Source organism: Periplaneta americana, chromosome 5 (assembly GCF_040183065.1).
Source record: "Periplaneta americana isolate PAMFEO1 chromosome 5, P.americana_PAMFEO1_priV1, whole genome shotgun sequence".
Taxonomy (NCBI): domain Eukaryota; kingdom Metazoa; phylum Arthropoda; class Insecta; order Blattodea; family Blattidae; genus Periplaneta; species Periplaneta americana.
Window position 1 is genome coordinate 35,298,111 of NC_091121.1, and position 72,089 is coordinate 35,370,199.

Consider the following 72,089-nt stretch of genomic DNA (forward strand, 5'->3'; position numbering starts at 1 on the left):
CTGTCGAAAAATAACAGACATTTCCCATATTTATTCTGCGTTTAATTTCTCTCGAATGTAATTTATATTTTTTTAATTTTGCTCCAAAATATTTGAAATAAATTTCCAATTCTTATATTTCCATTTCGTACATACTATATTCTTCTCGTTGCCAAACATTCAGAACAGCCCCGACGTTCACTCAGCCTCCTATAAAATTGAGTACCGGGGGTAAAAGGCGGTCAGAGCGTGGTGCCGACCACACCACCTCATTCCAGTGCCGAGGTCATGGAAAGCATGGGGCTCTACCTCCATGCCCCCCAAATGCCTTCATGGCATGTTACGGGGATACCTTTACCTTTACCTTTTACCTTTTTTACATACTATATTCTGATCACGAGACATAATAATATAATTTGTCTTTTAGGGATTTGCTTCGAAACCTATCTCATTAAGCCTACTTGCTTCAAGTAAAATTCCCGTGTTTTCGCTAATAGTTTGTGGATTTTCTCCTAACATATTCACGTCAATCGCATAGACAACCCGTTCAATTGCAAACTGCTGCTATTATTATTGCTTACTTACTTACTGGCTTTTAAGGAACCCGTAGGTTCATTGCCGCCCTCACATAAGCCCGCCATTGGTCCCTATCCTGAGCAAGATTAATCCAGTCTCTACCAACATATCCTATCTCCTTCAAATCCATTTTAATATCATCTCCCCATCTACGTCTCGGCCTCCCCAAAGGTCTGTTTCCCTCCGGCCTCCCAACTAACACTCTATATGCATTTCTGGATTCGCCCATACGTGCTACATGTCCTGCCCATCTCAAACGTCTGGATTTTATGTTCCTAATTATGTGAGGTGAAGTATACAATGCGTGCAGCTCTGCGTTGTGTAACTTTCTCCATTCTCCTGTAACTTCATCCCTCTTAGCCCCAAATATTTTCCTAAGAACCTTATTCTCAGACACCCTTAATCTCTGTTCCTCTCTCAAAGTGAGAGTCCAAGTTTCACAACCATACAGAACAACCGGTAATATAACTGTTTTATAAATTCCAACTTCCAGACTTTTTGACAGAAGACTAGATGACAAAAGCTTCTCAACCGAATAATAACAGGCATTTCCCATATTTATTTTCCGTTTAATTTCCTCCCGAGTGTCATTTAGATTTGTTACTGTTGCTTCAAGATATTTGAATTATTATTATTACTATTCTTACTATGCTATTATTATTATTATTATTATTATTATTATTATTATTATTATTGTTGTTGTTGTTGTTGTTGTTTGGGTGCTGTATTTCGCGCAAAATTTGCTCCACGAGTCTCTTGTTCAATTATGCCAGAGCTGCAACTCCCAACACAAGATCATCCAGTAAATGGCCTTGTAATTCGTTCATTTATTTATTTTCTTCTTCTTCTTCTTCTTTCCCTTAGTTTAGCCTCTCCCTTTTAGGATCTTATTACACGACCCACGCCACCCGGGTCTTACAGGACCGCGACCTGTCGGGAGAGGTATTAATCTATGGATCACATACTTACTTTTTTGACCACACAAGGACATGGAGGGCCTCCCCGGATGAGGGATGAGCTCTATGCCAGGGCCACCTCCGATACAACATAAACATTTAAGACATTACACATCATTCACTCACACATATGTAAGGATTAAGGGAAGGATCGCCGTCCATGGCCGGACTTTCAAGGGCTACAATCCTGGCATTTGCCTGGAAATAACTGAGGAAACCATGAAAAACCTCAATTAGCATTGCCGGCCCCCTGAGATCGAACCCCGGACCTCCCGAATACAAGGCCAGCCCTCTACCACGCCGCTATCCCGCTAGGTCATTCTTTTGTGCGAGATCGTGCGTATTTGCTTGGTTTCCGCACAAAACCAACCCGCGGTAAGTCTAAAATTCCACATTCAGTATTCCCAACCTAACACACATAACAATTTCCCTCTTCTTACCGCTTACGTGACATATTGATTTTACTTCTTTAGGCTTTTAACATATTATTTTTAGAGACGTTCAATATAGTAATATTTATAAATTGGAAACTTACCACTGCAATTTCACCTAAATTGCACTGTTAATTATTGTTTTTAAATATTTGCAAAAATTAAGTAAACTCTACAACTCCACTAAAGTTACTGCATTTCGTGATGCATGTAACATTAAGGAAGCCGTTTGTTTTAAGTTCGCATTTATAGACTGGGGGAAAAAAAGACAGACTGTATATCACGGCCTGCTGGAATATAGTAAACACAGAAAACATTTTAAAGCAACAATGTTGAAGATAAATATTTTTTTTTTTTCCAAATTTGCTGTCATTGAACAGAAACCAAGATGGAGATTTCATTACAAGTGGTTAGAAATTCCTCTTTCAGGTATGTAATAAACGATCTTCGCACAAAATGATGTACGATACACGAGCGGTATGTTTTCTTTCAATTGTCGGAAATTAAGAAAGCTCAACTACGTTTCGCTTTTTCAAACTTTTCCTCGAACATGAAAACTTCAACATACCGCTCTTGTAACGCATATTACTATTATCTATTTAGTAATATGTCAAGGCAGCACGCTAGGAAGAAAGAAAAAATGCAAACGACACAAAACTTCAATATCAATGAAACGAGAGATGTACAATGTCGATATCTGACGCCTACTTCGAGTACGAAACAGCTGACCAGAATAAACCAAGGAGGAAAACAAACCGTGAAGCGGATTCAAAATACTGCGGACGAAGGATTAGGGAAACAGCTGGAAGTGTCTGAGGTCAGGAGCACAGACAAGACTAATGGAGGAAATGCAAGAGAAGACATGAGAAGAACGAGTGAAGGAATGAAGCGACTACAAGATATTAGTGATTGTGAGGACAGAATAGATAGGGCTTTGGAGAGGTTATTAGCGAAGAAGAAGAGTGCTAAAAAGTGAGTGCAGGAAAGTTAGGGGTGGCAAAAGTGTAAGAAAAGGAACAGAGAAGAAAGTGTTAAGTGTAAGAAGATAGGGTAAGAGTGTAATAAGATAGACTATCAAACAATGAATACAAGAGAATTAAAGTGAAGAAAAAAAAAACATCTGAACAAATGTGAAGTGGAATGAGAGAGAAATTGCAATTGTAATTAAGTGAATTAGATATGTCAAGGTTTTTCAATGTTAAGGGTTGGGAGTAGTGTCAGGGGTACTACCTATAACTGTTGGAGTATTCGAGATATAAATATATGGAAAGAGATAATAAAATAGGAAATTTAGGAGCGAAGCGAAAAGAAAGAAAGAAATATGTAAATAAACAGAGGATAGAAAAAAATAAGTGATGTAAGTGTTGTAAAATAGAGTAAACGGAAAAGTCAGTAAGTAATGTAGAAGAAAATAGCGGGATAACAATGATTAAGAGTAGGTAGGATTTGAGGGTAGAGAAGAAAATAAATAAATAACGCAAATTATTAAGGAATATGCAATATTTAATAGGTGAGCGAGAAATGGAAGGGAGACAGTCTAGGTAGGAGGGAGAGAATAGAAGAGGATAGAGGGGGAAGGACATATAGCAATTCAGTCATAACAGAACATTAGAAAGTAGCGGAGAGTGGGTACGTTTGGGACACAGGAGGAATGGGACACAAGTTTCATTTTGAATTTGGTGCACAGTTAGAAATTCTTGTATCCACCCATATATGTCTCTTGAAGCAACTTCCTCTGTTATGTTGTATGCCAGCACATGGCTTGCTAATATTTATGCTGTCCATATTTTTTGTTTTTGTGTGTAAAAAGTAATATTTTAGTAGTTCTTACAAACTCTTCTAGTCATCTCATTGTTGAAGGTAATACATGTTATGCTTATTATATACAAAGCCACAAGGATGGGCTATATATTTATGGATAAGTTTAGGTTAACCTTACAACTAGATTTAACATGTGGCACCTTCACCAATTTTTTGTGTATGTAGGAGGAATGGGATAGCAAGTTGCAGGAGCTATGGGACATGTCCCATACCTCCTGGCATGTTCTGTTACATAATGTATACTATATATTATGTAATTTTTAATATCATGAATATAAATAATTGATTTCAGAGTAAATATTTTTATTTTATTAGGTGCAGAAAATGCCGAGAGTTTGGGAAAAGAACACAGAGAGAGTTAGAAACGAAGAAAGTAAAATAAGACTTGCTCTCCAACAGTCATAGATGAAGGTAGATCAATTAGAGCTGTAGCGAAAGAAATGAGTATTTCAAAATCTGCTCTTGCTAGGCATGTTAGTGTCTTGAAATCCTTAACTAACGCCTCAAGATGTTCGTCCTTATCCTAAGGTAGGAGTCAGAAAAGAAAACTCGGCTCGTGCAAGAAAAAGAGCAAGAACGAGAATTATAACTGACACTCCTGAGAAGAAATGCATTGAAAAAGGGCAGGCCGAAAGAAGAGTAAGAGTGCACCTAAATCAACAAATACCAGTTCCGTAAAGTCTGTGAATTTTGACACTGATTCGAGCAGCTCTGAACAAATAGAATATAGACGATGACTTGTGTGAAGTCGAGAATGAAGAAGATTTTGACTTCAATAGTAAAGATTTTGAAAAGAACGATTTTGTTCTCGTTAAATTTGAGGGAAAAAGTCAGTTGTTCATTATGTAGGTATAGTTGAAGAAGTAGAAAGAGATGGAGATTTGATAGTGAATTTTATGAAGAGGAAACGCGACTCTAAAGATTTTATATTCCCAGACAAGGAGGATATCAGCTGTGTTCAATTAATATCTGATGTAGTTATAAAGTTGCCACATCCTTCAAAGTGTGGTGGGACACAGAGAACTAGGTGCCTTTACTCATTTGGAGTTAGTTTTCAGATGTTTGCTAATGTCCATTAAGTGGTGTCCCTAAGCTCCTCCTACTCTGTGGGAGGAATGGGACAATATGCAATACAAAGTATAACAATGATTTTCATAAATATTTTTTAAAGTTGGGTGGAGCTCATTAGGTTCCAAGTATGTTCAACAAATAAAGATTGTACCGAGATTTAACAACATCAAATAAGTAATTAAATTTTTGTTGAAATTCAAATATTCTGAAAAATGTCCCATTCCTACCCACTCTCCCCTAATCAAGAAATTCTCGACAAAGAATACATTAATAGAAAAGAGTTATATGTATTAAAGGGATGGTGGATCGAAAAACAGAAATGTGAAGGTCCACCATAACAGTGAATTGTAACGTTGAATGACAAATATCATATCATATTTAGTAATATTAAAACATATAGAACTCCGCTTTTGTGCCGTATGCAGGACTATGGCGTGATACCCAGTCACAAAGAAGAAAACTGACGTCTTAATAACACCAGCATTATAACAACGTGAAACGCGATCCGAGCTATTTCTGTGATTCTCTATTGAAATATCAGCCGTTAGGAATAATATTTGTAGCTCTATATGAGCACAGTATATTTATTCATATTTCGTGACGTTAGTAGTTGTGGAAGACAAAATAAGCAGCAAAAAAGCAGAGATACACGCTGCGGCGAGTTGGTCAATTCCGTGACGAGACATTAATTACAGAGATATGTAATGAAAGCTCTGATTATCATCGCGGGTACATACGCAGTGCAATCCTCTGGCCGTGCGCATACGTGCTGACACAGAGCGCGACTTATTACATAAAAACCAAGCCTGGTTCCATGCGTCTGGCGTATCTATCGAATCATTACACAAAAAGCGCCGCGGGGTGGCTTAACGGTTTCGTGCTCCAGGGTTCAATTCTCTAGACGGTTATCGTGACAGATTTCCTGTGGACTCCTAACAATCTCTACAAATTATGTGCCGATAATTCTACATCTGTACAACCCACGAGTTTGCGTTCCAAACACCCGTCAAACCGGATTGACTCCTCTTTCTCTTTTCCTTTCTTTCTTTCATTCTCGATTTCTTCCTACCGGTATGGCATAGTTGCGCCCCGCGGTCAATTGGGAGGTCTAGGCATGGCATAATTGCGCCCCGAAGAAATCAGGTAGCAGATGGGACATGGCATAGTTGCACCCAGATGAGCATAGTACACACGAAAGTGATTGTCATAAAATAAATAAATTACTTAAAAATATTACAGTGATAACTGCATTGAAATCAGGTAGGCCTAGCGTATGATCAATTTTGCCATTTAAAATAACACTTTTTTATTGATCACACACAATAAATTAACTGCATTTTTTGTTTCTACATCGATATCTTAACCCTACGGTACAGGATTTCGAAAATTGAAACTTGGAACCATTATCAATTATTAACTCTTCACCCTTTTCACTAAACTTAACATTCATTTTCAATTAACCTCACTATACGCCACAGACGGTGTGAAAATCACTAATAAAATGTCAAGACTGCTAAGGCCCCATATTCCAACGGCTCACTCATTTGAATATGTCAGTTAATAAAGCACTGCCAACTTCATGGTGTTCATTTTAACGGTAGGCTATTGATAATCACTGCATAAACAGTAGAAAAACAGTTAATATAGTACTGCCAACTTCATGGTGTTCATTTTAACGGTAGGCTATCGATAATTAATCACTGCATAAACAGTAGAAAAACAGTTAATAAAAATACTGCCAACTTCATGGTGTTCATTTTAACGGTATCGATAATGAATATAAATCGAATAAGAAATCAATAAGGTCGGTTGATTACGAGGCTCGAGTTTCCGTAGTGTCTTTTTCTCTACCTATTTCATCGGGGCGCAACTATGCTATGACCTTTTCTCTACCTGAAGGGAACGGGGCGCAACTATGCCATGCCTTTTTCTCTACCTGATGGGAACGGGGCGCAACTATGCCCTGCCCCTTCCTACCTCTACAGTTATTTCTCTGTTATTTTTACTTCGTATTCCTTCTTGTTTGATTAGTCAGCAGTCCGAAGACATGTTTGAACCTCATAAGTGACACCAACAAGGCATCACGCATGAGGCAACTGAGCCAGGATATGACAATGACACTGCCCCTTCTTTCAAAACGTTTTTTCATCAAGCTGACCGAAACTCCCGTAGCTTCCTTGTTGATGTGACATATTTCTACTTAAATTCTTTTCTTTTTCTCTTGTAAGGGGTTAGGTACATCTTACAGAGGTAAAATTTTTGAAATATTCAACATTTTTTTCCTCCATTACTGTACCTTATATAATAACGAAAATTGGTATGTGTAAAACAATGTCCTTCTGTTATATGAATTCTTCTGTTACAATTTAAAAAGAAAATTATTAACTTTTTTTTTTTCAAAATTAATTTCACTGAAGCATTTTCCATATAACTCAAAAACTATCCAACATTCTGTGATGAAAATTTTTTGTGTGTATTTATGCATGTTATGTCTACAATATGACACAAGATCAGTTCTCTACCTTTGATAGATTGCGTTTTTATTTTATTGGGTTATTTTACGACGCTTTATCAACATCTAGGTTATTTAGCGTCTGAATGAAATGAAGGTGATAATGCCGGTGAAATGAGTCCGGGGTCCAGCACCGAAAGTTACCCAGCATTTTCTCGTATTGGGTTGAGGGAAAACCCCTGAAAAACTTCAACCAGGTAACTTGCCCCGACCGGGATTCGAACCCGGGCCACCTGGTTTCGCGGCCAGACGCGCTGACCGTTACTCCACAGATGTGAACTTGATAGATTGTCTGATAAAAAATAAATTCAATTAAAAGAATGGTTAAGTATCAATACTTTCTTCTAGAACAAAATTAAAATATATTAAAAAAAAATATATATATATATATATTATTTATTAAGGAATATAGTTGAAAGAGCATGATATTGTAAACATGAATTTCAGTAATAAAATAAAAGAGAGAGAACATGAAAAAGTTAACAAGTGCATGAATTATGAGGGAAACGCTTCATCACTGCACAGTGAACTGCCATCATTTTGAATTTGTAAAAAAAAATATAAATAATATCTTTAAATCGTAAAAATATTTTTTTTTAATATAGCAGAAGGACAGTGTTTTACACGCACCAATTTTCATTACTGTAAAAGATACAGTAATGGAGGAAAAAAAATGTTGAATATTTCCAAAAATTTTACTGCTGTAAGCTATACTTAAACCCATAAATAATTCGCAACGTTATAAATAATTTTACGCGCGTCACTTTTCAAAAGTTCGCCGCGCACATTTGGTTTCCCTTCCATTATTATAAATTACAATCTGTTTTAACTACACACAATACGTCGAAATGAAATATTAATAATTTATTGAAAAGTGAAAGATTGGACGCGGACACAAGTGTTGTTTCGAATAGTTTAGAACGTACTCGCTGCGAGACGTCTATCAGGGAGCACTACAGATCCCCCACTATGACAACCTGCGCACGAACGAACACTGGTTAGTGGCGCAGGTTTTAATGTCAGTGGTCGGGCTATAGGCACCGTGCATGGGTCTCAAAATCGTTCTGATGGCGCCGCGCAGTGTCTCAATTCCTAATTAACTACAGGCTCGCAGTCATTCACTAGTCATGTGTGATAAAGAAATTACATGCGGCTTTCTGCCGATAAAAAGTTGTAATATTAGTAAGAATGGGTTTATTGATTCATAGTGTTCTGCCCAATGGCAGGTCTTTCACTGCAAACCCAGCAATCTCCAATCTTTAATTATTTTATAGACTCAGTGGAAAGTTCAGTACTGCTAGAGGAGTGTAAAAATGTAACTACAAAGTTCCTGAAATATCAGTGAAGTTGTTTGGCATTTAAATCAGATTTCAGATCATTGAATGAGGGCGAACAGTCATATTACGAAAACATTGATCTTATATTATTATTTATTGTTGCTAATAATATACATAATATATATGTAAAGAACTCAGTAATTATGTACTTTTTGAAATTTAAATAATAAATTCCTGTCGTTAACTTAATGGTTATTTATAAACATAATACTATATATATTCTATTTTTTATATCAGGCCTAGTATGTAATAATAAGGGAACTGTGCCTAATATCGCACCCATTTTGAAAAAGTAGTATTTCAAGTATTAATATATTAAATAAATTTGAAATAAATACGGATTCTTAATACGGGTTTATTATACTTATATCAGTGAGGTCAAATTTAAAAATTACTTTTATTTTACATCTGTTTTTCAAGTACAAAAGAAAAATTGCAAAAACGGTATAAGGAGAAATAGTGCTCCTAATATCGCACCCCTCATTTTGTGAAAAATGCATAGGACAAATGTTAAGTGTATTGTATAGAAACAAATTTTATTACATATTTATTATATATCTGTTGTATTTAAGCACAAAACATGTTTTTTTAATAACATACGAATACAACACGGAAATTATAAGATTTTCCGATACAATGTGTTTGACAGTAAATAACTACATATTCAGCTATCAAGGTATAGAATGAATAATTTCGAGGGAAAAATTGTTCCGGGGCCGGGTATCGAACCCGGGACCTTTGGTTTAACGTACCAAAGGTCCCGGGTTCGATACCCGGCCCCGAAACAATTTTTCCCTCGAAATTATTCAAATAACTTTACAGGGAGTTATATCTGAAAGCTTGATTTGCAAGCTATAGAATGTTTGTTAATTAAACATAATCCAGATATTTAGAGAACTAAATCTAACTTTCCAAACAATAACACACTGAAACTTTTGTAGTCATCATCCCCAGAACACTCTTCATGGCACCAAATTCCACATTTAGTGCATAAGATCCATTTTTCTCCCCTCTTGTCAAAAGAAAATTTCCCGTTGCAATATGGACATTCTGCATCATTTTCGCTATCTCCATTATCAATGGAGATGTATACTGGCTCATCCAACTCTTCGTCTTCTGAATCTGAAGATACCTGACTTTGTTTTTTCTGTCTCTTCCTCTGAGTAGGTACTTTATCAGTCTGCTTCTTTTGAACGCCTTTTCGTTCATATGTCTCCTTATTTGAGCGTAATTTCCTCTTAAAATCATCAGCCAATTCGTTTTTATATTGTGAACTTTTTAGTAGAGCAGCAGAACCACTTTTACGTCCTCTATCAGTTGGACTTTTTTGTTGTAAGTTATTTTAGGAATTGGTGAAATGTCAGCAGGTGTAACAAAAGATAGAGTTTGCCTCTCGACTAATATTGTGGAGTTTTTGGCTCGTTGATATTGCTAGAGCCTGGCCGAGGTTGGGAAGTGTTGGCATCATCTAATCTATTTGGTAAAGCTTCAGATGAATGATCACTTGCTTCATGGGTATTAGGAGAAACTTCTTGAAATTCAAAGTCGCTGAAGATATGGCGGTTGCAAGGATACAGACCGCTTTTTCTGAAGCGATTTGTAGCTACAGCAACAGTTTCTCCTTTATTGAAAGCTTCTCCCAATAGCATACCAACCTGGCAGTGAGTCACTACTCTGCCTGCATTTTGTTTGAGCCACTGTTCAGTTGCTTGAGCATAAATTTTGAAAGGTAGCATGAATGCCACACCCAAGAGTTGCATATTATGCGTGCAATGTGGAGGTAAGCACACAATATGAGCACCATTAACACGTGCTAGTTCAAGGAGTTCAACATTTCTAGTGTGGGAATAATGCCCATCTAACACTAGAATTACTGGGTCATCTTTCATAGGCTTCACATTGCTGAGAATGTGATGACACCATTGAACAAAACTTTCATTCAGAATCCAGCCAGATTTGTGACAGACCGCTAAGCTACCATTTGGTGCTGCATCCAGAAGTTCGGCTTTCATGTTGAGCCTAGGAAAAACCAAAAAACGGGGGCAGGAAATGGCCAGCTGCACTCATTTATGTCACTCCAGTCACTAAAGACCCCCTCTCTGCTGAAGATACAGATCCAACCTGCCTCTTACCTTTCAGACTAACTAGTTTGTTGCCTTTGTGTTGAATCACTGTCAAGTCTGTCTCGTCACAGTTGTACAGTCTTTTTGGTGAATGGTTGACAATGTTCATCAATGGTTCATAAATGTAAAAAAAAACGTAATTACGTTCTCCTGATTGAAACCTCTGATCCTTGCCATAGGCGTGCTTTGTGGTTTCCGGAGACTCAATTCCTGGTGTCTTTTCAAGAAACTGTGCTTCATCGTTCTTCGAAAATGGGTGGTGCAGACCTTTCATAATTGCTAACTGAAAAGCCATAGTTTTTAAGTCCTTTGCAGATAAACCATAAAATCGCTACTCCATTTCTAAGCAATATGAAACCAAAGAATCTTCCAGTTCAAATGGAAGTACATGTTTTATACCAAGTTTCGTGCTTACTAGTTTATCTACATCCTCCTCTTTGTTACTGACTTTATCTTTTAAAGTATACTTGGGAACATTGAAAGTATTGGAAGCACGTTACAATCCCATGACTTTTTTCCTAACTGATATGATTGCAGCCTTCATAACCTCCTCTTTCCACAGCTTACGACATTTTGCACTCATCTACAATGACAATTTTTTAAGAATTTTCGAATTACCAGATTAATTGTACGATTATATTGGTTTGCAGTAACATCGTCCTAATATCGCACTGTGCGATAATAGGAAAACAATAAGTGTGCGATATTGGGCAAATAACATACACGAAACAAAATAGTTTGTTTCAGTAAAAATAAAATGTTTACAATATTTCTTTAACTGAATAAAAATATTACACGACTAACCAAATCAAACTAACAGTGTATAAAAGTTTTGCTCCTTACCGTTGGTGATATAAATCATCCTTAACATCACACACTACAAATACTTTCCCATTGCCTATTCCTGACTCAATGCGTGTAGTATGTATTGAAGCTCGCAGCAATCCATCTGCGGGCGCTAACACTCCTTTTAATTGAATTGATTAAATTGCTATTCCATTCAGGGTCTTATACCTGTTCTGAGCTCATAAACCATGGGGTGCGATATTAGGCGCATGTGCGATAATAGGCACAGTTCCCTTACTATGATTACAAGCAGTGCAGCCTTATTTACTTTCGTCTGCGTACTGCATGGATCCACAATTAGCGTCGTTGCGCCTGAGTTTTCTGTTTTGGGAATGAATAAAAACAATATCGATTGGTGTGTTCCTATGAGCATTACTACACTCAAGAACACAGCAATTTGCATTACCTTTCCGCTTTTTAGGATCATCCATATTTCTAATCATTTAACCTGAAATGTTAAGTATATTCATACGCTTCAAGCACAACTCTATTGCTGCTGTCCCGCAGTTAGTAACAACAATCGCCACCAGAGGAGCTTGCACGGTGCCTATAGTTGACCAGTTCCTTTTTCTCTCCACTGCACACATAGCTGATTGGCTTTTTTATTATTACAGTAGGTTATTTTACGACGCTTTATCAAAATCGTAGGATATCATAGTTTCGACATATAAATGGAGTCCTACAATTGTAAACTGATTTTCTAACAGAAAGTACCAAACGAGTCGATTTTGCTCTCTGGCTCTGCTTCTTTATCTGCAAACCACAATGTAACCACAGTCTAGTATATACAGTCACGAAGCTAAATACGTAATAAATATGCATCCATGGATAGTTGCTAACCACTAGGATCGCTACTATCGCCTCATTACAGACAATGAGAAATAGTACCGGCACAGTCTGTTGTTCCTAGTAGCCTCAACAACTCAAGCTTCGTGACTGTATATACTTAACTAGACTTGATGTAATTGCGTTTTACTCTTCTTCTTCTTCTTCTTCATCGTGTTTTAGGATAAATCCTTTATTTTCCAACTTTGCTGTCTTAATCCGATGTTGGTGTCCAACTTTCCTTCCACCGTTTAGGGGGTCGGTCGTACCAAAGGTCTTGGGGTGTCCAACTTTCCTTTCATTGCGATTTTCGGGAGTCGGTCCTCCGTCATCCTTAATACATGGTCCCGCCATCCTTTTCTTCTGGTCTTGATCCATTTTGTCACATCCTTCACACCACATTTTTCCCTAATCTCATCGTTCGTTAGTCTGTCATATAACATAACGCCAGCAATAGTTCGTAATGTCCTCATTTCTGTTGTTGTCATAATTTTTGCAGTTTCTTTTTCTACTCGAGTTTCCGTTGCATATGTTAATACTGGCCTTATACACGTTTTATATATTCTGATCTTGCTTTCTATGTTCATGCATTTATTTTTCCAAATTACATCTCTTAAATATCCTGATATTACGTTTGCTTTAGTATTCTGTTCTTTTACTTCTTCCTCCAAATTTTTATTACTTGTTATTTTTGTTCCTAAGTAACTGAAACTCATTATTTGTTCTATGGGTTTATCATACACCGCTAGTTTATATGTGCGTTTTACGTTCTTCTATAAATGCACACTTCTTGATCAAATCAACTATCTCTTTATACTTGGAACGCAAAAGTCACAAATATAGGTTCAGACTTTGTGACGACTTCATTGTTTTGTTTTAGGACAAAATCCATTTGTTTACACTATAGTCACAAAAAACCTCCTGCTCCAATAATATCGACAACTCGAAATAAACCAAAATAATGGTGAATGCAATAGCGCGATACGAGTTTATGATGCATTAACACTGAGATTGTCTGCACTAAAGCGGTACAAATTGAATAACTAGTACACTTAAAGATTCATATCTGCAGCACTAATATTTCTCTATGTTCGGTATATTCCATGTTACGACTCTAATTTATGAACATGTCACACTAACGATCAACTCTCATAATGATTTTTGCGGCAAAGAATATAATAGTAATCAGATATCTTAGAAATTAATAGATGTCAAATAAAATAGTTTATGCTCGACCATGCCGAAATGTAGTAATTATACACCTGGTAGCAGCCCTTTAATGGACCTCATTGAAGTACACCTATTCATTAAAGTTCAGGTGTTCCGCCAATCAGAAAATACCATTGTAGCAATATTAAAGGGCAAGTATCGATTATTCTCGGATATGCAATCGAAAGACAACAATAAATCAATAAATCACCTATATTTGAAATAAAGTCAGTTCTGTTACTATAATAATTAGCGTTAATTGTAAATAATATTCAAATAAATTCAATTTGTCATCTCGTTTTTCAATGTCTAATTCAATTTCAAGATTATATCAAGATTAATGTTTATTTTACTCTAGATTATATCAAGGTCAATGTCGACATTTTTTCTCGGAAAAAATCAATACTTTCGCGTCTGCGCACATCTCACAATTTACGAGGTATTGCACAAGGTCAGTTCCGCTCCTCAGTCAGATAAGAATAACATGAATACTTACGAATAATTTCAAGTTAGTAATATGATCGAGCATAAAATGTCTTATGAAACTTGCCTATAATGGTAATTAAGACGCTCGTATGAAAATTATGAATTGATTGATTAAAGTTCACGTTAACACTTTGTTAAAAACATAAAATTTATTCTATCACACGTTAAAAGTGTTAAAATTGTTTAAAAAGGTATTTACCTTCGACAGACGGCCCGTTTCGACGCTATTTGTCGTCGTCTTCAGTGTCTCTTGAACCACTGCTGATTTTGGCTCTGCGATGTGCAGTTGTCGATGGTAGGAGTGGGGGTGTGTTGTTCCTATGGTGGGGGTTGGCTGTCTGTATGTTATGACGTCTTATGATGTCAAACAATGTGTGCGTATTGAACTGTAGTTGCGTATTAAGTATGTAATGTGGGTGTGCTATTGTGTTCTTATATATTTCGTATTGTTCTAGGATATTTAACTGTAAACTTTTTGGTGTGATGTGTAAAATTTCCATATCTGTTTCTATATTATTGTAGTCATGATTATTGTCGATAATGTGATCTGCATAATTTGATGTAATGTAAGGTTTGGTTATAGCTTTAATATGTTCGTTGTATCTTGTATGAAAGGATCTTCCTGTCTGTCCTATGTAAAAATGTGGGCAACTATTGCATTTTAATTTATAAACTCCAGTTGAATTATATATATTTGAATGTTTAGTGTGGTTATTTAAGTATTTCTGTGTTGTATTATTTGTTTTGTATGCAATTTTGTACTTTAGTTTTCTGAATGAAGTTGCGATTTTGTGGGTATTCGTATTGTGATATGTTAATGTTATGTATTTATTCTCGCGTGCTGTTTGTGTTGGTTTGGTCTGTTTTTGTTTTGCCTTTTTTATTAGTGTATCTATTACGTTAGGGTTGTATCCATTGTCTTGTGCTATATATTTTATTGTGTTTAATTCTTCAGTGTAGTTGTCATTGTTCATTGGTATATTAATTAATCTGTGTGTCATTGTACGGAAAGCTGCATGTTTATGTTATATGGGATGATTTGATGAATTGTGTATATGTGTTGTGGTTGTAGTGGGTTTCCTATATATTTTGAATTCGTGTCTGTTATTTGTTGTGCTCGTTTCATAACTTACTCGCGTCTTCATTACTACCATTACAGGCTCGTTGCATAATGTACTATAATTCACAAAGCAATTTGAAGGATTATGTTGTAGCTATTCTTGCACTTTTGTTTCAATCATTTCACCATTGTAACTGATTATTCCCAACGCATCATTTATGGATATAACATAGTCTGTGTTTCAAGATCCGCATTAAAAGAAACTTTGACAGGATCTTACAATATGGATATCCATGCATTCAACGACGGTAGGAGATAGCCTGAAGTAACTTCGAAGAAGAAGAAGAAGAAGAAGAATAAGAAAAAGAACTCCTTTTTCTCCACATCGAAGACAGGTGCTCAAAGTCTTCATCTGAACATTATTATGGTAAAAACACAAAATAATATACAATTAATTTCGCACATAAAAGATACTCCAAACAAAGAGAGTAAAATGTTTCAATCAATATGTCGTGTTAATAATAACAATAATAATAATAATAATAAATATTATTATGATATTATTATTGTTATCATTATAATGTCCAAAAAACCGTCCTTTTTTCCTCTTTGGATTAAGCAACGTAGCTTAGAAATTTTTTCAAGGGGTGGATTGCATAGGAGTTGCCGAATCTCTAGATTACATAGGGTTCTAAATGAAACAATACGGAATGTAATGGAACAAGAGGAAACACTAGTGGAACGATTAGAAAATAGAACGTTGCAATGGTACTGCCTAGTATATAGCCTACAGTCACGAAGCTCAATACGTAGTAAATATGCATCCATAGATAGTTGCTAACCACTTGGATCGCTACTATCGCCTCATTGCAGACAATGCGAAATAGTAGCTGCACAGTCTATTTTCCTAGCACCCTCACAATTCAAGCTTCGTGACTGTATATACTAGACTGTGGTACTAAGAACAAAAGACTGTGCCGGTACTATTTCGCATTGTCTGTAATGAGGCAATATAATGAGTATTAACGAAATCCAAAAAATAATTTGTGATAAATCGGTTTTACGTAGGCATGGATACATACATACATACATACATACATACATACATACATACATACATACATACATACATACATACATACATACATACATACATACATACATACATACATACATAAAAACCACTATCCATATCAGAAATGCTAGTATCGGTTATTTCCGCAAAATATTGAAATCGATTTTCAATATTTAAACAATATTTTCCCTTTTGTACTTAGTGTAAGAAAAACCGGTAAGGCAAATGTTAGGTAATCCATAACAGTCCTTGGTCTCTTGTCTTCAAATAACATCCAGATATCACCAGTTCTACAAACGCTAAGTAACCTGGTTTCTTCCGAGGTTTACCCCAGCCGTGGGACTGAAGCCGGATGGTCTATGGCGAGTCCTCTGCATCACTTCATTTCATCCCTTTCATCTGATTACCTGGTTGGCTTTTTTCCGAGGTTTTCCCCAACCAAAAGGCAAATGTCGGGTAATCTTTTGGCGAATCCTCGGACCTCACCTCATCTCACTAGCCTACATCTCGCCAAAATATTGTAAAAATTGCAGAAAATTGTAAAAAAAAAGTTGTAGAAAATTGCTAAATTGTAATACTGTAAAAATTGTAAAATATTGTAAAAATTTGTAAAAATTGTACTTGTAATATTACAATATTTTGACTTGTTCCACATCTTAAAGCTTCATTGCTCATGTAAGATCTATGGAGTATAATGAATGAATGAATGAATATAGCAGCGTTAATGGCAGAATAAACAAAAAAGAATAGAGTGAGGAAAGGTAAATAACATTAATGGGAGTGTTTGAAGTTTAAAAAAAACCGTGTAAAAGAGAGAATATGTGACAGTTATATATGCGAAAAACTAACGCGATAATTGTAACAATCTGACTTAAATGGCAAGCAATTAGAGATATACACCTAAGGCAAGAAGAAGAACATTCAGTTAAGCTTCATAAATGCTGAGACTGAAATACATTCATTCAATGGTTATGAAAACATATCAACTTAGTTTCAAGAACTAGAGAATGGAAAAGTGAGAAACTTTAAACCTCTTAGAAAGAAATCGATGGAAAAAAATTCCGACTTGAGTCCCCAGACATTTGAACGGCAGCTATAGGAAAAGTCTCACAAAACCGAAACTTCCGCGTTGGAATATTGCAGGATAGGCTGGAGCGTTTGAGAAATAAAGGTGTGGGGTTTTGGAATGAGGGTGAGAGATTTACATTCCTAGCTGCGGGGGGATGGAGGAGGGTAATTGTACGGCGGATAGGGGGTGAAACAGCCCGCCTTAACATTCCCCAAGAGATGGACATCGGACCATACAGCTTCATGCTGATGGGGCTATCCCGTGGGAAAACCATCCAGGCTACCCGATACGTCACCTACCTGACCCATTCACCCCCTTCGACCTCCCCTATTCTATTTCCATGCCTCACCCTAAAGCGCCGTGACACACACGTGTACAGCGACCTGGTTAATGAAACAACCGCATAAAAACCTTTACAGTGCGTCTAAGAAAATTTAGTGACAAAGAACTGTAAAATATAGTACTTCCGTGTTTGTACTGGAATCCTAGATTGGTACTATACGAACTTACACCTAGAAAGAACATCAGTCAGTTAGTTACCTGAGTTTTGAAGAAGACATTTTATACAGGGACATCATTTTATTTTTACTTCAATTTTTATTGTACCTGAGTTTTTGAATTTACTTCACTCCCACCCCTTCTACTAAGGAAGTTCCAACTCCACACAGAATCAAGACCGCAGAGAGTAAGCAGTACTGACTTACTGAGTATAGTACGTTCCAGAAATATATTCGCGTTTTCCAGTGACGAAAGAGCTTTCAATATTGAATCATATTTTCGCACAGGTACTGTCTGTTTGCCTACGTCGCATCCCGATTTCCCCCACGTGCTTCTGCTCGCCCCTCTGTAAAAGCTGGGCTGTCTTAGCTCTTTTCTGAAAACATTAATTTCTCTTAGGAATTGGAAGTTTACGTAATATTATACAGCTGTTTAATTTAACTTAAATAAAAGGGCCTCGTTAAGTAATTAACTGTCACGTGATTTCCTCCCTTTCTACAATCCTGCAGCATAACCACTTGGACGGACAGTAGATAGCATGTCTGAGTAATTTTATATTTTCGGGTCGGGCAGAAGTGAAGATTGAATTCACAGTACGTAGAGTAGGTACAGAATTATTTCAACATGAGTTACTAGTACGAAGGACGAAACTGGCAATTGGAATTAGATGCAATAGTCTATAGTGCGATAATATGCACAAAAGAACTGAAGCCTGTATCGAAATGAACGGCCACCATTTTCAAAATTGTGTTTAAATATTCATATTATGATTATTTTTCAATTTAACTTCTTTCTCTATATTGTACGCTAATGTGCTGTAGACAGTATAATATACACTGCATAATGAATACGTTCGCATGGATAACTCACTTCGTGAGTAAAAACACTTATTCTTAATACAGTACTGTACTTTGATTAAAGAAAAACCTAATGAAAATTATCAAACTCAAAATTACGATATTTCCTAGTTTACGTAAATGGATGAACTACTTTTCTTCCTTCCTATACCTAGTAGAGTGATTTATGTTTTACGCCAGTATCATCGAACTCCAGTCTTGGAGGGGGGAGCAAGCGGTGTTTCTGGTTCTCTAAAGGTATAGACAGGTTAATATTAAAAATGTTAGTAAAAATAAAATGATGTCCCTGTATATCGTGGCAGTATTATCATGGTGCAACGTGAGTTAATAGTAAAAATTTCAGTGCAGGGAAATTCCACGGCGAAAGACAAGATATTGGACTAGTGAACAAATTCAAATGAAGAAAAAATTCCATATATTTTCTAAAAATGAAAACAATAATTTAAATCGCCATCTTTACTATTATATTTGGAATATTATATTCTCAAATATAGACATTTTGTTTAGAAACAAACACAACTATTCGTGATATTCGAGTGATGAATTAGGTTGCGTGAGTTATAGTAAGGTGAGTGTTTTGATTTGAGTGAGTTGAATGAGATGAGTAAGTTGAATGAGCGACGTGAGTAGAATGGGTGAGGTGAGTTCAGTGGATTGAGTTGAGTAAGTGAGGTGGGTGAGTAGAATGAGTGAGGCGGGTGAGTTTAGTGTGTTGAATGAGTAAGATTTTTTAATTGGTTATTTTACAGCGCTTTATCAACTTCTATAATCTAGCTTCTGAGTGTCATGAAGGTGATAGGTAATTCCGGCGCCAAAACTTACCCACCATTTGCTCTTAAATGGTTGAGAAAAAAATCCCGGAAAAATCTCAACCAGGTAACTTGTCCCAACCAGAATTTGAACCTGGGCCCGTTCGTTTCACGGAAATGAATCAGATAAGTGAGTAAAAAGAAATAAGTGAGTTAGTTCAGTGGGTTCAGTAAGTTGAGTGATTGAACTGAGTCAGTTGACTAGGGTGAGTTAGATGAGTTGAGTTGAATGAATTTTATTTTATTTTATTGGGTTATTTTACGACGCTGTATCAACATCTAGGTTATTTAGCGTTTGAATGATATGAAGGTGATAATGCCGGTGAAATGAGTCCGGGGTCCAGCACCGAAAGTTACCCAGCGGAGTTGAATGAGTTGAATTAGTGGAGTGACTTGAATTGAGAGAATAAAATCAATGAGGTGAGTGACTCTGCTGGATTGAGTGAGTTGCGTATAGTGAGTGATTTCAGTGAGTTTAGTAGTCGCTTGTTTGAGTTCAGTAATGTCACTTGAGTGATATAACTTCAGTGACGTGAATGAGTTGTGTGAATTGAATTGAGTGAGTAGAGTGAATAAGTTAAGTGTTTTGAGTGGGTGAATGATGTGAATCAGTTAGTTGGGGTGGTTTGTGTAAGTTGAATGGGTGAGGGTGAGGTGAGTGAGTTGAATAGGTTGAGTGAGTTGATTGAGTAAGGTCAGTTGTGACTTAAATGAGTTTAATAGTGGATTCAGTAGGTTAAGTGGTGTCAGTTGAGTGGGATTAGTGAATGAATGACTTGAGTGTGTTGGGTGGGTGACTGAGTTGATTAAGTTGAATAGGAATAGTATTTAGTGTTTATTTATTTAACCTGGTAGAGATAAGGCCGTCAGGCCTTCTCTGCCCTTCTACCATGAGATTCCAACTGTAATACGACGAATAAAATTACAGTTAGTATTAAATTTACAATTACAATTACAAGTAAAATAACCATTGGTATTAAATTTACAATTACAATTACAATAAAAATCAAAGTACGAAAAGATTACCTCAATAGTTAAAGCTAGATAATTTATCATAGAAAAACAAAGAATATTTTATATTTACTGAATTACAAATTAAACCTAGAATAACAAAATTGTATAGCGATGAAATTACTGGATATTGAAATATTTTGTGGTAGATTAAGGAAACTATTTACAAGAAATCAATTACTGATCAAGTGCCTAGTAAGTATGCGTTTGAATTCAATTTTATTTCGACAGTCCCTGATACCAGCAGGTAGCGAATTCCAGAGTCTTGGCAGGGCTATTGTGAAAGAGGTTGAGTATGAGGAGGTGCGATAGGATAGTATTGTTTCATGACGAGATCGTGTGTTCAGATTATGGTGGGAAGAAAGGTACGTGAAGCGAGACGACAGGTACGAAGGAATAGAAGAGTTCAAGATTTCGAAGAGAAAGAGGAGTGAATGTAAATTTCTTTTCTTATCTAGTTTAAGTCAACCTATTGCTTCCTGGGATGGGGTAATATGATCATATTTACGAACATTGCTTACAAAACGTACACACAAATTATGAGCACGTTGAAGTTTCGTTTTGTTGTCACTGGAGAGGTCAGTCAGTAAAATGTCAGCATAGTCAAAATAGGGAAATACAAGTGTCTGCACAAGGGACTTTTTTAAGCAAGAGGGGAGATGAACATTTATCCTTTTTAGCACATGGATTATAGAATATACTTTTCTGCAGGTTTCTGTGATTTGCAGGTCCCAGTTGAGATTATTATCCGTGTGAATGCCAAGATTTTTTACTGAAGAACTGAAAGGGATATGCACTGTACTTACTTTAACGGGGGAATAGTGAGGTGAGTTGATTGAGTGAGATGTGTTGAATGAGTTGAGTGCGTTGAGTGAGTTCAGTGAGACGGGTTGAGCGCATTGAATGGTTGGAATGAGTTGAGTTGAGTAGAGTGGTGTGAATGAGTGGAGTGAGTTAAGTGAGGTGAGCGAGTTGAATGAGTGAGGTAACTTGTGAGATGAGTTCAGCGAGGCAGGTTGAATAAGGTGAGTGGAATGAGAAAGTAAGTTCAATTTAGTGGGTTGGGTAAGTAATTTGAATTGAGTTATTGAGGTGATTGAGTGAAGGAGTTAAGTAAGCTGAGTGAGTTGAGATGAGGTGACTTGATTGAGTTTTCTATTTCACAATAGTTCTCATTTTTCTGCTTTGTGCTATTCGAGATCTAACTAAACATTCAGCATAAATAGAACAAAACTTCATTAAATTACTGACAGTTTGTTCTGTCTAATCGACAATGCGTTAGGTAAACTGTGCCGCGGCAACAGATCAGTATTCGATTTAATAACATACGTGACGTCCTCGCTGCCATCCACATAATTCAACATCTAATCGTCCAATTTGCTCCGCCGCTAATTCCAGTTGACATCAATATTTCATTTGCTTAGTTTAAGTTCTCCATGGCACAGCCTAACGCACGAATTAAATTAATACAATTTTAACTCTTAAAATATCAGTATTTTTTTTTTGCTGTACTGCAACACCTGGATGTAAATATACCTTTCTCATTGATACGTCGTTTTCTGAGATCTTTGATTACCATGCTAGCCCTTGGATTACCAATACATAAAAATGTGTACTTTGTTGAAAAACTTTTAAAAGCATTGACATGTTTTTCATGTTTCAAGTCAGATCATTACACCAATTACTATTAGGAATCTGACTATAAATCAGTGAGAGACATATTATGTAGTTGCGACCAGTGATGGGTAAATTCCTGGAAATTTTGCAATCGGGATTATTCCCCGAAAAATACCCACTCACTAAAATGTACCACCTGCTACCCGCTAGCATCAGGGACTGTCGAAATAAAATTGAATTCAAACGCAAACTTACTAGGCGCTTGGTCATTAATTGATTTTTTTAAATAGTTTCCTTAATCTATCACAAAACATTTCAATATCCAATAATTTCATCACTATACAATTTTGTTATTCTGAGTTTAATTTGTAATTCAGTAAATATAAAATATTCTTTGCTTTTCTATGATAAATTAGCTACCTTTAATTAGTCAAGTAATCTTTTCGTACTTTGATCTTTATTGTAATTGTAATTGTACATTTAATACTAATTGTAATTTTATTTGTAATTGTAATTGTAAATGTAATACTAATTGTAATTTTATTCTTCATATTATAGTTGGAATCTCCTGGTAGAAGGGGCAGAGAAGGCCTGACGGCCTTATCTCTATCAAGGTTAAATAAATAAATACTAATACTAATACTAAAAGATTGTAAAAATTGAGTGGTGTTACTGAAATTGCACTGTAAATTACTATGATAATTAAAGAACTTTTCTGTATGTAAAACATAGGAAATCAATAACTATAGAAGCAGAGGTCTTATCTTTCTTTAAATAAATACAGTATTAACTGTTTAACGACTTTATAAAAAATGTCCTTTCATCAACTGATCAATAATTGTATTGCCACTTTCAGATTGGAGTTAAAATACAAAATATAGATATCAGTCTAAAAGATCCCTCAACATCAGAGGTTGGCAAACTGGTTATCATGATAACCAAATGTGACATCATAGAATTATACCCGCTAAACGCAAAGAAGGACGGGTAATTTATGTTTCAGTGGTTGCGTACAAAAATTTACTAAATTATTCATAATTTACATCAGCTCAGTATTTACGTTGAATAACGATATTCTTTCATTTTACTTAAATTTATACTGTGCCACAAAGTCTGTCACCTTCACAAACTGTTGCAATTGCCCCATTAGCAAGTAGCTTAAATGGTCGCCGTTTAAGCTGGATAATATTTTCAAATTTTAAAATTTTGACTTTTGAAAAAAAATCATAAATGGAAATAGAACTGCTATGTTGGCAGCAAATAAGTAAATACATGCTTGATTTACTTTTGAAAGTACTATTTTAAATAAACAACAGTAACAAATGTAAATTACACTCGGGAGAAAATTAAACACAGAATAAATATGGGAAATGCCTGGTATTATTCGGTTGAGAAGCTTTTATCATCCAATCTGCTGTCAAAAAATATGGAAGTTAGAATTTATAAAACAGTTATATTACCGGTTGTTCTTTATGGTCGAGAACTTGGACTCTCACTTTGAGAGAGGAACATAAGTTAATGGTGTTTGAAAATAAGGTGCTTAGGAAAATATTTGGGGCTAAGAGGGATGAAGTTACAGGAGAAAGAAGAAAGTTACACAACACAGAACTGCACGCATTGTATTCTTCACCTGACATAATTAGGAACATTAAATCCAGACGTTTGAGATGGGCAGGGCATGTAGCACGTATGGGCGAATCCAGAAATGCATATAGTGTGTTAGGTGGGAGGCCGGAGGGAAAAAGACCTTTGGGGAAGCCGAGACGTGGATGGGAAGATAATATTAAAATGTATTTGAGGGAGGTGGGATATGATGATAGAGACTGGATTAATCTTGCTCAGGATAGGGACCTATGGCGGGCTTATGTGAGGGCGGCAATGAACCTTCGGGTTGCTTGGAGGCCAGTAAGTAAGTAGCCTAAGTAAATACAGCACTGATCTTCAAAATTATTATCATTTCCGAATATTTCTTCTATCTTCTGCTCTTTCAAAATAATTTAATCTTAAATAACTTAATTGACTATGGATCACCAATTAAAATTTACAGCCGTTAAAGGTACGTTTTCCTCGGTGCCCCTCTTGCGATGATCGTTCAACGATAATCGTTGAACGATGAAAAGCTGAAAGACAATCGTTGGTTATAAAATATACTATTTTGCTCGGAGCGTCTACGATTTTTTGATTTTCACTAGTCGAGTGTTTTCATTCGCAATCGCATCGTTCTAGAGGAAGATTGTGTTTAACAGAATGAGTTTAATGTGTGGACGTAAAAGATTACTTAAATGCCTTTGATTGAGGAGATGGAAAACGACGAAATACTTCTCCATACGTATGGGATGAAAAGAGCCAAAAAAACACAGTCTGCTTGAGCTCAATAATGAAGAGAGAAAGTATCAAACATTTAAATAACTTAATTAATAACTTAATTTTCCAACTTTAATGACAAACTCAGCTCATATATTGTCCTTGACCCTTTGATCCTTGTAGGACGCATGTGACAGCTGCCACAGTGAGGAATAATTCGCCACTTCCTCGAGAAGAATTTCATTATCCGCGTCAGAAAACGAAGGTGCCATGATACACGTCTTTCTCACAATAAACGTTAGCGACTATATTCAACCTTTTCCTGAACGACTATTCAAGACGTACGATCGTCGTCAAAGACTCTAGCGGCAGTCGCTCGTAGGAAAACAGTTCCATATGAAATACGAAGAAATAGTGCTCAACGATCATCGTTGAACCATCATCGTGATAGTCGCACCGAGGAAAACGTACCTTAAGGAAATTTTTAACAATCATTATCGTTGGTACACCGTACCTGTCAGTTACTTACTTACTGGCTTTTAAGGAACCCGGAGGGTTCATTGCCGCTCTCACATAAGCCCGCCATTGGTCCCTATCCTGAGCAAGATTAATCCAGTCTCTACCATCATATCCTACCGACCTCAAATACATTTTAATGTTATCCTCCCATCTACGTCTCGGTCTCCCCAAAGGTCTTTTTCCCTCCGGTCTCCCAACTAACACTCTATATGCATTTCTGGATTCGCCCATACGTGCTACATGTCCTGCCCATCTCAAACGTCTGGATTTAATGCCCCTAATTATGTCAGGTTAAGTATACAATGCGTGCAGCTCTACGTTGTGTAACTTTCTCCATTCACCTGTAACTTCGTCCCTCTTAGCCCCAAATATTTTCCTAAGAATCTTATTCTCAAACACCCTTAATCTCTGTTCCTCTCTCAAAGTGAGAGTCCAAGTTTCACAACCATAAAGAACAAGCGGTAATATAACTGTTTTATAAATTCTAACATTCAGATTTTTTGACAGAAGACTAGATGACAAAAGCTTCTCAACCGAATAATAACAGGTATTTCCCATATTTATTCTGCGTTTAATTCCCTCCCGAGTGTCATTTAGATTTGTTACTGTTGCTCCAAGATATTTGAATTTTTCCACCTCTTCGAAGGATAAATCTCCAATTTTTATAGTTCCATTTCATACAATATTCTGGTCACGAGACATAATCATATACTTTGTCTTTTCGGAATTTACTTCCAACCCTATCGCTCTACTTGCTTCAACAAGAATTTCCGCGTTTTCCCTAATTGTTTGTGGATTTTCTCCTAACATATTCACGTCATCCGCATAGACAAGAAGCTGGTGTAACCCGTTCAATTCCAAACCCTCTGTGTTATCCTGGACTTTCCTAATGGCATATTCTAGAGCGAAGTTAAAAAGTAAAGGTGATAGTGCATCTCCCTGCATTAGCCCGCAGTGAATTGGAAAAGCATCAGATAGAAACTGGCCTATACGAACTCTGCTGTAAGTTTCACTAAGACACAGTTTAATTAATCGAACTAATTTCTTGGGAATACCAAATTCAATAAGAATATTATATAAAACTTCTCTCTCAACCGAGTCATACCCCTTTTTCAATCTATGAATAACTTATGTACTGTACCCTTATACTCCCATTTTTTCTCCAATATCTGTCGAATACAAAAAATCTGATCAATAGTTGATCTATTACGCCTAAAAAAGAGGAGTTGAGCTCTAGTTCGAAGCTGTGATCCCTTACACTATAATCACTCATCTTACCACTACGCTACAGAAAGCTATACCTGTCAGTTAACAGAAATTAAAACGACAGTTAATGGTTATTGAAACTTAAACAATGTTGATGCACCTGGCCACTACTGTCTTTAGACGTACTGATCTGAAGGCCTTTTTCCGTGCCAAGAACATACGGAGTGGAAGTGAAATAATCCAGCAGTATTTTAGAGTGAATAGCTCATGTTGTATGTAACAAAAAAAAAGTGTAATACCATATTGATGGAAAGTTCATAGTTTTCTCAGAAAAAAAGTATGTCCCCAAATGTTTAATACCCTCTTATTCGGTAACTGTTACGAATTGATTTTTGTACATATCGATAGAAAATCGAATAAAGAATCATTTATCCCTTTGTCGTATTTCAATAACGTGGGCGGTTTTCGTGTAAATTTAATTTAAAAACCACTAATTTCACACCACTGAACGATGCAATCCATATCGCAACGTTGTAGTTAGAAAACGGATCGCGAGGCAGTACACGTACGCTGAGTTCGTTGACCCCTTACATCTGTATTGCGATACGAAAGGAGACTTTTAGCCGGGAGGTTGCCAGAATGCTGGAACTTCCAACTTAATTTTCTAATTAACCGTGCATTTAATCACAAAACATAATATAGGTTTTCTATTCATTTAAGCGTACTCTATCGTCCCTTTCAATTTGGAAGGTTATTTCACTTCCACCCTTTATATTACCCCGAAAATATCGAAGTTAATCTTTTCCTGTGTTACAATTCTTGTTATCTTTACATCGTAAAACTGATAAATAGTTTTTTTTCGGGAAAACTAATCACTAGTGAGCGGATATTTGTGTACTAAAATTTTTAAATATATTTATTTTTTATGTGCTAAAAAGTACGAAAATATTTGCCAAAAACAAAAAAAAATATATATATTTTTTTTAAATATGACAAAAATACCTTACTTAGCTTGAAAAAAATGTCAGTACGTACCCACCAACCACACTTGAGTGCTAGTAGTTGTCCGAGAATTGCAGTGAACAACAAAGGTCATCTCCAAATTCTCCATCACAAATGCATGCCGATTATCTCTGAACGACTTATACTGTGAAAACGATCTTTCCACATCACAGGACGTCAGACGTGCATATTTAAAGAGAGGAATGTCACAAACACCGTCAATTTTACCTACAGGTACACCCTCCAATGCACCTCCCTGTTTCAGACAACAGGTTTCTTAATGTTTCGAGTTTTTTAAGGTGTCACACAAAAAGCTTAGATTTGCTAATAGGAAAGCCAAATCGTTTTTTAAACAACCATCTGTCAGTATATCTTGAAGGATATCGATTGACGAAGCCCGATAACAGGGAGTCACAACAGGATATATTGCCTTACTTGATAGACATGAACGAGAGGCGAGAGATTTGTTTAAATTAAATTATGTTCATACCAGAGCTCTTATCTGTTGTTTCACAAACAAAGCGTGGAATGAAATCATCTTCAGCAACAATAAACATTCCTAATAATGTGTTGCAAGATCTCTCCTTCTTGTCCATGTTATTTATTTTCTGATAATAACATTGATATGCTGCCTAGCAGTTCTCAGAACTTGAGGCGATACTATTACAAAAATGGATCACGGATACACCACACAGCGTTTAGAAACACGAAGCAACCAATAATTCTTAAAAAGATAACGTACTTCTGAGTGATATAATTGATTTAATTTTAAAATATTTAAAAGTTCTTGTAAAAAAATTATTTAAGTAAAAAATCTCCAAGATTTATGTATTTATAATACATTTCCTGAAAATATGTACTGTATTTACGTAATTTGTTTATGAAAATATGTGTTTTTATGTGAAATAAAATTCGGGTTTTAAACTTGAAACTTCATGTTCGGAATGTTTAACTTTGTTAATTGTGTTTTATCACACGCAAAAAGAATATTTAATTACACAAGAATCCGCTCCTTACTAATCACTATTTCACTAAAAACAGCGATTTTAGTTACCCTGTAAAATACATAATCAGGAAATAGGCAACAGCTCACACAGAACGCCTTTTAAACAACTTTTCACCCGTAATACTGAATATCACAGCTGAGTTTGTTACAGATTGTCACTGTTTGCCTCGTATATTGAAATTAGTGCTTGTGATTGATCACTGTGGTCGATGGCAGTGATTTTGATTGACTCCCTGTAATGAATGTCGTTGTAACAGAAACACTGGTAATTGCAGCTTATGTTAAAAGCAAGATTCAATATATCATGTATCAGCGATACACTGCTCTTCATGGAAACTACATACATAAGGCATCTGTTTTCATAGATAATACTTTTATTTATTTACAGCTTAACCTTAACAGACTGGAACATTCCCAAGAGATATAAAGCAATATTGTAGAATCGTACTGTAAATATAGATACGTGTTGATAACAAATTCCTTTGTGTTTGGCTATCAACAGCTACTGGCCGAGTTTTAATCATTGACATATTGTCTGATTCCATCTGCCGGTATGAAGTGGAGTCCAGTAGCTGTTAGGTAAACGAACCTGGCTAGCTAGGTGGCTGTGTGTTATATACAGTGCAAATGTGGACATACCTAATCCAGCACAATTACTGTGTATGTATGTGAGAAGACTCATGATTCATGCATGGGTGTACACATACTCACACTCTAGCGCTCCGAGATACGTCCCTCTCAACATATTACTGGACTATATAATGAAATGAAGCGACGCTTTTTGGACGAGTATGCCACGTCTGTCAGGACGCGAGCTGTAATTTATTACGTGTCTCCTAGATACGCTATTTTATTAGTGTGTGCAACAGTATAAACCATGGCAAAGACAACCTGTTAGATCGTCAACAAGAGTAGAGAAGTCTGCTGTATACTTGCACATATAATTGTAATGTGTCATGTAGTACAGATAGGCTAACTAATTGCTATTAGTAGACCTAGCATTTTTGCGCCTCTAAAATAAAGTTTTAGGCATATAAATTTAGGCTATAGAATGATCAAAATAGGCACTAAAATTACAGCTTAGGCACCAACAAAATTTTATTTCAGGGAGCGAGAAATGCGATTTAGTGCAGCTAAAATGTATTTATTACTTACTTACTGGCTTTTAAAGAACCCGGAGGTTCATTTCCGCCATCACATAAGCCCGCCATTGGTCCCTATCTAGAGCAAGATTAATCCATTCTCTATCATCATATCCCACCTCCCTCAAATCCATTTTAATATTATCTTCCCACCTACGTCTCGGCCTCCCTAAAGGTCTTTTTCCCTCCGGTCTCCCAACTAAAACTCTATATGCATTTCTGGATTCGCCCATACGTGCTACATGTCCTGCCCATCTCAAACGTCTGGATTTTATGTTCCTAATTATGTCAGGTGAAGAATACAATGCGTGCAGTTCTGTGTTGTGTAACTTTCTCCATTCTCCTGTAACTTCATCCCTCTTAGCCCCAAATATTTTCCTAAGCACCTTATTCTGAAACACTCTTAATCTCTGTTCCTCTGTCAAAGTGAGAGTCCAAGTTTCACAACCATACAGAACAACCGGTAATATAACTGTTTTATAAATTCTAACTTTCAGATTTTTCGCCAGCAGACTGGATGATAAAAGTTTCTCAACTGAATAATTACAGGGATTTTCCATATTTATTCTGTGTTTAATTTCCTCCCGAGTAACAAAATGTATTTATATCCACCCAAAATACAATAACGACAAAAATGCAATTAATCAGCGAGCAATGAGCATTACGGCATACGATGACAAAGCAGTAGGTCAGCCGGCCTTCTCATGTACAATAACATAAACTTTTAGAGAAGAATTAGCGTTATTTTGGAAGAGAAATTCAAATTAACACTTAGCCTACATACAAATTAGAAGACCAGCAACAAAAAGAAGATCAGACCATTTAAAGAAACAACAATATATTAGAAACAAAATGGCAGAATTTGTATCTAAATCAATAAAAAGGTTTCAGTATATAAAAACACTGTCCTAGAAATTTCTCCCAGAAACATAGCTCCTAATATTCACTGACTACCCTGAAGTTTAAAAAACTTTGACTAAGGTTTATACTGTACAATGTACTGTATATTATCAAGATTTTTAACCATATCTAAAGGAAGAGGCAGGCAATTTTGTAGTTTGCTGTCTCGAGTCACGAATTTACCCGTCCCTGCATTATGACCAGGCTTCGAGATTTCGGACCCAATAGAGCAGTTCAGTGGGAAATCCGCATAACGACGTACTGAGTATAGTGGTAAAGCGTACAGTGGGTGGGGGTACTGTAGAATGAATGCAACAAAGAAAAACACTCTGGATTTGAAAGTTCTGACGAATAATTTGGTTTTCATACAAACCCATTTTCAAAGTGTGTCCGAAACTATTACACCGTTAGAAAAGTCAGAGCAAGAGATGCCGGAAACCCTCAAATTAATTGAGGAGATGACACAGAGAATTAATGAGGCACCAAGTACACCGGTTAATGAACGTGTAAAACGGAAGTGGAAATCAATTTTATGTAAAAATAACCGATATGGAACATTGTGTAACATAAACAGTAAATTATTGGGCATAGAGTCACCCGAGATTAAAGGACTGTCTCTTAGAGACTGCAATGATATTTGGTTTTTTTCGTTTTGCTTCTATCACGTCATGCGACGTAGAGCGCAGCTTTCCACAGAACAAATGTGTTTGGCTGATAACCGAAAAAGATTTACGTTTGAGACACCGAGAATGTATCTTGTAGTAGGTACATTGCAATTCGGTACTGTAACTGCACTTCCTAAAGACGACCAATAGGATAAATGAAAAAATTAAAATTGCTACATGCTTATTTCCACCATTAACACTGTGTATAATTAAACACAAATGCTTATAAAAGACAGGATAATAAATGACTTTCACATTCTTTTGAAATTGTCATTGTGTAATGTACATTTACTTTCAGAATGTACCTATGTGTGTGTTTCCCCATACTACCGTACTCTACTCTAAATAGCAACGTTGTTACCTCAACAATCTCTACCTACCTGCAGCGAGTCAACAACCTATAGTGCATGCACAGTAAACTTACTGTATCGGGTCCAAAGTCTCGAAGCCTGCTTATGACAGTCCTAAGCCTGCATAGAATGAGAAGGAAAATGTTGATTTCTAACCAGTACTGCTCTATTTTCGATCCCGGACCGAGCTAGTAGTGTTAACTTAATGATGCGGGACCGAACTAATATTGTTAACTTCTTGGCTTCGGACCGAACTTGTAGGCTATACATTTTTGAGCATGGGACCGAAGTAGTAAACTCCGTAGGGAACGATGGCGGGCTTATGTGAGGGCGGTAATGAAACTACGGATTCCTTAAAAGCCATAAGTTAATAAATAATAATGATAATAATAATAATAACAGTAATAATAAAACAGTAATAATAATAATAATAATAATAATAATAATAATAATAATAGTATTAGGCTAATATTTACTTATGCTAAACTGGTATTTTCATTGCTGTTTATTTTTACTGTTATTTTATTAGTCAATTTGTCTACACAAAGTAAAGTATAAACACATTCCTGACTCTGTTACTTCCATACCAGTGAAATACTACACATTTCATTACAACATAAAATTTATTTTCATTAGATGACAAGCGACACTGTAGCCTGTTGTCATGAGACTGAGCGCCACTGTGACAAGTTACGTAATTAATACCGAGTGACTAAAATTTATATGCCTGCTCTTCAGAAAACTACGTGCATATTGCTTCAATTTGGAATAGGCTACAGGTATCCAAATAACCCAATTATTTCCTTTGCTTTTTTTCTAGTGTTAATTCATATAATTGAAAATTAAATATTCTTTATATTATTTTTTTTAAAGTGTGGTTTATTTAACGACGCTCGCAACTGCCGAGGTTATATCAGCGTCGCCGGTATAACGGAATTTTTTTCCCGCAAGAGTTCATTTACATGCCACTAAATCTAGTGACATGGACCTATCGCATTTAAGCACACTTAAATGTCATTTACCTGGACCGGGATCGAACCCGCAACCTCGAGCACAGAAGACTAGTGCTATACCAACTGCGCCACTCAAGGGGAGTTCTTTATATTAGTCTACAGTATTTTGTTTAAAAAATTGGAATAACATATTTTTATGCTTTCAAATTCTGATTACATTAATTGGCACTTCATTGTTTCATTTCCTCATTGTATCATATTTTCTGCAAATGGACTGATTTAACATTGTAGAAACTTTGTAAAAAAATTAATTATCTCTTAAATAATGTACCCAAATCATTGAAGATGTTTTCATAAAACTGCATTCAAGAAAATTATAACACTACAGTATCCTTGTGCAAACTTCCATTTAAAACCCAATGATAACTTTAAGAATATGGAACATACATAATGTAGCCTATATGTAAGCATAATCTATATGTAAACAGATTCAGAATAGAATGTTTAATATAAATTTATTACTCTACCAGGTTAAATAAACGGTTATTATTATTATTATTATTATTATTATTATTATTATTACCATTACTACTACTATTATTATTACTATTATTATTACTACTATTATTATTATTATTATTATTATTATTATTATTATTATTATTATTTTCGTACACTCAAAAGTAGTACTGATTGTCAATCACTTCAATGTGACATTAATTCAATCGCTAAATGGTCGGAAGACAATGGTATGAAAATTAACATATCCAAAACTGATGTAATAACCTTTTCTAGAAAAACTTCTGCACTGAAATTTAATTATTATCTAAATAATGTTCTAATTAACAGAACGGATTGCGTAAAAGATTTGGGAATATTCATTGACAGTAAATTGTATTTTCATAGTCACGTTGAATACATTTACAATCACGCAATCAGAATGTTAGGAATAATACGGTCAATAACTTATTCTTTTTCCACGCCCGATTCTCTTTTAATTCTTTACTATACATTGGTGCGGTCGAAACTCGAATATGGAACTCGATTACAACTACAGACTCGACTACATTAGAAAATATACAAAGAAGGTTTATATCTTTATGTTCATTCAGATTTATGCCCATTAATTCCGTGTACAGTTATGAGAGAAAATGTGAATATTTTAATTGTCAAAATCTATAGGCCTATGCCAGACGCCATGAGCTAGATTATCTGTTCTTTTGTAAAGTCCTCGAAGGTGATATATCATGTGACTTTTTCTCAAACAATATTACCTTACGTATTCCAACAAAAGATATGAGAGCCCACAAACTTCTCTATATTAGAAATTCGAAATTTCTTTCACCAGTCTCCAGATGTATTAAAAATGCCAACATGTTTGGCTGCGAATTCGATCCCTTCAATGTATAGACTTAGTTTGCTCTTGGCAACGATTTGTCATTTATGTATTCTTTTAGGCATTATACTCAATTATCATTGTCTCATAGTGTTCTTAGTTATGTGTTTTAAAGTCATCCATTATTTATCCATTCATCGTCATTATTGTAATTAATTGTATTTGTATTTATGTGTAATAATTATTTTTGTATCAAGATTTTGTTATATTCTTTGTGCTGAACTGAACTGTAATTGGCCACTGGCTGTTGTACAGCACATTAAATATAAATAAATAAAATAAAATAAAATAAAATAAAATAAAATAAAATAAATCAAATAAAATACCTAAATGACAGGTTTTCTTCTGTGATTTAAAAAAAAATATGTCCCATAATAATTCATGATAATAATAATACTAATAGTAGACTAATGATTATGGTGATAATAATGATAATAATAATAATATAATAATAATAATAATAATAATAATAATAAATGTTAAGTATTAAGCCAATCAACCATCTTTGTGCTTATTTTGATGTGCACAAATTTATTATATATGCTCTCGATTACTTTCCATTTTGAATTTTCTTGTAATTAATGTTTAGATGTAGGCTAATTTGCTACTTCTGTGTTGAATATATTTTTTGCAAACATTTTGTTTTTTTTTTTTAGCTATGTGATTTTTTTTTTTCATTTTGTATATTTATAATGGACCAAAGTTTAATTTACTATAGCAAGAAGAGCTAAAATAAAACAACGTGGCAAGTTAAACTTAAATATGCCTTCATTATTCTGTACCCAACAAGCTCACAAACATTAAAACTTGATGCTATATGCAGTTTGACTGTGTAAAACTGTAACCTAAAACTTGTTAATGAAATGTAAGCCTAACCAAGAAATAAATCATTCAAATAAAACCTTCTCCTGCAAAATATGGTTTTCTAAACTTGGGCTGTTGTTTTATTTGGAACTTCAAATCTTCTAACATTTCAGGAAGAACTTTTAATTCACTATGAGCTTCTCTATTTCGGAGAAATGCAAAATACCTAACGTTTTCAGTTCCTTAAAAATAATCCCTACAATTTTACGTTTACGTTTCCCAGTACACAAACAATACTAAACATTATTCCTAATTATTAAAAGTCAAACTGCGCATAGTAATTCTCGTCTTTAGATACGTAGGTACTGTTTTAGATTGTACAAAAAGACATTCTACTTCCACATCATTTCTCAACGTCACAAATTTCCAGCGGGTGGATTTGGAGTCTGCAGACACAAACGACTGGAAGTAGTTAGACCGTTTCTTGTTCTGTAGGAAGGTTTCTTATCTCTAAAGTCTGCTCCAATGAAGTTCAACGCTACAATTACAAAAGCAGACGCATAAGAAACGGCCCAACACACGTTTCGAATACACTCACTTCATAGTACAACTTGACCAGAGCACAAATTCCTAATACAGTCCTTCAGAAATAAAAGCCAATCAATTAAAAAACATAGCAAGTTACTGTCATCCTGCGTCTAAGAGACAACTACGTAAGTCTGTGCCGGCCAATTCGAATCCTCCATTTGTCATCGCCTCAGTTCGACTAGACAAATCTTTCAGATCCTCTCACTTTTTTCCTCTTTCTGAGGTCTATTCCACGTTAAGGTTGACGATCTCGTTCTTCATTCCTTTAACTAGAATGTAGCAAATTACCGGTACTCGTATTCTTAAGTAATTTCAACCCTTGAATAACATTATGTTGTCATAATAATTGTACGAATAATAATAATAATATTAATAATAATAATAATAATAATAATAATAATAATAATAATAATATTGTATTCTTTACCTGACGTAATTAGGAACATTAAATCCACACGTTTGCGATTGGCAGGGCATGTAGCACGTATGGGCGAATCCAGAAATGCATATAGAGTGTTAGTTGTTGGGAGGCCAGAGGGAAAAAGACCTTTGGGGTTGCCGAGACGTAGATGGGAAGATAATATTAAAATGGATTTGAGGGAGGTGGGATATGATGATAGAGACTGGATTGATCTTGCTCAAGATAGGGACCTATGGCGGGCTTATGTTAGGGCGGCAATGAACCTCCGGGTTCCTTAAAAGCCGGTAAGTAAGTAAGTAAGTAATAATAATAATAATAATAATAATAATAATAATAATAATAATATAGTAATAATAATCATCATCAACATCATCCTCAAACTTATAATCATCCTTATCCCCACCATGCCATCATCATCATCATCATCATCATCATCATCATCATCATCGCCTTAAACCTCAAAATCTTCCTTGTCCCCCTCAATCCCATCATCATCATCATCATCATCTTCAGCCTCATAATCATCCTTATTCTCACTATCTTCATCATTCTCATCCTCATTAAAATCATCATCCTCCTCATACTCAACTTCATCCTCATCTTAATAAGTATTATATGATTGTCTTTAGCCTCATCCTCATAACTTTCATTATCATAATCATGCTCATTCTCACACTCATCATCCTCATACTTCTACTTATCATCCTCATCCTCATCCTCAAGCACATAATCCTCATCCTCATCAACATCATCCTCATACTCATCACACTCATCTTAATACTCACATTCATCATCATTCTCATCCTCATACTCATATTCATCTTTTCCCATCATCATCAACCTTATCCTCATACTCATTATCAGACAGTGGATGCGGGATGACTTATCGTTGAATGTAGGTGCACATTTACTATATGTTAAAATTTTTTCATTCAGACCATTGGCTGATCAGTTTTTAAACGTAAACAGACGACGTCAACATGTCATTGTATCTCCGTACATTCAGAATGAAAAGAAAACTGACGTAGGCCTACTGTAGCACATATCCCGTCATCATTGATGGAATTACTAGCGTTGCAGTAAACGACGATATATTATCGTAAGTTGTCGAAGCTGAATCGTCATCGCCTATCCCGCAGGATACCACAATTGCACACATTGCGTTGCAATGTTACTATGAACGGACCGGGATCCCTTCGTTCTGAACGCTGCTGTACTCGCCAGGTACACAAAAGACGGACGACGCGGCACGTGCCATATACTCTGATACGAAATAAATTCATTTTTCCTTAAGTCATCCCGCATACACTGTCTACTCATTATGTTCATCCTCATACTCATATTCATCATTATTCGTATCCTCATCATCATCATCAACCTTATCCTCATACGCATCATGTCCATCCTTATATTCGTCATCATTCTCATCCTCATCAAACTCATCTTCAAATTCATATGCATCATCATTCACATCATCCCCATCCTCATAGCCTATTCATGTTATTCATTCTAATCTTCGTCTTATCATTCTGATCACCACCTTCATAGTCACCATTTTAATCATCCTCAATATTCTCATACTCATGTTCTTCATTCTAATTCTCGTCCTTTTTATCCTGATCATCACCTTCATAGTCCCCATTCTAATCATCCTCGACATTAGCTTCAGCCACTTCATTATCATTATCATCTTCATCATCCCCATATTCTCATCCTTATACTCATCATCATAATCATCATCATCATCATCATCCTCCTCCTCATTACTAAAGGAAACACCCTGGAGTCCACACCTGTGGAGTAACGGTCAGCGCGTCTGGCCGCGAAACCAGGTGGCCCGGGTTCGATTCCCGGTCGAGGCAAATTACCTGGTTGAGGTTTTTTCCGGGGTTTTCCCTCAACCCAAGATGAGCAAATGCTGGGTAACTTTCGGTGCTGGACCCCGGACTCATTTCACCGGCATTATCACCTTCATCTCATTCAGATGCTAAATAACCTAAGCTGTTGATAAAGCGTCGTAAAATAACCTACTAAAATAAAAATAAAAATAAACACCCTGGATACGAATTCATGTTAGAGGCTGGGTGAACGTCAAGATCATATTGCAGACGGAAGGATTATATCAATTTGAAGACTGCATGATCCCACTGAAAACAGAACCTGCGATCTTCCGGCTTGTAAGGGTACGTACACGTTCGAGCAACGATAAACGATAAAAGTAATTACCTAGCGACGTTTTGGTATTATCAAAGAATGAAGTGTTCATTTCGGAGCAACAAGGACTCGGGAAGCGAACATTTTGATTTATCAGTAGAAGATATTCTATACATCCACTTAATGAAAGAAGATATATATAGGAAATATCAGCTGCTAGGTTTAAGGTTAATATAACTTAAATACGTACAAAATTGAACTCGATTCTTATCCCAAAGCTAGTATAAATTCATTGTGCTGTGATTGGTTCTTGTGATCACATAACATATCTCGAATAAATACGCAACTGATCAATTTACCAATATTTATGATAATTAATTTAATATGCCGAAATAATAATAAATCGATTAATATTCGGATATATTGACAACCACCCGTCATTATACAGATTAATATTATCTTAATCAGAGATCATATGAACGACAAGAGCGAAGAAAATAGAGTTTTTCTTTTTCGTCGCTTTTATCGTGCATCTTCGCTTTCATTGTTACTCCAATATGCACACCTCAATGCCAATGCGTGCTTCAATTCTCTCTGATATAGCATCGCTGCTTCTTTTATCGTTTATCGTCGCTCCAACGTGTACGTACCCTAAGGCAACATTTTAATCTCGAGGCTCCCACGCTCTTCTAACATTCGATCACCAACATAAAATTATTTTCAAAGCATAAAATCAACAGAGAAAGTAGCAAACTTAAATAAATCTAATAGTACATTTTAAAAAAACAACCTTATAGGCCTACTCGTATGTAAAATCTGTAGCCTACTAAATTTAAATCAAAATGCAATCCTACTGGCATCACATTCTCGATCATACCAGGAGGATATTGAGAATTTAAACGTAAGCTGTAGATCGCGTGATATCACAGAAGGCTTTGAACTCTCAAACAGAGCCCCCTACTGTTTGCTTTGCATACAACGAGATATGATCACGATAGCTACTACACCAAATATTCTCAAAGGAGGAGGAGAGATTTAAGACCATAATTCGGAAGTTATAAAAATCCTAGCCATACCATGTAGCTATAATATTTAATTTCGTATGATTTATATATACCTATAGCATCTGCAGTCAAGCCACCTTACAATGCACACTTTGCGCATATTTGAATGTGTTCAAAATATAGATAATGGTTAATTCTTTGAGGATTTTGATCTTGAAAGTTTTTCTGCGTATCACTCAAGAAAAGTTGTCACAACCATTACAGCGTTCCCCCTAATGGGAGTTCCGTTACCGTCACACGCAAATGCAATCGTTAGTTAAGGAACTTCATTTTTTCATTCATGGCCTTGGTTATGCTTCGATCACAAAATTGATCAAATGGAATGCGAAACATATACTTGTTATTAGTTGGCGAATTCGTTATAATTTATTTTTATATTTTAAGAGGTTATGTGCGTCACAGTATTTCCTGAAATAAACCACCCGATCATCCTGGATGTCGTCTGTTCATATAGGCAAATCCACAACATCAATGACACATCAAGAAATAAATTAATAATACATCTTATAACTTTGGTAACAAATGTTGGTGAATTCGTTATAATTTGTTTTTATATCTTAAGAGGTTGTGTGTGTCACATTATTTCCTTAAATAAACCACCCGATAATCCTGGATGTCGTCTGTTCATATAGGAAAATCCACAACATCAATGACACATTAAGAAATAAATTAATAATACATTTTATGACTTTGGTAACAAATGTTGGTGGATTCGTTATAATTTGTTTTTATATTTTAAGAGGTTATGTGCGTCACAGTATTTCCTGAAATAAACCCCCGATCATCCTCGATATCGTCTGTTCATATAGGCAAATCCACAACATCAATGACACGTCAAGAAATAAATTAATAATACATTTTATGACTTTGGTAACAAATGTTGGTGAATTCGTTATAATTTGCTTTTATATCTTAAGAGGTTATGTGTGTCACATTATTTCCTGAAATAAACCACCCGATCATCCTGGATGTCGTCTGTTCATATAGGAAAATCCAATAACATCAATGACACATTAAGAAATAAATTAATAATACATTTTATGACTTTGGTAACAAATGTTTGGTGAATTCGTTATAATTTGTTTTTATATCTTAAGAGGTTATGTGCGTCACATTATTTCCTGAAATAAACCACCCGATCATCTTGGATGTCGTCTGTTCATATAGGCAAATCCACAACATCAATGACACATCAAGAAATAAATTAATAATACATTTTATGACTTTGGTAACAAATGTTGGTGGATTCGTTATAATTTGTTTTTATATTTTAAGAGGTTATGTGCGTCACAGTATTTCCTGAAATAAACCCCCGATCATCCTGGATGTCGTCTGTTAATATAGGCAATCCAACAACATCAATGACACATTAAGAAATAAATTAATAATACATTTTATGACTTTGGTAACAAATGTTGGTGAATTCGTTATAATTTGTTTTTATATTTTAAGAGGTTATGTGCGTCACAGTATTTCCTGAAATAAACCCCCGATCATCCTGGATGTCGTCTGTTAATATAGGCAAATCCAACAACATCAATGACACATTAAGAAATAAATTAATAATACATTTTATGACTTTGGTAACAAATGTTGGTGAATTCGTTATAATTTGTTTTTATATCTTAAGAGGTTATGTGTGTCACATTATTTCCTGAAATAAACCACCCGATCATCCTGGATGTCACCTCTTCATATATACAATTCCAATAACATCAATGACACATTAATAAATAGGCTATATATTTCTTTTTCCTTCCTTTGCTCTCTTTATCAGCCGATGAATTTTATTATTATAGCCATTTTTATCGTAAATTTTATTTAATTTTTGTATTTCTTTTCTTTTTTATTATTATTTTATTACATTCCATTTTGATACAGGCCTATTCTTCCTTAAGTTTTTCCATATTAACCATTTGTACTAAATGAGTTGCTTTCACTATATTCCAATATATTTTACTTTCTTTTCTTCTATTTATGGTATTTTCATGTTGTTTAGTGTCGATTTTATTATGCTACTATTATTATTATTTATTTTTTTTGTAATATGTTAGTATTCTGTCCTTTAACTTTTTGTTAAATTTTAACTGCTTGTATACTTTGTGACCTGGTAGAGTGTAAGAGAAGGCCCTATGGCCTTAACTCTGCCAGTATAAATAAAGAATTATTATTATTAAAAATAAATTAATTAATAATATATTTTATGACTTTGGTAACAAATGGACCTAGAAAAAGTCCACGCAAAACTTTCAATATGTAAAAACTTAACTAAATAGTGAATTTAATTTTCATTTAATAAAACAATTGTTGTCCTATACAAATGGGGGTGATTGATAAATGTAGGCAATATAAAGACATAAAAAGTTATTTAATATAGTTTAGTTATAAAGTGCTTAGCTGCGGTATTAATAGTAACAAATTAACACAGTTTTTAAAACATGTTCAAAATATTTCTTTTTTTACCCATGTAACATTTACACAGGATGGACCGTAAGTAATGTACTTAAATTCAGGTGGTTAATCTTTGAAATATTTCAAACCAGAAAGCATAATATAATTGTGTTTGTTTTTGCTTCCTTTTTTGAGATAAAATTTCTTTTATATGAAATATTTCATAGCGTATTTTGGGAACGATATTAATTTAATTCCCAATATACTCAGTGAATTTTAGAGTGCAGTGTATTATAAAAATAGACTATTGAAATACATTAGTTTTGTCCTTTAAATGAACAGAAATTTGTGTCTGAACAAATGTAGCTTTCCATTAAATTGTTACATTTGTTGGGTCCTCTGATTGAGATTGTGACTGAAATGTACATCTATTATCAGGCAATACAGGCCAGTTACTTTATGGTGACAGCTCTGGCCTGGCGACGCAGTGGTTTGGGCGAGTTCACTGTTTGTTCGAAGGGGTGTTCATTTTAGTCTTCCCTTGGCTGCGTTAGCGGTCACATCTCGGGAGCGTTAGTGTGGGCGTACAGTCGCGCAAAGGACATACTACACCATCACTGTCTTGTATATTGCAATTTAGTGTGTTTGTTACGTACATTTCATTTAGTTACTGAAATAGTTGTAGTGCTTCTGTTTTGTATTGTTTAGTATGTAGTATTTATTGTCTAGATTCACTGCTATGTTCTGTTTGTGAAAATGCTGCCTGTTAGAAGCAAACTGAAAGGTCGGGTATTGCATTCGCAGTCGCGAGAAGTCGTGAACAACGTGTAGCGCTTTATGAAGATAGCGTCGGAAGAAAAAACGTAACAAATGTTGGAAAACTTGTAGCAGAGTTTACCGCTGTCTGAGAGCTGTGTTAGCCAAATAATAAGGGAGAGTAAAGACATTGATAATCGGCGCCGAAATCAACTGTGGACAACTTTAATGAAGCTGTCATAAGACGAACCAAAGCACGAGTTCTATGTTTCACAGAAATAGCGACCCACACTTAAAAAAATATATATTACTGAAATTGAAAGACTATCGACTTTCAGGGAGGTATCTCGACTTTAAGGAAAGTTATTTTCAAATTAGGATTTCACTGGAAAAAAAAAAAACAAAATAATCGCCAAATTATGATGGAGCATCACAGCATTAGGGCCAAAAGTTTTCAGTATTTGAGGAAAATAAAGAAGTACAGAGAAGAAGGCCGCCCCATCATTCACATGGATGATGATGATGATGATGATGATGATGATGATGATGGGAAAGGTAACAGTGAAGCACTGAAGAACATTATCGGTATTTGCGCATGAGTATATTTCATTGTTAATTAGTGATTAACTGTTAAATATAATGATTCGATTGCTGCTCATTGTATTTCCACATTAGTGTTTATTAGTGACTACTGTTCCGAACTGCTGCTTATTGTATTTCCACATTAGTTTACTTCTTTAGTGTTTATTATTGTTCGGAACTGCTGCTCATTGTATTTCCACATTAGTTTACTTCTTTAGTGTTTATTATTGTTCCGAACTCCTGCTCATTGTATATCCATTAGTTTACTAATTTAGTGTTTATTAGTGACTATTGTTCCGAACCGCTGCTCATTGTATTTCCACATTAGTTTACTTCTTTAGTGTTTATTATTGTTCCGAACTGCTGCTCATTGTATTTCCACATTAGTTTACTTCTTTAGTGTTTATTATTGTTCCGAACTGCTGCTCATTGTATTTCCACATTAGTTTACTTCTTTAGTGTTTATTATTGTTCCGAACTGCTGCTCTTTGTATTTCCACATTAGTTTACTTCTTTAGTGTTTATTATTGTTCCGAACCGCTGCTCATTGTATTTCCACATTAGTTTACTTCTTTAGTGTTTATTATTGTTCCGAACTGCTGCTCATTGTATTTCCACATTAGTTTACTTCTTTAGTGTTTATTATTGTTCCGAACTGCTGCTCATTGTATTTCCACATTAGTTTACTTCTTTAGTGTTTATTATTGTTCCGAACTCCTGCTCTTTGTATTTCCACATTAGTTTACTTCTTTAGTGTTTATTATTGTTCCGAACTGCTGCTCATTGTATTTCCACATTAGTTTACTTCTTTAGTCTTTATTATTGTTCCGAACTCCTGCTCTTTGTATTTCCACATTAGTTTACTTCTTTAGTGTTTATTATTGTTCCGACCTGCTGCTCTTTGTATTTCCACATTAGTTTACTTCTTTAGTGTTTATTATTGTTCCGAACTGCTGCTCATTGTATTTCCACATTAGTTTACTTCTTTAGTGTTTATTATTGTTCCGAACTGCTGCTCATTGTATTTCCACATTAGTTTACTTCTTTAGTGTTTATTATTGTTCCGAACCGCTGCTCATTGTATTTCCACATTAGTTTACTTCTTTAGTGTTTATTATTGTTTCGAACTGCTGCTCATTGTATTTCCACATTAGTTTACTTCTTTAGTGTTTATTATTGTTCCGAACCGCTGCTCATTGTATTTCCACATTAGTTTACTTCTTTAGTGTTTATTATTGTTCCGAACTGCTGCTCATTGTATTTCCACATTAGTTTACTTCTTTAGTGTTTATTATTGTTCCGAACTGCTGCTCATTGTATTTCCACATTAGTTTACTTCTTTAGTGTTTATTATTGTTCCGAACTGCTGCTCATTGTATTTCCACATTAGTTTACTTCTTTAGTGTTTATTATTGTTCCGAACTGCTGCTCTTTGTATTTCCACATTAGTTTACTTCTTTAGTGTTTATTATTGTTCCGAACTGCTGCTCATTGTATTTCCAGATTAGTTTACTTCTTTAGTGTTTATTATTGTTTCGAACTGCTGCTCTTTGTATTTCCACATTAGTTTACTTCTTTAGTGTTTATTATTGTTTCGAACTGCTGCTCATTGTATTTCCACATTAGTTTACTTCTTTAGTGTTTATTATTGTTCCGAACTGCTGCTCATTGTATTTCCACATTAGTTTACTTCTTTAGTGTTTATTATTGTTCCGAACTGCTGCTCATTGTATTTCCACATTAGTTTACTTCTTTAGTGTTTATTATTGTTCCGAACTGCTGCTCTTTGTATTTCCACATTAGTTTACTTCTTTAGTGTTTATTATTGTTCCGAACTGCTGCTCATTGTATTTCCAGATTAGTTTACTTCTTTAGTGTTTATTATTGTTTCGAACTGCTGCTCTTTGTATTTCCACATTAGTTTACTTCTTTAGTGTTTATTATTGTTTCGAACTGCTGCTCATTGTATTTCCACATTAGTTTACTTCTTTAGTGTTTATTATTGTTCCGAACTGCTGCTCATTGTATTTCCACATTAGTTTACATCTTTAGTGTTTATTATTGTTTCGAACTGCTGCTCATTGTATTTCCACATTAGTTTACTTCTTTAGTGTTTATTATTGTTTCGAACCGCTGCTCATTGTATTTCCACATTAGTTTACTTCTTTAGTGTTTATTATTGTTCCGAACTGCTGCTCATTGTATTTCCACATTAGTTTACTTCTTTAGTGTTTATTATTGTTCCGAACTGCTGCTCATTGTATTTCCACATTAGTTTACTTCTTTAGTGTTTATTATTGTTCCGAACTGCTGCTCATTGTATTTCCACATTAGTTTACTTCTTTAGTGTTTATTATTGTTCCGACCTGCTGCTCATTGTATTTCCACATTAGTTTACTTCTTTAGTGTTTATTATTGTTCCGAACTGCTGCTCATTGTATTTCCACATTAGTTTACTTCTTTAGTGTTTATTATTGTTCCGACCTGCTGCTCTTTGTATTTCCACATTAGTTTACTTCTTTAGTGTTTATTATTGTTCCGACCTGCTGCTCTTTGTATTTCCACATTAGTTTACTTCTTTAGTGTTTATTATTGTTCCGAACTGCTGCTCATTGTATTTCCACATTAGTTTACTTCTTTAGTGTTTATTATTGTTCCGACCTGCTGCTCTTTGTATTTCCACATTAGTTTACTTCTTTAGTGTTTATTATTGTTCCGAACTGCTGCTCATTGTATTTCCACATTAGTTTACTTCTTTAGTGTTTATTATTGTTCCGAACTGCTGCTCATTGTATTTCCACATTAGTTTACTTCTTTAGTGTTTATTATTGTTCCGACCTGCTGCTCTTTGTATTTCCACATTAGTTTACTTCTTTAGTGTTTATTATTGTTCCGACCTGCTGCTCTTTGTATTTCCACATTAGTTTACTTCTTTAGTGTTTATTATTGTTCCGACCTGCTGCTCTTTGTATTTCCACATTAGTTTACTTCTTTAGTGTTTATTATTGTTCCGACCTGCTGCTCATTGTATTTCCACATTAGTTTACTTCTTTAGTGTTTATTATTGTTCCGAACTGCTGCTCTTTGTATTTCCACATTAGTTTACTTCTTTAGTGTTTATCATTGTTCCGAACTGCTGCTCTTTGTATTTCCACATTAGTTTACTTCTTTAGTGTTTATTATTGTTCCGACCTGCTGCTCATTGTATTTCCACATTAGTTTACTTCTTTAGTGTTTATTATTGTTCCGAACTGCTGCTCTTTGTATTTCCACATTAGTTTACTTCTTTAGTGTTTATTATTGTTCCGAACTGCTGCTCATTGTATTTCCACATTAGTTTACTTCTTTAGTGTTTATTATTGTTCCGAACTGCTGCTCTTTGTATTTCCACATTAGTTTACTTCTTTAGTGTTTATTATTGTTCCGAACTGCTGCTCATTGTATTTCCACATTAGTTTACTTCTTTAGTGTTTATTGGTGATTATTGTTCCGGAGTATGAAGTGAACACAGTGACAGGAGCTCAAAATTATGCAGACGCTGCAACGTGAGACTTCATTTCTAATATGACTGTATTTCCCCCTCTCCATTCCCTCCGGCTCGGATCGGTCTCCCTCCCACAGTCGAACCTTCTCCTCTCTCGCGTCGACGAGCTGTCACCATAAAGTAAATGGGCTGTACATCTCACTGGACGATATGTATTAGAGGAAGAACAATTGTTTGTACGCATCTGAAGTCTGACTATCGTAAAATGTAGCTAGTCGGCGATATATGCAATGGAGGGGGAAAGGAACTGGCCAACCTATCCCATTATCTTCTGGCCAGTTGCCTCATAAGTGGTGGCTTCTTGGTATCACTTATGAGGTTCAGACCTGTTTTCGGACAGTTGACTAAACAACAATAACATTTGTTGGGACCAAATTTCTTCACATTTAAAGGACAAAACTAGAATTCTTTAAATAATTTAATATCATAATACACTACTCTCTTAAATTGACTGAGCATATTGGGAACTAAATCAATGGCTTTCCCAAGACATGCTATGACATGTTTCCTATCAAAGAATTTTTTCTCGAAAAGGAAGCAACAACGAGTAAAATTGTATTCTTTTTTTGTGTGAAATATCTCAAAGAATAACTTGCTGAAATTAATGATATTACTTACGTATGTAATCGTGAAAACTTTGTAACTAATTCAACAGTACATAGCATAAATACATGTCAAAAAATGACTTTCATACTCCATCGGCAAGTCTATCGTGCTATCAAAAAGGAGTGCGTTATATGGCAGTAAAAATTTTTATAGCCTCCCTATCGATATAAAAAATGAAACTCTAAACATAAAATTATTTAGGCCAAATTAAAGAAGTACCTAATTTCTCACGCCTTCTATTCTGTAGGTGAATCCATGACATTCAATAACACTTAAGGGAACCAGGTAGTGATTAGAGGTCAAAAATACGATTTCTTATTTTGTGTTTTAAGAAAGTACAAAACTTGCTCTTTAAAACAATATAATTACTCTGGGAGGTATTTCTGGAGGTAAGCCCTTTAAATAACCTCTTTAAATTTGACTGCATGTAATTCATATATCCTTCTGTTTTTTAAATGCAGTTTTCCATAAGTTGACATTTTTCGAACTTAAGCGCATTTTTCTCTGAAACTACTGAATCAATTTACATAAAATTTTTACAGTGTTTTCTGCAGCTTGTGTACTACACAGTAGACCTACGGGTTTAAGAATATCGCAGACATAACACGAGAAAAAATACATTGAAAAAAAATTTCAAAAAATGTTAAATAAAGTTCAATATTTTTCTGTTTCACTAGGGGTGAAATATTTAACTAAATTTTGCTTTAGTATTTACAATACACATTACTATATAACTTAAAAAAATGCAAGGTATATGAGTGAAGATTGTCGAAAGTAATGTGCACCTGAAGAATGAGGTACATTTAACAAAGTGGGAAAACAGGTTATCAGTTAGGGCCTTTCTTTTGCACTTGGATACGAAACTAATTAGTTGTCTTTTATACCATTAATTCAGAATGATGGATTGTATCACATGGCAATTTTTATTCCACTCTGAGCACTAAAAGCCTAGAAATATTGAACTAAATTTTTGTACTGAAATTTTTTTAATCGCACAGGCATCACTACTCAGTTCCCTTAATGAAATTGATACTAAAACTTTGTGTTGCACTAGTAGACTATATTGTAAATCTCGTCTGTATATATTTCATCTAGACTGTGACTATAAATTAAGATTTTATAATAGTATTGTTTTTTTTGACTTGTTCCATATTCTAGCTGTAAGCATGTATGAATATCATGGAATGTTAATAAATACAATAGTCTACAATACAATACAATACGGTTCATCCTGAACAGCTATAGTTCTTCTTCATAGAATTAAAAATAGAAAAGCTACAAGCAGTGATCCATATTCTTTACTCAACTTGTATAATTAGTGCAGTAATATCAGAAACAATGATAGAAAATAACGGTCAATAATTGAGTATCTCTTTGCGTAGATAAAATCTCCGACCTCCACAAAGCCATACAGGTCCGCCATGAGATTCTCCTTTCTGTGGAAGTGGATTAAAACTTCCAATACATCACGAGAGCTTAACGTCGTGTTTTAAATGACAATTCAACAGAGAGCTCTAAATACGCGATGACACTGCATTACTAGATTGTCAGTGTATATCAAATACTTGCAATTGATTCAGGTTAGACACAAGCACCGGCCAATCTACTCAAGACCAATCCTCCTCCGCTCTGAATGCGCGAGAGTTAGTCGGAGCGAAAACTCGAGTCCTGGCGACCACAGCAACCACCGCATTACGGCGGGGAAATGTCCCTCTCTTTCGCAGCAAGAATCCTCGGAGTAAAAGCGAATCAAGTACGGAGTTACGCAATAAGCGACTAAGAGCCAAAAACCTGTTTTAAGATATTGGCCTTGAAATGAATCTGTTTTTTTATAAAACATTTCAAGCAAGAAGTATTGTAACATTCATACTATTACAAAAAATGACACAAATAATTCCAAAAAAGGCTAACCGATGTGTAATACAGTAAGTAGACAGTGGTTGCGGGATGACTTATCGTTGAATGTAGGTGCACATTTACTATATGTTACACTTTTTGAATTCAGATCATTGGCTCAACAGGTTTTAAACGTAAACAGACGACGTCAACATGCTACTGTATCTACGTACAGTACTGTAGTACATACCTTGCAAGTTCAGTCCTCGTCATCATTGATGCAATTACCAGCGTTGCAGTAAACGACGATATATTCTCGTAAGTTGTCGAAGCTGAATCGTCTTCGTCTATCGCTTAAACAGTTTCTGTATCGAGAGAATTTCTGAAGAAAACTCTAAAATGGGGATCACTCAATTTCTTTAGAGGAATATTTGCACTGAGCATCATGTTGCACGTGTCGTTTTGACCCGCACAACTAAATGATTATGATGATGATGATGATGGTTCCTCAGATTTCATTTCAACGCATTTTCTGTACGATGTACTGTTGCAATGTTTCTCTATACATCTTGATTACACAGCTTTTAACACTGCATCACTTCGGAATATGTATGGTAAGACTTTCCTGTGTTAAATTTCAACGTACCTCGTTTACATGTTTCGACCTATTTATGGGTCATCTTCAGAACTGGTCGTTGTTGGTCTTGGCGCCACTTGTTCTGTTTCCTATGAGGGTGTGTTCCTGTGGTATAGTGTAGAGTCAAAGAGTGTGTGTGTTTTGAAGTTGAGTTGTGTGTTGAGAATTTCTAAACTAAACACACTAGAACAATATGGAATATACAGACACACAAAAACACATCCCAACGAAATTCTCAACACACAACTGAACTTCAAAACACACACACTATTTGACTCTACACTATACCACAGGAACACACCCTAACAGGAAACAGAACAAGTGGCGCCAAGACCAACAACGACCAGTTCTGAAGATGACCCATAAATAGGTCGAAACATGTAAACGAGGTACGTTGAAATTTAACACAGGAAAGTCTTACCATACATATTCCGAAGTTTCTCTATAGCCTGAATTGTTCCGGTTTTTATTTCAATTTTACATACATTACACACGATATTGTCTTCGTTAATACATAACATGTCACTCTCATACTTCTTAATTGCATTTCGTATCTCTGAGCGAATTTAACGTTTTGACTTCGACATTATGAATGGATCAGCACTACACTATTCAACTCGTACTAAATACTTGAGCAGGATAACACAACTGCACACATTGCGTTGCAATGTTACTATGAACGGACTGGGGTTTCTTCGTTCTTTACGCTACTGTACTCGCCAGGTACACAAAAGACGGACGACGCGGCACGTGCCATATACTCCGATACGAAACAACTTCACTTTTCCTTAAGTCATCCCGCATACACTCTCTGGTAATAAGAGACCAGCAGTTGAATTAATATTTAAAAGAAAAAGAAATAAATTAATTTTATGAAATAAATGAATTTTTACTTATAAATAGCAGCAAAATTTAGATACAAAAGAAGAAAAAGAAAGCTATGAAAATATGAAGAACGTATGAGAAAATAAACAAGAAGAAAGAAATATGAACGAAAACAAGAAGCGTGTTGTTGTTATGAGTGGAACGTTGATATGTAAAACAGTTCTACTCTATTTATGCATATGGAAAAGAAATCTTTGCTAATTTCCCTTATGAAATAGTCTCAGTGTAGATAGAACATTTTTATTTCAACGTCACGATATACGTGCAAATACAATAACATCACTAAGTCCAAGAATAGGCAGCTTTTATTTTCCCAGGGTCAAGACAATCTTGAGCGGAATAATCTAGCCAGTGTTAGAAAGGAAAGTCTTGGAATGGGGAGGCGACATGTTATCGGTTACAATGCCACGTTCACTCCACGCAGATTGAATCACGTCTCACTTAGCAGGTTCAGCAGGGGATAGCGAGGCAGCAACTGTTTTCTTCATCGGGGGGAATGTGCTATGTGGACAAACAGCTCGCACAGTTCCATGGCACCGAGTCATCAGAAGAAAACAGTCTAACGATCTTCGCAGAGGAACCATTGGCTTGATGGATAACATATCACTCGATATGGGCCGTCAGACGCAAGTGAATTATGATGAATTACTGCTACATATGTTGACAATATCAAGGAGAGTTGGGTTTCGAGGAAAAAGAAAAATGAAATATGTTCCAGTCTTCGTTGCTGAGCTTCTATTGCATATTTCACAAAATAAATTGTAGGGAATATAGTTTAGATAAATAGGCCATGTCTTCATTACTACCTGCATTTATAAAACAGTCATTTTCAACTGTTGACCGCGGCCGTCAGGATGTTCGTAGTGCTTTTAAGTACTGAGAAACTGGTGAAATTCACTTTTTTTCGTCAGCTGTGAATATATCTGTAACTTTAAAATTTTGTATGTTGAATATGCAATTGTATAGTACAGAGTGATTTATATAGAACTGACACATTTCTTTCTTTAATTATTCCTTTTGAAATTCATTCAATGACCCAATTTTTGCACCAAATTAAGCAGAATGTTCTGGAATTTCGATTCCTTGTCACTAGATGCGCAGATGTTTATGTTTTATTCCTATTGTTGGCAGCACTGACCCAATTTTTGCACCAAATTAAGCAGAATGTTCTGGAGTTTCGATTCCTTGTTACTAGATGCGCAGATGTTTATGTTTTATTCCTATTGTTGGCAGCACTAGATGCGCAGATGTTTATGTTTTATTCCTATTGTTGGCAGCTGTTTTCGACATTTTGTGTCAACGTGAAAATGCAGTACACATTAAATCAACGACTCTTCCCTGTGAAGCAATACTGGATTACGAATTCAATTACATCTATTCAAAGGGCATACCAGAGAGAATTTGGTATTCGCAATCCTCCCAAAAGAAACACAATACTGGAACTGGTAAACAAATTGGAAACAACTGGATCTCTGGTGAGTGAAAAGGGCAAGCATCGTTCATCTAGCCTTCCCACGGTTGTTGTTCACGTAAGAGCACGACTGGAGCAATCACCCAAAAAATCATTAAGACGTTTGTCGCAGGAGACAGGGTACACCTACTCAATGTGTCACAGAGCTGCGAAAAGTTTCTTTGTCGACCGAATAATTTCCAGGAACCTGTGGCCACCGAGATCTCCGGATTTCACAACCCCGGACTTCTTTCTATGGGGTTACTTAAAATACAGGGTTTACGCCACACGTCCCCAGACATTGGACGATTTGAAGCACAACATCACACAGGAGATTCAAGCTATTGACAACAGAGTCCCCCAACGAGTGGCCAGTAACATGGAACGACGTGTTGAGTTGCGCCTTATGCAGGATGGAGGACATTTGCAACATCTGCTATAGAGGTAAATAATCTCCCAAAATTCCTCTACATTTTAGATATAATAAGTTGTCGGTAGCACAATTCGTTTTGAAACAATTAATGAAAGAAATGTGTCAGTTCTATATAAATCACTCTGTATTTTCATATTTAGTGAAGCTATTACCATGAGGCGAATACCAGTAATCTATGGCGAATCCACAGCCTCATCTCGACATCACCAATTCCATCGACGCTAAACCATTCAGTATTTTAGTAGGTTATTTTACGACGCTTTATCAACAGCTTAGGTTATTTAGCGTCTGAATGAGATGAAGGTGATAATGCCGGTGAAATGAGTCCGGGGTCCAACACCAAAGTTACCCAGCATTTGCTCATATTGGGTTGAGGGAAAATCCCGGAAAAAACCTCAAACAGGTAACTTGTACCGACCGGGAATCGAACCCGGGCCACCTGGTTTCGCGGCCAGACGCGCTAACAGTTACTCCACATGTGTGGACACCATTCAGTAGTTGATACAGTGCCGTTAAATAACCAATTAAAATACTTGTAATGCTGTATATTTTAAATTGTTATTCATGTAAATATGTATTTATAATATAATATAGGTATGTTAAGTTCTTCGCCTAACATAATTTAAGAGGTGAAGTCCAAAGTGTCCTAAGTCCTTTAATATTTTAACTTGCTTTATTCACGTTTTAATTGATCCTTTCCAAGCCTATATATAACTTTATAAATTTATTTAACTTTAACTTTATAAGTTTATTTAACAGACCCTTGACTTAATATCTGCATAATTACGATTCGATTTTTGAATGCCCGACATTTGAAACCTGCAGAAATTTACCGGCAATAGAAAGAAGTGTATGGTGATACTGTAATGAATGAAAGAAATGTGAGAAAATGGTGCGAAATGTTCAACAATGGGCGAACAAATGTCCACGAAGAAACTCGACCCGGACGCCCATCACTCATCACAGAAGACCTGAAGACTAAAGTGAACGACAGAATCTTGCAAGACAGGCGCACATCACTCGACGAATTGCTGAAAGACTTTCTGGGTGGTACGCGTTTTGGAAGTGATGAAGAGTTGAAGAAGACAGTGAACACCTGGCTTAATGAACTGGCGGCAGAGGAGTATAACACGGGAAATCTAAAGCTAGTGAACAGATACGACAAATGTTTAAATGTAGGTGGTGATTATGTAGAGAAGTAAAGGAAGCTTCAGTTATGTAACAGACTTTGTTTTTTTCAAATAAATATATATTTTTTAATTATTACAACAAAACGGTCGTTATTTCCTGGATCCCCCTCGTATGTTTCTTCAAACAGATCTAAAAGCGTCAAATTTAATTTATCAGTTTCTTTGTAATTATTTTCATAACTTGTTATTTGGACTAGCCAGTTAGGAATCCACCTCTTCAATTAGAAACATTAAATCCAGACGTTTGAGATCGGCATGGCATAGCACGTATGGGTGAATCCAGAAATGCGTATTGAGTCTCAGTTGGAAGACCTGAGGGAAAATGACCTTTGTGGAGGCCCAGTCGTAGATAGGAGGATAACATATATTTTTGTATTTGGCCATTTAACGACGCTGTATCAACTACTAGCTTATATACCGTCGGTGGGATTCGTGGCAGCGAAATTATATTTGGTGAAATGAGGAGGAGGATTCGCCATAGATTACCTGACATTCGCCTTACAGCTGGGGAAAACCTCGGAAAAAACCCAATCGAACCCGCACCCGATCGCAAATCCGGATCGGCAAGCAAGCGCCTTAGCGGATTGAGCTAGGATGATATTAAAATCGATTTGAGGGAGGTGGGATATGATTCTAGGGACTGGATTAATCTTGCTCAGGATAGGAAATGTCGGCGGGCTTATGTGAGGGCAGCAATGAAGCTCCGGATTCCTTAAACGTTATTTGTAAGTAGGTATATAAGACTGTTTGGAACTTCGTGATATATTTCAAAATATTATTATTATCATTATCATTATTATTATTATTATTATTATTATTATTATTATTATTATTATTATTATTTTTATTAATTTTTTGCCAGGAGGCCGCAATAATAATGTGAGGAAAAAAGAAGAAAGACCTCATTATCAAAAAGGTTGAGAAGCACTGCCTTAAGTCACGTTCTACTCATGCAATAATGATAGTTTCATTAAAAATGAACTCTAGCTGTTTATATAGCGTAATTAAAGATCTGTTTGACTACAATAAAAATAACCGTACAAAATTATTAGAGCACTCATGTTATTTTATTCATCTCTTTTCAAAACTTCTAGAAAAATTGCAAACAATAACAATACAATTAATTTCAAGAACTTTACAAAAAAAAAAAACACTTTTTGTTAAGAGACGAAACGAAATTGCAATTACGTAAAATAATATTGTATTAAAGGACAAAACGAACATAAACTAAATCAAAACAATATAATGAGTACAATGAATAATGACTGTATTCCGAAGCTCATAAAATGTCATACCTTTGAAAAAAGATTAAATATGTAATAAAATATAACAAAAAATTTAAACTAAAGATTGTATATTCCTTGTAAAGATCACTCAGACATTTTCTATCGATAATATAAATGTTGGTTAACATCCTCAGAAGTGTTATGAAAGAAAGGGTAAATAACCCAGTTTTATAGTATATAGAAAGTTCAAGTGACCGAGAATTTGTCAATATTATGTAGGCCTAACACATAAAATATCAAATCCCGAGTATTTTCCAAAAAAGTTCCACAACTTATCGATACATTTCTGAAAGGGACTAGGATGTCCCTTTATTCCTCCTTGAAATGCTATCTTTCGTTTGCTTGCAAAATTTCCGCATTCTTTCATTATTAGATAAATCGTTTCCAAATGTTTTGCTATCTAAATATTTTTTCAGTGGTCTAGGAAAGTAATAGTTACATTGGAATAAATCGGGGTTGTATGGAGGCTTTGACGGCAATTTTCAGTAAAGGTTATTGTGTTACTTTGATCAATGAAGAAGAGCGTTGTCATGAAAGAGAATGACACCTTGAGACTACCTTTCATGTTTTCTCAACCTTTTGGCGTCTCTTAATTTACTTTTTAAAAAACCACTTCAGTATGTTGTATGTTGAACTGGCAAGGAAAAATCGATGAATAACTGACCTTCTTAGTTCCATAAAATCGTAACCGTTACCCTATTTTTCAGATAATTTAACTTCAAAATTTTTTAGGGATATATTATTTACATTTTTACTTTATTCACGAAATACTCATAATTAGACTTCGTGGAATTACCACGAGATTCGCAAAGTTTACTGTGCACACGGTATAGATTGTATGAGAAGGGGGCGTGTCTCTGATGTAAACACTGAGCAGTATACTGCGGTTACAATAAAACCTGTATCCTGCATTCAAGAAATATAATGAATGATCATTGAAGTAGGAAATGTCTAAACATGTAAATACACAATTATTTTATAGTGAGATATATTAACTCTTAAAATTTAATGTAAGATACATAATCCTTGAATATGTACATTACAGTAAAGAGTTATGTATATTTTGAGCGACTGCAAAGTAACCTCCTCCGATGGTCACTTAAACAGTTTTTAAATTGGGAAAAAGTACGTTCAACATCACACGATGTAATACGTGCATATTTGAAGAAAAGTCACTACTTTTTAGTACACCAACTTCAGACGTCTTGTCGTGACCTGATAGTACATCATTTATAATACGAAGTTGTGAATAGGCAGAATTTTTAGCAATAATGTTTCTCAACTTACATTTCACTTTTTCTGAAATTAGTGAATTGTTATTTTGGATAATGGTTTGTGATACTTTTAATCCACTATATGAAGGGCTTCTGAGAGTTGTAGTTTAGACGATTCTAACGGGATGATGCTTTTGGACACGATTTTAAAATTAGAATCAATGACAGAATATCTTTCAATAGCTGTTCAGAAAGCAATGATTTTACAGCTGCAACAGCGAAACTGTATGTGCTATCCAATGCATCAATTACCTCCATTATTTTTCCATAATGTTCTGCATAATAATTAACAGAATTCAACCACGTTCCCCAACGGGTCAAGACTGGCTCCGGGGGTAAGGGTATTCCAGGGGCAATTGCTTGGAACAGCAACACTCTCATTGTAGTATGATTGATTGAATTCTTGTCTGCACTGAACAAATGTTAAACTTTGACTATTCCAACCACAGTAATGCAAAAACAAGTGCTTACATAGGTATACATTAGCTGTAGCTGATCTGTCTATTTGAACAGGTCACATCTCTTAACATGAACTGCTTATACTACGAGACCGGACGGTCGCTCACCTCCTCTATACTACCGTACATCGGCAATTGAACGCTGCGTGTGGCAATTCAACGAAGTCTACTCATAATAAATGTCACTCCAGGTCTGAGATTTCCCAAATAAATCCACTCGCTACGCTCGTAGATTTATCGGTAAATTTTAGACCTCTTGTGACATTACTGTAGATAATATTTTAATAATGTCCAGCATATGTATTTATTTATTATTTTCAATTTGGTCAACGTTAAAATAGGAATGAATCAAATTGTTTGATAATCAACTGACTTCTTTAGGGAAATTTTAACTATTCTTTTTTGAAGAAATTTTAGTGGAGAAATTGTACATTTTGAAGCTCTTTCCCGTCCGACTATACTCGTACTTACTTACTGGCTTCTAAGGAACCCGGAGGTTCATTGCCGCCCTCACATAAGCCCGCCATTGGTCCCTATCCTGAGTAAGATTAAAACATTCTTATTATCATATCTCACCTACCTCATATCCATTTTAATATTATCTTCCCATCTACGTCTCGGCCTCCCTAAAGGTCTTTTTCCCTCCGGCCTCCCAACTAACACTCTATATGCATTTCTGGATTCGCCCATACGTGCCACATGCCTTGCCCATCTCAAAAGTCTGAATTTAATGTTCCTAATTATGTCAGATGAAGAATACAATGCGTGCAGTTCTGTGTTGTGTAAATTTCTCCATTCTCCTGTAACTTCATTCCTCTTAGGCCCAACTATTTGCCTAAGCACCTTATTCTCAAACACCCTTAGCCCATGTTCCTCTCTCAAAGACAGAGTCCAAGTTTCACAACCATAAATAACAGCCGGTAATATAACTGTTTCATAAATTCTAACTTTCTGATTTTTTGGCAGCAGACTGGATGATAAAAGCTTCTCAACCGAATAATAACAGACATTTCCCATATTTATTCTGTGTTTAATTTCCTCCCGAGTATCATTTATATTTGTTACTGTCGCTCCAAGATATTTGAACTTCTCCACCTCTTCAAAAGATAAATTTCCAATTTTTATATTTCCATTTCGTACAATATTCCCGTCACGAGTCATATACTTTGTCTTTTCGGGATTTACTTCCAAACCTATCTCTTTACTTGCTTCCAGTAAAATTCCCGTGTTTTCCCTAATCGTTTGTGGATTTTCTCCTAACATATTCACGTCATCCGCATAGACAAGCAGCTGATGTAACCCGTTCAATTCCAAGCCCTCTCTGTTTATCTATGTTTACATATGTAAATTAATTTTTTTGAGGAGGCTGAGTCCGTAAGGGCTACCCTAAATGGGGGGCAGTTCAATATTATTATTATTATTATTATTATTATTATTATTATTATTATTATTATTATTATTAGTATTAATATTTATTATTTTCAATTTGGTAAACATTAAAATAGGAATGAATCGAATTGTTTGATAATGAACTGACTTCTTTAAGGAAATTTTAACTATTCTTTTGTGAAGAAATTTCGGTGGAGAAATTGTACATTTTGTAGTTCTTTCCCGTCCGACTATTCCATAAAAAATACAAATAACGAACACAGTTTCCGACTTAGAGTTGAGGATCACAGATAATTTTATTCTTTTGGAATGCGCCCATGTAAGTTATTGTTAAGCACAGAAGTAAACTACTCTAACGTCAATGTGTTATAGAATGTCTTTATGACATTTTTCCATTAATGGATAAATGTACTTGAGAACTTGACAAGCTTTCGTTCCACTGATACAGAGAGAGAGAGAGATTGGGAAGGGAAAAAGAGAGAGAGAAGAGAGAGAGATATGAATATGCAGAACCCGGTCGGGCGCAGAAAAAGAATGTGGTTCCAGGATGTTACAAGACGTAGATTCTCATTGGCCACAGAACAGTAAATGACCAACTGACACGCTAACATTACACCCCACTACACCCCCAGTATCATACCACGTCACCCCTATAACGACAAGTACAATACACGAGGGTTTATATAAACACCCCCATCAACACCACTCTAAACGAGGAAGGGGCACACGAAGACCATTACAAGAGCGCGAGGAAGATCCCACGTTATTTAATTCCGCAAGAAAACTAATACACACAGAGCACAATTACAGTGGACTAAATACGGATCTTGTCTTCTGACTACATTTTGTTTTTGTTTTACAATACGGAATACGGGTAGATCAATGCATGACGTCAAGAGTTCGCATTAAATTTGCCTGCAATTTGATCTAAAGAGATATGGTGGTAATATATTTTCTTTTGCAGATGATACTGTACTAACATTTAATGGGGAAAATTGGGATAACACTTATTTAAATGCTAGCAATGGAATTAAAGTAGTGAAAAATGGCTTGACTCTAATCTCCTGTCCTTAAATACTAACAAAACTATCTATATTCAATTTTCTTTAAAAACGAAAGGTTTACCTCCACCTATGAATAATTATCACTTAGTAATAAATAATATTCCATGTTGAATCTTTCGTACACTACTTTTAACACTTGAATATAAATAATTGATTAAATTGCGATCTTACTCGTGTTAATTATATAAGCATGTGCGGCTTACAGCTGTTTCGGTGCTATTCGACACCATCCTCAGAGCCTACTAGATCTCGGCGCTATCTCAACTTCGCTGCCTGTTGTGTGGGTGCGTTCGTGTGATGAAGAGTTGTGTCAAATAGTGTGTGTGTTCTGAAATTGATCTGTGTGTTGAGAATTTGACTGGGGTGTGTTTTAGTGTGTCTGTATATTTCATATTGTTCTAGTGTGTTGAGTTTTTGGTTTTTGGGTTGTATGTGTAGGATTTCCATGTCTGTATTTATATTATTGTATGTGTGGTTAGCATTAGTTATGTGTTCGGCATATGTCCTCTGGTTATTGCTTTAATGTGTTCTTTGGAATGATCTGCCTGTCTGTCCAATGTAAAATGTAACACGTAAAAATATATCTTTTTGAAGTTATGTAACATATATTTACTTTTACAGCTGTCCCATATAAACTAGTACTAAAAATGCACAACAATGTTTGCACGTATTCCTTCTTTTCATGAATCAGTGAAATGATTCCTTTTTGCATTACTGTGGTCTCTCTATTCAATTTAAACACCTTTCAATTAAACTTTTCTATAATTCAAGTAATGAATCGTTATATTAGGTTGAAAATGACAGTTAAAATGTAACCAGCCTTCTACTTCAAGTAAATAATGGGTTTTAGCCCTAATTCATAGTAAAGCTTCTATCGCATCAGGATGGAGGTAATACTGCAAGAATCACAAATTTGAATCATGCACGAAATTTTCGAGCTCCAAATAAATTTCATTTAAATGACGGAAAGATCCTGAAATAATAACACAGTGAAACAGAATAACAGCGTCGCGTGACAGTAAACTCCATGGACAGTGCTACAGTTATTTCAATGCTGAAGCTACGAATTATCAACTATAAACATCATGGCTAAAAACAGAATACATATCTATTCTTTTTTAGAAATGAAAGGATTTGTAACAGCTATCAGAAAACTAGGTGATGACTATACAATTTTACTGGAAACATTTATTCTGGAGGGGGAAATGTTAAATACAACCCCTGCATTGCGACGTTCATTTCATTTTATTTATTTATGTATTTAATTAAATATTTAGTTATTCATTCACGCATTTATTTATTTAATTTATTTACTTGTGTATTTATTTACTCATTCATTCGTGCATTTATTTATTTATTTTATTTACTTGTTCATTTATTTACTTATTCATGCATTTATTTTATTTATTTATTCATTTATTTATTCATTGAACTATTCATTCATGCATTTATTTATTTACTTAATTATTCATGTATTTATTTATTTAATTTATTTACTTGTTTATTTATTTACTCATTCAATCATGCATTTATTTATTTATTTTATTTACTTGTTTATTTACTTATTCATGCATTTATTTTATTTATTTATTCATTTATTTATTCATTGATTTATTCATTCATGCATTTATTTATTTACTTAATTATTCATGTATTTATTTATTTAATTTATTTACTTGTTTATTTATTTACTTATTCATTCATGCATTTATTTATTTGATTTATTTAGTTGCTTATTTATTTACTTATTCATTCATGCATTTATTTATTTGATTTATTTAGTTGCTTATTTATTTACTTATTCATTCATGCATTTACTTATTTATTTTATTTACTTCTTTATTCATTTACTTATTCATGCATTTATTTTATTCATTTACTTATTCATTGAATTATTCATTCATGCATTCATTTATTTGATTTATTTACTTGCTTATTTATTTACTTATTTATTCATGCATTTATTTATTTACTTATTCATTCATGCATTTAATTATTTAATATATTTACTTGTTCATCTATTTACTTATTCATGCATTTATTTATTTACTCATTTACTTATTCATTGAATTATTCATTCATAAATTTATTTATTTATTTACTTATTAGTCATGCATTTATTTATTTATTTTATTCGCTTGTTTATTTATTTACTTATTCATTCATACATTTATTTATTTTATTTATTTACTTGCTTATTTATTAACTTATTCATTCATGCATTTATTTATTTACTTAATTATTCATGTATTTATTTATTTAATTTATTTACTTGTTTATTTATTTACTCATTCAATCATGCATTTATTTATTTATTTTATTTACTTGTTTATTTACTTATTCATGCATTTATTTTATTTATTTATTCATTTATTTATTCATTGATTTATTCATTCATGCATTTATTTATTTACTTAATTATTCATGTATTTATTTATTTAATTTATTTACTTGTTTATTTATTTACTTATTCATTCATGCATTTATTTATTTGATTTATTTAGTTGCTTATTTATTTACTTATTCATTCATGCATTTATTTATTTGATTTATTTAGTTGCTTATTTATTTACTTATTCATTCATGCATTTACTTATTTATTTTATTTACTTCTTTATTCATTTACTTATTCATGCATTTATTTTATTCATTTACTTATTCATTGAATTATTCATTCATGCATTCATTTATTTGATTTATTTACTTGCTTATTTATTTACTTATTTATTCATGAATTTATTTATTTACTTATTCATTCATGCATTTAATTATTTAATATATTTACTTGTTCATCTATTTACTTATTCATGCATTTATTTATTTACTCATTTACTTATTCATTGAATTATTCATTCATAAATTTATTTATTTATTTACTTATTAGTCATGCATTTATTTATTTATTTTATTCGCTTGTTTATTTATTTACTTATTCATTCATACATTTATTTATTTTATTTATTTACTTGCTTATTTATTAACTTATTCATTCATGCATTTATTTATTTTATTTATTTATTCATTTACTTAGGGGAGAGTCGGGTAATATCGGACGTCGGGTAATATCGGACAGTGCGTGTCTTTCATCTACCACCATGTGGTAGTACCTGAATGACATGGTTACGTTTCTCTATGCGACATCACAGAAACGTAACCATGTCAGTCAGGTACTATCATCGTGTGGTATATGAAAGAAACTCACTGTCCGATATTATCCGACGTCCAATACTACCCGATTCTCCCCTAAGTAAATGAATTATTCATTCATGCATTTATTTATTTGTTTACTTATTCATTAAGTTATTCATTTATTTTAGTTATTAACTCATTCATTTATGCATTTATTTATTTAATTAATTTATTTACTTATTCACTGATGCATTTATTTAATTAATGGGGTAGGGTGGTCGGTTCCTTTCCCACCTCCATCGCATACATCGCCGAAAAGCTACATGTTACACTAATCAGACTTCAAATGCATAAAAATAATTGTTCTTCCTCTGACACATACCAACACAGATGTACTGCCTAATAACACTTGTACATATCAGCCAGAAGCTCAATCAGAGGATATTATTTATTTATTTTATATTGTGGTGGAGTCAAGTTTATCAGTCCTTCCCTACCATATCATCAGAAATACGAATTAAAAAAACAAATGCAGAGAAGAAGTAAATACGATAAGGAATCAAGAAGTACATATACAAATACAAAACACTGAAGTGAAAAAACAAAGGAGAAAATTATACAACTAGAAAGATAAAACGACAATAGGTATAAAAAGTTCGAGTGATATATTTATATTTATTGATTGAAGGAAATAGCTAAACATCTAAAGTAAACTATTATACAAATTTCAAGATAAACAAAACAGTAACATTTTAACATTTGCAATAATGTTAAAATTTTGAGTTTACTACATTTTATTCCACACAGACGTGATTGGTCTTTTTATCGAGACCCGTGGTGTCATTGCAAAATTCTTTAATTCATTTAGGAAACAATTTGGTTTACTGAAATATTTAATAGATGACACTGTCACAACAGTTTTGAAGAAAATCATGTCAAATTTTAAATAATCATTTTACACTCTTTATTATATATTATTTCAATCAGATTTTAGTATACATATCAATTTCTTTACTTTTCTTCTTTTAATTCTGCTAAGTATTTACATTAAATTTATAAATCATATTATGTCAGTATACTGGGACTTAATAGTCTGCCTCCGTTGGGAGGCAGTTTGTAATAAATAAATAAAATAAGGAAAAGCTTACTAAGTTTGTTTTCCAATACCGCTAAATTACGACACTCTCTGATATCATTGGGTTTACCCTACCCGGTGGGGTATTCCACAAGCGCGATAGCGAGATAGTGAATGATGAGAAATACGATGATGTTTTATGTGTTGGTGTGGCTAGTAAGGGGTAATTTTGCACGCGTGTGTAGAGATTATGATCTATCTATCTATCTATCTATCTATCTATCTATCTATCTATCTATCTATCTATCTATCTATCTATCTATCTATCTATCTATCTATCTATCTATCTATCTATCTATCTATCTATCTATCTATCTATCTATCTATCTATCTATCTATCTATCTATCTATCTATCTATCTATCTATCTATCTATCTATCTATCTATCTATCTATCTATCTATCTATCTATCTATCTATCTATCTATCTATCTATCTATCTATCTATCTATCTATCTATCTATCTATCTATCTATCTATCTATCTATCTATCTATCTATCTATCTATCTATCTATCTATCTATCTATCTATCTATCTATCTATCTATCTATCTATCTATCTATCTATCTATCTATCTATCTATCTATCTATCTATCTATCTATCTATCTATCTATCTATCTATCTATCTATCTATCTATCTATCTATCTATCTATCTATCTATCTATCTATCTATCTATCTATCTATCTATCTATCTATCTATCTATCTATCTATCTATCTATCTATCTATCTATCTATCTATCTATCTATCTATCTATCTATCTATCTATCTATCTATCTATCTATCTATCTATCTATCTATCTATCTATCTATCTATCTATCTATCTATCTATCTATCTATCTATCTATCTATCTATCTATCTATCTATCTATCTATCTATCTATCTATCTATCTATCTATCTATCTATCTATCTATCTATCTATCTATCTATCTATCTATCTATCTATCTATCTATCTATCTATCTATCTATCTATCTATCTATCTATCTATCTATCTATCTATCTATCTATCTATCTATCTATCTATCTATCTATCTATCTATCTATCTATCTATCTATCTATCTATCTATCTATCTATCTATCTATCTATCTATCTATCTATCTATCTATCTATCTATCTATCTATCTATCTATCTATCTATCTATCTATCTATCTATCTATCTATCTATCTATCTATCTATCTATCTATCTATCTATCTATCTATCTATCTATCTATCTATCTATCTATCTATCTATCTATCTATCTATCTATCTATCTATCTATCTATCTATCTATCTATCTATCTATCTATCTATCTATCTATCTATCTATCTATCTATCTATCTATCTATCTATCTATCTATCTATCTATCTATCTATCCACCCATCCATCCATCCATCCATCTATCTCTCTATCCGTCTGTCCGTCCGTCCGTCCATCCATCCATCCATCCATCCATCCATCCATCCATCCATCCATCCATCCATCCATCCATCCATCCATCCATCCATCCATCCATCCATCCATCCATCCATCCATCCATCCATCCATCCATCCATCCATCCATCTATCTATCTATCTATCTATCTATCTATCTATCTATCTATCTATCTATCTATCTATCTATCTATCCATCCATCCATCTCTCTATCCGTCCGTCCGTCCATCCATCCATCCATCCATCCATCCATCCATCCATCCATCCATCCATCCATCCATCCATCCATCCATCCATCCATCCATCCATCCATCCATCCATCCATCCATCCATCCATCCATCCATCTATCTATCTATCTATCTATCTATCTATCTATCTATCTATCTATCTATCTATCTATCTATCTATCTATCTATTAATTTATTTGTTGTTGAACATAACAGGCAAAGCCCAATTACAATGTTCAAGACTAACAAGTAATGTAACTGTAGGTAACTGAAGCGGGAGGCAAGGCAGATAGGTGTAGAGGTGTAAAGAACTAGGAAAAGAACAAGAACACTCGTTAAGCCGAAGCCAGTTTAGAGTTTGGAAGGATGGAGTAATGTGGTCAGCACGACGAACATCGTAAACGAAGCGAACATAAGAATTATGAACACGTTTTAAATTTGCAACTACTCGACATGGAGGTCGGTCAATAGAAAATCACAATAATCACAGTGGAGCAATATTAGTTTTTCCACTAGAATTTTTTTAGTAGAAACGGGAGAAATTTTCGATTGCAGTTGAAGGAATGAAGTAAATAATACACTTTTTGATAGTATGAATTACTTGGATGTCCCAATTTACATGCGTATCGAAGTGAATTCCAAGGTTTTTAACACAGGTTTATTTCGACTGGAAGAGCAGGAGCGATGTTGCATAATACACGGTGATGTCCCACTAGTTTTGCTTGTGGTTTTCCGCATTGAGAGTCTGTCCGAACTTCTTGGTCCCTGGAGAAACAGATTCAAAGTTCTACTTAAGTTTGCGTATTGCGTCATTGAGTCCAGGAGTGTCCATAAGGGTGGTGTTCGCAGTTTTGTAAAGTCAATGTTTAATAATATCTGGTTTTAAGATTTATTATAACTGTAATATTATAGTACATTATGCAACGAGCCTATAATTACCATTATAGGCGAGTTTCATACCACTTTTTATGCTCGACATATTTCTAACTTGATATTATTAATTTTCTTTGTATCTGACCTTGGCCAATGTCCCGTATGTTGTGAGATGTGCGCAGACGCGAAAGTATTGATTTTTTCCGAGGAACAGATGTTCAAATTGACCTTGCTAGGCCATAAGAACCTACAGAGATAACATTAAAATTAAATTAGACATTGAAAAACGAGATAAGTTGAATTTATTTGAATATTATTTACAATTAACGCTAATTATTATAGTAACAGATCATAACCTTCTGCGACAGTATTGGATTTCCAGCCTCCGTGACTTTTCGCTAATTCTCTTTCGATTGCATATCCGAGAATAATCGATACTTGCGGTTTTATAACGGTAGAAAGCTGACCTGTCATTGGCTGAACAGTTGTAACCTGAGTCGTCATTGGCTGAAAGACCTGACTTTTAATGAGCAGGTGTACTTTAATAACATACATTAAAGGTCTGCTACCATGTGTATAATTACTACATTTCGGCATGGTCGAGCATAAACATTCTTAAAATACTAAAACAAAAAAAAAAACCCACGCTTTTGGTTTTGGTCTCATGCAACTAGAACAATCATATTCTAAATATCATCGAGTCAAGCTCTACCGAAATAAAATAACATAACAGAGAGAACTGTTGTAAATAACAGATCAGCTAGATTCTTTTTTTGTTTTATTTAATACAATAAGTACTGGCGCAATTAAGAATATGTGAGTTACGCCGAAAGATTAAATATTGTAAAAATTGTAGGAAAAAATAATATTATAAGAGCGGCATCTAATTGGGAGTTTTGTCCAAATTACACCTCAAAGCGCCATTGCAAACACGACATAGTTCATATCTTGAGGCTAATTCCTCCCATGTGTGGTCTAACATCTCAGGAGTAACTTTCTCTAAAGCTGAGAAAATCTTTGCTCTGAGATCATGAATATCCTTAGGTCGCTATGCATACACATCACGAAACTCCAGAGAAATAATTCGGGTGATGTCAGGTCTGGGGAACTTGAAGGCCATATATTACACCATCCTCGACCACACCAGTTGTTACCAAATGTGTCTTCCAGATAATCAAGGACATCTGTTGCCCAATATGGTGGTGCACCATCCTGTTGAAACACGATACCCACGTTGTTTTCCTGTTGCAGTTGTGGCTCGAAAATGTTTTTCAACATGTCCAGGTATGGTCCTGATCCAACTGCTTCCTCTGCGAAGATAAATAGCCCATACAGATTTTAAAGACTTACCGCGCACCAGACATTAACTTTAGGACAAGCCCGTTATAGTTCGTACGAGACATACGGATTTTCATATCCCATATGATTGCATTATGGGTATTCACTCGTTCACTGACACGGAAGGTTGCATCGTCAGAAAATACCCATTATTCTGTCGTTGCTGAGTAACTTCTTTTGTTTCTTATGTGGAAACAATCTTAATATATAAAATTGAATGTGGGTATGTATGTATGTATGTATGTATGTGTGTATGTGTGTATGTATGTGTGTATGTATGTATGTATGTATGTATGTATGTATGTATGTATGTATGTATGTATGTATGTATGTATGTATGTTCTCTATACAAATCTACACGCTTTGACCAATATATGCCAAACTTTGCACATTTAACCTTCATAACCAGGAGAAGAACATAGGCTACATTAAAATTGTGCAAATGGAAGTTAAGTTAATTAAAATTATAAAATATAAAAATAAATAGATCAAATCTTCATGTATAATATTAAAATACAAAATCTTCTACAGTCAATTGTTCTTTTATTATTGTCTGTTGTATTCAACTTTACGAGGCATTGGAAATTTTAACACGAAATTAAATTGAATCGGTGAGTTGGAAAAGGGGTCAAGTCCATCATTTTTCATACTGGCATTTATTGGTGATACCTGACTGCTATGTCTGTACGCATCGTTTAGTATAACTAGGAGTCATGTCCCGTCCACAGTAGTGTGCATTAGATTAGTATTGAGTTGGAGAAGGGGTCATGTCCAGAGTTTTTTGTCTCTCCTGAACAATTTACTTTTCAGGACATGGCCCCTTTTCCAACTCAACGATTCAATTACATTGTTATTACAGATCGCGAAGGTTAAAACTAGATAATTCATGCATTATCTTTACTCAGCCCAGGAACGTATTATGAATTTCTCAATGCAGTTGTACATAGTGAGCAGACTGTGTTGTATCCAACTGAATTCTTGAATTCTTTGAAACCACAAGGATTGCTATCATACTGTATAATTTAATACTTAATATTGTCCATTTTGAATCTTAATTACTTAATATTGAATCACCAATAGTACTATTTTGAATTACTGACCCACCAAAATTATGCAACGAAACAAGAATTGGTGTAAAAAGCTCATTAAGAATGTAGTAATAGAAGTGACAATATTAACTAGCAAAACGAAAGATGTTTTTATCCACGCATTCTTATGATACCCACTAACATGCGTTTCGATTTTAAGTAACAGCAATTTCAGTGCGACTAGCATTTGTAATGGTCATATTAAAATTAAGCTCAAGGACAGTCGCTCAAAGTTGCAGACATTAACTTAAAAACTCCGCGTTTTTCACATTCTCAACTATATTTTATACAAAGAAATAGGAAAAAAAATATTTTACACACATCAAAAAGAAATCCAATGAAACTTTTGTCATATTGCTAATGTAGTATGTGAATGTACGTAAGCCGTCTGAAAATAACACTGTCAGGTCAGATAGTAAAAATTAAAATAATATCATACGTCTCTCAAAATATTGTTGTTCATGTCCGAAAAAATGTGTTACTGCGAAATTCTAACTGTATAATCACGTTACCAATGTAGTATGTTATGCGTTGTGGAAATAATATCTTAATTTATACAAAAAAAACTGGTATACGTCTCTCAGAATATTAGTCTGTTTTAAAAAATGACTTATTGCGAGTTTATATTGTATCTGTATTCTGTGTATGAAATAAGAATTAATGTAGGCCTAATATGTTGTGAATTTGTGAGATAGAGTTTCTCAAGTCCTATTAAAAAAATAGGCATGCAGAAGTCAAGGGATAAAAAATCTTCCAATATATATATATATATATATATATATATATATATATATATATATATATATATATATATATATATTGATTCTTTGGTACAACCAGTTTAGTTAAAAAAAAAAGAAGCAAAAAGAACAACTCGGGCAACGCCGGGTGCTTTCAGCTAGTCTTATATATAGAAGTCAATGTGGCTAAGTATGTATGTATATATGTATGTACTCTATACACATCTACACGCTTTGACCGATATTTGACAAAGTTTCCACATTTAACCTTCATAACCAGGAGAAGAACATAGACTACATTAAAATAGGACAAATGGACGTTAAATTAATTAAAAAGATAAAAAATAAAAATAAATACGATTAAACATTGATGTATAATATTAAAATGCAATCTTATACAGTCAATTGTTCTTTATTATTGTCTGTTGTATTCAACATCGACTTCCATGAGGCCATGGAAAAATAACACGACATGAAATAAGATTGTTGATACATCATGAAGGCCAAAATCTAGACAATCTAGGTTGTGTGACTGTAGCCTGCTTATATTTTCGTTTGGTTTTACTTTGTTTATAGTTTGATTTTCTATTATTTTATTCATATTTCTGGCGGTGTGGAAGGTCTAATGGCATTAACTACGTCAGAATATAAATAAATAAATAAATAAATAAATAAACAAAAACAAATAAGCATATACGTGGTACAGTCATTAAGTTCTGACACTGACGCCTGAAGGGTAGGCACCCACAAGAATCTGGATGTCTCAGAAGATGCCGCATGATACGGCGTACACTTAAACAGATCGACATCCTCCCTCAATATAGTCGCCGTTGGCCGCTATGCACGTCTGCCAACGTTGGTGTAGCTGCTGGAAGCACCGCTGAAATATGTTGGCAGGAAGATGCCGTACGGCTTCTCTTGTGGCAGTCATGACCTTTTCGGCCGCATAAAAATTACGCCCTCGTAGGATTGATTTCATGAGGGGAAAGAGAAAAAAAAAAATCGCATGGTGCGAGATCAGGTGAGTACGGAGGGTGTGGCAAAACAGCGACCTGTTGCCTTGCAAGTTCCTCTTGGACAAGGATGGAGCGATGTGCAGGGGCGTTATCGTGTAGCAACAGCCAATTCTTCCTATGCCAAAGCTCAGGACGCTTACGACAAATTGAATTGCTTAAACGGCCAAGAATCTCTTTGTAGAGGATCTTGTCTACAGTTGCACCTTGTGGGATGAATTCTATGTGAACAATTCCATTTGAATAAAAAAAAACTGTTAAAGCATCACCTTGCCTTTTGACCAGTCTTGTTGCGGATTTTTCTGTCGTGGAAATAATGGCGTTTTCCAGGTGGCGGATTGTCGCTTCAGTTTCGGATCGTAAAGGAAACACCATGTTTCGTCTCCAGTTATGATCGGTTATAGCAGTTTCACGTTGACAGAACGTGACGTTTGCCCGTTGCTCAAACTGCAACATACTCGAGTTCCGACGCGCGCGTTCAAATCACGGTCACAACAAAGACCGTAGTTCTGCTTACAGTGCATGCACTCAACTGTCTCGTGTTGGGTCGAGAGACTAACTGACAAGGTATCATACCATGGCGCCTCCTATGCGCTATAGTGCACCACAACACCACTATGCGCTCAGTATTAGAACTTAATGACTGTACCACGTATTAAAAACAGTTGAACGTAAGGCACATTACGAAATGTTTTCTTTTCGATGCCTGATCTACAGGTGATTAAATTGAGTTAACCCTGGCAGGCATTTGGCTAACAAGCTCATTAATTCAAGTACGTAAACGCTATAGAAAGATTCATTTTTTAGGCATGAGGAAAGCTTAGTAAAGACAATTCGTTTTGGTTGTCTGTAGTTGGATTTCCGAGATTTCCGAAAAGCCTAACAACCAGTTTAATTAGAAATAGAAGCAGAAAAGAAAACACAGGCAACGACGGGTGATTTCAGCTAGTGATGATATAAAACTCCCGTGCTTCAGTATGACATTGGAACTGAAATGAATTGCACAGCACCCTCATTACAAATTTTGTAGTCATTTTATTTTATGTCTTCCAAAACAGATCAGATTGTACTGTAGTTTTTCATCTATGAACATTTCTTAATTAAGGAGAGCCACGAGTATATAGGTGAAAGAAAGCAATAAATATCAAATATCAATCACTAATTATTAACTAATCGAGAGGAACATAAAATTGGCATTCTGCAACATTGCTGCCGCAGCTATTTACTTTAACGATGTTACATTATGACAGCAAGCCAATCTGAAATTTTGACAATGAATACCGCACAGAATGCAAACTAAAGCTGATCCAATGTAACCGGCCGCACACTAATGTGATGATACGCAGGATAAAATAATATATCACATTGAAGTTAAAATGTATAGAGCATACCTGCACAAACAGCGCTCAACGAGCGCTCGCGCTCCTTCGGAGTGGGAGAGAGCTGTGTATACCGCTCGCCGAAACGGAGAGGAAGATACGTCAGAATGACATAGTCTTGCTATAGCTATGGTGGAGTGCAATGTGTATTCTCAGTAACTGTTTCACGTTGCTTACCTACTGTTACAGTACAGTATGGAGGAATCTAAAAGACGGAAAAGTTATCATCAGGCAAATTCTTTCAATGTTGCATGGGAAAATGCTTATTTTTTCTTAGCTGCTGGAGTAAATACTCAGTGCCTTATCTGCCACAACATTTTGAAAGGTAGAAAGAAACATAACATAATGCGTCATTACGAGTCCAGACATAAAGATACTTACTATTGTTTTCTTGCTGAAGATCGCAGTGGAAAGGTTCAGGAGTTTAAAGCTGCATTATTATTAACCGAGATAGGTACAGACGGTATTTATTTTTTATGAATTTGAAATACATTGTCTTATCAGAGGTACTTTCTTAATTACTTCTATGTCCGAGGTTGCGGGTTCGATTCCGGGCCAGGTAGATTACATTTAAATGTGCTTAAAGCGACAGGCTCATGCCAGTACATTTACTGGAATGTAAAAGAACTCCTGCGGGACAAAATTCCGGCACACGGGCGACGCTGATATAACCTCGGCAGTTGCGAGCGTCGTTAAATAAAACATAACATTTAACATTTTACGATTTACAGCTCGAACTTACTGATGTTCATTGTGACCTAAGGGCTAAAGATCGTTTGAATAATACTACTAGCCTGGTTGAGTTTTACAAGACTAAACATTAGCAATAATATCCACGACTACACAGGCTGGCTTTGAAAATAACTGCTATGTTTGGCTCAACATTTATATTTGTGAGCAACTGTTTTCCATAATCAACTTTAATTAAAGACGGACATCGAACATCTGTAACTGATGTTTCATTACGATCAGTAGGCTACTGTTCCTTTCAGCTGCCAACAGCATAAAACCTCGTTTTCATGTACTGATAAATAAAAATATAACAAAATGATATTGTACATTTACGTAACTATAGAATTTCTATTATTTCTGTAAAATAAATATTTCTATATTAATTGATAATAGTCTAAGATACTTCTGCAAACACTGAACGGGAATTCATTCCATGAACAGTCGTAATAGTAATTCCTTTTGTGTTTATTTTATACGAGATCACCCCTTCTTCCAGTCCACCCTTATACAGAGCGCAGCTAATATCTGCATTCCGCTCATGAGCTGTGAGCCGGCTCGGAGAGCGCAAACCTTGTGCAGGCCAGG